Source organism: Rhinoderma darwinii, chromosome 5 (genome assembly GCF_050947455.1).
Source record: "Rhinoderma darwinii isolate aRhiDar2 chromosome 5, aRhiDar2.hap1, whole genome shotgun sequence".
Classification (NCBI taxonomy): domain Eukaryota; kingdom Metazoa; phylum Chordata; class Amphibia; order Anura; family Rhinodermatidae; genus Rhinoderma; species Rhinoderma darwinii.
The window spans coordinates 30,585,633-30,657,721 of NC_134691.1; the positions used below are offsets into that span (position 1 = coordinate 30,585,633).

Sequence of the window (72,089 nt, forward strand, 5' to 3'; positions counted from 1 at the left end):
GTACGTGTGAGAATCAATAAGCACAGATCCAATGTCAATTTAGGCTATCTCAAACACAGCGTTCCCCGTCATTGTGCTGCAGTCCACAATTGTGCCTTTTATGGAATGTCCATAACCCCCATCGAACCAGAATCAGCCTCTACTCCAAATAGATATATTAAACTCAGGCAGAGAGCAAATGACTGGATCTACAAAATGTCCACTCTGCATCCAAACGGGCTTAATGATATTATTGAATCTAATTTTTAATACAACTTATAAGCTAATTTTATTTAGGAATAGAATACCCCCATCATTGTACGTTCCCCTGTAGACCTTATTTCTCCCTTCCCTGAGTTTTTTTTGTTTCGGTCAGTGTCTGAATACCCCATAGTCACCATCGCTTATTAATTACCATTTTACTATATATTATATAATTCCACACTGCTCTCCCCACCTTCCCCAATATTTGTGTTCCTTTTTGCCGCTATCATGTCTTTTTAATTTTACTTGATGTCAAATTCCTATGATAATGGTTTAACATATTTTACTTTAACCCCTTCCCGACATTTGCCGTATGGGTACGCCATGGAAAGCTAGTGCTTCCCGCAATTTGCCGTATCCATATGCCAAATTCTTGGCACCGGCTCAGAAGCTGAGCCGGTGCCATCATCACCGGATCTCAGCGGTATCTTACAGCTGACAAAATGAAAAATGTTATGCTAAAGCTACATCTTATTGAAGAAAAGGGATTGTTTTTATTTTCACTGCCCAATTCTAATAAATTCTATGAAACATCTGTGGGGTCAAAATGCTTACTACACCCCTAGATGAATTCCTCAAGGGGTGTAGTTTCCTAAATGGAGTCACTTTTTGGGCGTTTTCATTGTTTTGTCCCCTCAGGGGCTTTGCAAATGCGACATGGCCTCCGCAAACCATTCCTGCTAAATGTGATCTCCAAAACCCAAATAGCGCTCTTTCCCTTCTAAGCCCTGCCATGTGTCCAAACAGCCGTTTATTACCACATATGGGGTATTGTTTTACTCAGGAGAAATTGCTTTACAAATTTTGCGGTGCTTTTTCTCCTTCAGTCCTTGTGGAAATGAGAAAAAATTAGCTAAACCTACATTTTCTTTGATAAAATGTAGATTTTTATTTTCAGGGCCTACTTCCAATAATTTCTGCAAAAAACCTGTGGGGTCAAAACGCTCACTATACCCCTAGATAATTTCCTCAATGGGTGTATCTTCCAAAATGGGGTCACTTGTGGGGGGTTTCCACTGTTTTGTCCCCTGAGGGGCTTTGAAAATGTGACATGGCCTCCGCAAGCCATTCCTGCTAAATGTGAACTCCAAAAGCCAAATAGCGCTCTTTCCAATCTAAGCCCTGCCGTGTGTCCAAACAGCCGGTTATTACCACATGTGGGGTATTGTTTTACTCGGGAGAAATTGCTTTACAAATTTTACAGTGCTTTTTCTCCTTCAGTCCTTGTGGAAATGAGAAAAAATTAGCTAAACCTACATTTTCTTTGATAAAATGTAGATTTTTATTTTCAGGGCCTACTTCCAATAATTTCTGCAAAAAACCTGTGGGGTCAAAACGCTCACTATACCCCTAGATAATTTCCTCAATGGGTGTATCTTCCAAAATGGGGTCACTTGTGGGGGGTTTCCACTGTTTTGTCCCCTGAGGGGCTTTGTAAATGTGACATGGCCTCCGCAAGCCATTCCTGCTAAATGTGATCTCCAAAACCCAAATAGCGCTCTTTCCCTTCTAAGCCCTGCCATGTGTCCAAACAGCCGTTTATTACCACATATGGGGTATTGTTTTACTCAGGAGAAATTGCTTTACAAATTTTGCGGTGCTTTTTCTCCTTCAGTCCTTGTGGAAATGAGAAAAAATTAGCTAAACCTACATTTTCTTTGATAAAATGTAGATTTTTATTTTCAGGGCCTACTTCCAATAATTTCTGCAAAAAACCTGTGGGGTCAAAACGCTCACTATACCCCTAGATAATTTCCTCAATGGGTGTATCTTCCAAAATGGGGTCACTTGTGGGGGGTTTCCACTGTTTTGTCCCCTGAGGGGCTTTGAAAATGTGACATGGCCTCCGCAAGCCATTCCTGCTAAATGTGAACTCCAAAAGCCAAATAGCGCTCTTTCCAATCTAAGCCCTGCCGTGTGTCCAAACAGCCGGTTATTACCACATGTGGGGTATTGTTTTACTCGGGAGAAATTGCTTTACAAATTTTACAGTGCTTTTTCTCCTTCAGTCCTTGTGGAAATGAGAAAAAATTAGCTAAACCTACATTTTCTTTGATAAAATGTAGATTTTTATTTTCAGGGCCTACTTCCAATAATTTCTGCAAAAAACCTGTGGGGTCAAAACGCTCACTATACCCCTAGATAATTTCCTCAATGGGTGTATCTTCCAAAATGGGGTCACTTGTGGGGGGTTTCCACTGTTTTGTCCCCTGAGGGGCTTTGTAAATGTGACATGGCCTCCGCAAGCCATTCCTGCTAAATGTGAACTCCAAAAGCCAAATAGCGCTCTTTCCAATCTAAGCCCTGCCGTGTGTCCAAACAGCCGGTTATTACCACATGTGGGGTATTGTTTTACTCGGGAGAAATTGCTTTACAAATTTTACAGTGCTTTTTCTCCTTCAGTCATTGTGGAAATGAGAAAAAAATTACCTAAACCTACATTTTCTGTGAAAAAATTTAGATTGTCATTTTCAGGGCCTGGTTCCAATAATTTCTGCAAAAAACCTGTGGGGTCAAAACGCTCACTATACACCTAGATAATTTCCTCAATGGGTGTAGTTTCCAAAATGGGGTCACTTGTGGGGGGTTTCCACTGTTTTGTCCCCTCAGGGGCTTTGTAAATGTGACATGGCCTCTGCAAATCATTCCTGCTAAATTTGAGCTCCAAAAGCCAAATAGCGCTCTTTCCCTTCTAAGCCCTGCCGTGTGTCCAAACAGCCGTTTATTACCACATGTAGGGTATTGTTTTACTTGGGAGAAATTGCTTTACAAATTTGTGGAAATGAGAAAAAAAAAATCGCTATTCCTACATTTTCTTTGAAAAAATTTAGATTTTAATTTTCACAGCCTACTTCCAATAATTTCTGTAAAAAACCTTTGCGGTCAAAATGCCCACTATACCCCTAGATCATTTCCTTGAGGTGTGTAGTTTACGAAATGGGGTCACTTTTGGGGGGTTTCCACTGTTATGGCACCGCAAGAGTCCTTCGAAACCGGACATGGTGCCTAAAATATATTCTAATAAAAATAAGGCCCCAAAATCCACTGGGTGCCCCTTTGCTTCTGAGGCCGGTGCTACAGTCCAGTAGCACGCTACGGCCACATGTGGGATATTTCCTAAAACTGCAGAACCTGGGCAATAGATATTGAGTTGCATTTCTCTGGTAAAACTTTCTGTGTTATAAAAAAAATTGGATTAAATATTAATTTCTGAAAAAAAATATGAAATTTGTAAATTTCACCTCTACTTTGCTTTAATTCCTGTGAAACGTCTAAAGGGTTAAGAAATTTTTTAAATGCTGTTTTGAATAGTTTGAGGGGTGAAGTTTTTTAAATGGGGTGACTTATCGGGGGTTTCTAATATATAAGGCCCTAAAAGCCACTTCACAACTGAACTGGCCCCTATAAAAATAGCCTTTTGAAATTTTCTTGAAAATGTGAGAAATTGCTGCTAAAGTTCAAAGCCTTGTAACGTCCTAAAAAAATAAAAGGATGTTCAAAAAACTATGCCAATCTAAAGTAGACATATGGGGGATGTTAATTAGGAACAATTTTGTGTGGTATAACTGCCTGTCTTACAAGCAGATACATTTAAATTGAGAAAAATGCAAAGTTTTGCAATTTTTCGCTAAATTTTGGTGTTTTTCACAATTAAATACTGAACATATCGAGCAAATTTTGCCAGTAACATAAAGTCCAATGTGTCACGAGAAAACAATCTCAGAATCGCTTGGATAGGTAAAAGCATTCCAAAGTTATTACCACATAAAGTGACACATGTCAGATTTGAAAAATGAGGCTCTGTCAGGAAGGTCAAAAATGACCAAAGAGGGAAGGGGTTAATAACACCTATATGTGTATTTTGTTTTATTTGTTTAACCTGTATTGGCATGTTGTTTCATCGCTCCTACAATGTATCTCCTCCTATTTATATATCTCTATTAATGAACAACACTTCAGTTTCACTGCTATTCATGTGTATTTTAAGGCCTCATGCACACGACGGTGCCCGTGCTCCCAAAGAATGAGAGCACGGCCCGTAAAAAGCAAAAGATAGGACATGTCCCACCTTATGCAGTACACTTCGACAGCCCAGACACCTTCCCGTAAATAAACGGGAAGGTATCCGTGGACAATAGAAGCGAATGCATCCGTCATTGCGGTTCGCTGTTATGGACGATTTTTATGGTCACGTGCATAGGGCCTAACTGTGCTATTCTGTGGCTCTCTGATTGGCTGTGTGATCCGTCACACAGAGCGATCCTTTGACCCCTATGACATCACTTTTACCTGTTTCCAGGTTTTTTTCTTTTTGTGTTTCATCTATTTAACTGAATCTCTGTTGGACTGCTGTAATGGCCTGATGTAGACACCGGTCCGGCATTGAAACGCGTAGCCAGTTTTATATACTTGTTAAACTCTTTTACGCCAACACTCCATGATTCTTCTGGATTTTGGCAGCGCTGCTTTATTTCCCAGTTTTTCTACATCTTACCTGCATTCATTTGCAGTGGTGCCCGACACCCATCGGTTTTAGGGATAGCTGCAGCCAACCATGCGTTATTACCGGTCTGCACCAGCATTGTACAATTCCGTAAGGTGAGCGATTTTATATCGCCCTATTGGTTTTCCCTTATCCTGTTTGATTTGCACGATGTGCCGCCTTGTCTCACCCTTTTTCCTCTAGATTTGTTCGATTGGGTTCGCGTCAGGACTCTGGCTGGGCCATTCAACATTTTTTATTATCGCCCTATTGGTTTTCCCTTATCCTGTTTGATTTGCACGATGTGCCGCCTTGTCTCACCCTTTTTCCTCTAGATTTGTTCGATTGGGTTCGCGTCAGGACTCTGGCTGGGCCAGTCAACATTCACAGTGTTGTCCCTAAGCCACTCCTGTGTTGTCTTGGCTGTGTGCTTAGGGTCATTGTCTTGTTGGAGTGTGAACCTTCGGCCCAGTCTGAGGTCCAGAGCACTCCGGATCAGGTTTTCATTAAGAATATCTCTGTACTTTGCTCCATTCATCTTTCCCTCAACCCTGACCAGTCTCCCTGTCACAGCCGCTGAGAAACACCCCCACAGCATGATGCTGCCACCACCATGCTTCACTGTAGGGATGGTATTGGGCAGGTGATGAGCAGGGCCTGGTTTCCTCCAGACATGACGCTTAGAATTGAGGCCAAAAAGATCAATCTTGGTGTCATCAGACCACAGAATCTTGTTCCTCACAGTCTGAGTCATTTTGGTGCATTTTTTGCAAACTCCAGGCGGCTTTCATGTGTCTTTTACTGAGGAGAGGCTTCTTTCTGGGCATTCTGCCATAAAGGCCAGATTGGTGGGGTGCTGCAGTGATGTTGATCTTCTGACAGTTTCTCCGAGCTGCACACAGAATCTTTGGAGCTCAGCCAGATTGACTATTGGGTTCTTGGTGATCTCTCTTACTAAGGCCCTTCTCCCCTGATTACTTAGATTGGTGGGGCGGCCAGCTCTAGGAAGAGTCCTGGTTGTTCCAAACTTCTTCCATTTAAAGGGAATGTGTTGCCAGAAAAACATGTTGTTTTTTTTTTAATTAAACATGTAGTGTGTAGGTGATTAAACATTGTTCAAATTTTTTTTATTTTTTTCACGAGTCAGGAAATATTATAAATTAATTCTAATTTATAATATTTCCCATTGCTGGTCACTAGATGGAGCTATTCCCAAAATTGCAGCATTGCAAAATTGGGTAAAAAGCCCTCGCTCTAGTGAGCTCTCAGCATCCCCCCCTCCTTTATCCTGGCTAGTGCCGGGATAAATTAGGGGTTTGAACGGTCTAACCTCCTACACTGTGTGTCGCCATTTTTTGAGCTAACACACAGTGTAGTAGGTCTACATACAGTAGTAAACGTACACAAACACGAACATACATAGAAATCTCTTACCTGCTCCTGCCGCCGCGGCTCCCTCCGGCCCGTCCGCTCCGTCTGCTGCCGCTGGTCCAAGTGCACAAGTCCGGAAGCCGCGACCGGAAGTAGTAATCTTACTGTCCGGCCGCGACTTCCGGTCCACAGGAAAATGGCGCCGGACGGCGCGCATTTCAAATTGGACTGTGTGGGAGCGGCGCATGCGCAGTTCCCACACAGACGGCGTACATGTTAGTGGATGGAACGGGTTCGCAGTCCCTATGGGACTGTGGCTGCCGTATTCCATGTCTGTATGTGTCGTTAATCGACACATACAGAAATGGGAAAAAAAATGGCAGCCCCCATAGGGAAGAAAAAGTGTAAAAATAAGAAAAAGTAAAACACAAACACACAAATAAATATAAACGTTTTTAATAAAGCACTAACATCTTTAACATATTAAAAAAAAAATTGTGATGACACTGTTCCTTTAAGAATTATGGAGGCCACTGTGCTCACAATCCTATCTCTGAGCTCTACAGGCAGTTTTCTCCTCCTCATGGCTTGGTTTTTGCTCTGATATACATTGTCAGCTGTGAGACCTTATATAGACAGGGGTGTGTGTTCCAAATCATGTCCAATCAAGTGAATTTACCACAGGTGGACTCCAACCAAGGTGTAGAAATGTTTCAAAGATGATCTAGAGAAATGGGAGGCCCCCCAGAGCTAAATTTCAAGTTTCATAGCAAAGGGTCTGAATACTTATGTCCATGCAAAATTTGAGTTATTCATTTTTAATAAATTTGCAAAAAAATCTAAAATTCTGTTTTCACTTCGTGATTATGGGGTATTGAGTGCAGAATGATGGGGAAAACCTGATTATTATTTTTTTTCGTTTAGGACAAGACCTCAACATAACAAAATGTGAAAAAAGTTAAAGGCACTGAAGATGGCAGTATTATGGCGCAGTACGGCAGTATTATGGCGCAGTACGGTAGTATTATGGCGCAGTACGTCAGTATTATGGAGCAGTACGGCAGTATTATGGAGCAGTACGGTAGTATTATGGCGCAGTACGGCAGTATTATGGAGCAGTACGGTAGTATTATGGAGCAGTACGGTAGTATTATGGAGCAGTACGGCAGTATTATGGAGCAGTACGGTAGTATTATGGCGCAGTACGGCAGTATTATGGCGCAGTATGGCAGTATTATGGAGCAGTACGGCAGTATTATGGCGCAGTACGGCAGTATTATGGCGCAGTACGGTAGTATTATGGCGCAGTACGGCAGTATTATGGAGCAGTACGGCAGTATTATGGCGCAGTACGGCAGTATTATGGGGCAGTATGGCAGTATTATGGCGCAGTACGGCAGTATTATGGCGCAGTACGGCAGTATTATGGAGCAGTACGGTAGTATTATGGCGCAGTATGGTAGTATTATGGCGCAGTACGGCAGTATTATGGCGCAGTATGGCAGTATTATGGCGCAGTACGGCAGTATTATGGCGCAGTATGGCAGTATTATGGCGCAGTACGGCAGTATTATGGAGCAGTACGGTAGTATTATGGCGCAGTACGGCAGTATTATGGCGCAGTACGGCAGTATTATGGAGCAGTACGGCAGTATTATGGCGCAGTACGGCAGTATTATGGCGCAGTACGGCAGTATTATGGCGCAGTACGGTAGTATTATGGCGCAGTACGGCAGTATTATGGCGCAGTACGGTAGTATTATGGCGCAGTATGGCAGTATTATGGCGCAGTACGGCAGTATTATGGCGCAGTACGGCAGTATTATGGCGCAGTACGGTAGTATTATGGCGCAGTACGGCAGTATTATGGAGCAGTACGGCAGTATTATGGAGCAGTACGGCAGTATTATGGAGCAGTACGGCAGTATTATGGCGCAGTACGGTAGTATTATGGGGCAGTACGGCAGTATTATGGCGCAGTACGGCAGTATTATGGCGCAGTACGGCAGTATTATGGCGCAGTACGGCAGTATTATGGCGCAGTACGGCAGTATTATGGCGCAGTACGGCAGTATTATGGAGCAGTACGGCAGTATTATGGCGCAGTACGGCAGTATTATGGAGCAGTACGGCAGTATTATGGAGCAGTACGGCAGTATTATGGCGCAGTACGGCAGTATTATGGCGCAGTACGGCAGTATTATGGCGCAGTACGGCAGTATTATGGCGCAGTACGGCAGTATTATGGAGCAGTACGGCAGTATTATGGCGCTGTACGGTAGTATTATGGTGCAGTACGATAGTATTATGGTGCAGTACGGCAATATTATGGAGCAGTACGGCAGTATTATGGCGCAGTACGGTAGTATTATGGCGCAGTACGGCAGTATTATGGCGCAGTATTATGGAGCAGTACGGCAGTATTATGGCGCAGTACGGCAGTATTATGGAGCAGTACGCCAGTATTATGGCGCAGTACGGTAGTATTATGGCGCAGTACGGCAGTATTATGGCGCAGTACGGCAGTATCATGGAGCAGTACGCCAGTATTATGGCGCAATACGGCAGTATTATGGCGCAGTACGGCAGTATTATGGCGCAGTACGGTAGTATTATGGCGCAGTACGGTAGTATTATGGCGCAGTACGGCAGTATTATGGCGCAGTACGGCAGTATTATGGCGCAGTAAGGCAGTATTATGGAGCAGTACGCCAGTATTATGGCGCAGTATGGCAGTATTATGGAGCAGTACGGCAGTATTATGGAGCAGTACGGTAGTATTATGGCGCAGTACGGCAGTATTATGGAGCAGTACGGCAGTATTATGGAGCAGTACGGCAGTATTATGGCGCAGTACGGCAGTATTATGGAGCAGTACGGTAGTATTATGGCGCAGTACGGCAGTATTATGGAGCAGTACGGTAGTATTATGGCGCAGTACGGCAGTATTATGGAGCAGTACGGTAGTATTATGGAGCAGTACGGCAGTATTATGGCGCAGTACGGCAGTATTATGGAGCAGTACGGCAGTATTATGGAGCAGTACGGCAGTATTATGGCGCAGTACGGCAGTATTATGGCGCAGTACGGCAGTATTATGGAGCAGTACGGCAGTATTATGGAGCAGTACGGTAGTATTATGGCGCAGTACGGCAGTATTATGGAGCAGTACGGCAGTATTATGGAGCAGTACGGCAGTATTATGGAGCAGTACGGCAGTATTATGGAGCAGTACGGCAGTATTATGGCGCAGTACGGCAGTATTATGGCGCAGTACGGCAGTATTATGGCGCAGTACGGCAGTATTATGGAGCAGTACGGCAGTATTATGGAGCAGTACGGCAGTATTATGGAGCAGTACGGCAGTATTATGGAGCAGTACGGCAGTATTATGGCGCAGTACGGCAGTATTATGGCGCAGTACGGCAGTATTATGGAGCAGTACGGCAGTATTATGGAGCAGTACGTCAGTATTATGGAGCAGTACGGTAGTATTATGGCGCAGTACGGCAGTATTATGGAGCAGTACGGCAGTATTATGGAGCAGTACGGTAGTATTATGGAGCAGTACGGTAGTATTATGGCGCAGTACGGCAGTATTATGGAGCAGTACGGTAGTATTATGGCGCAGTACGGCAGTATTATGGCGCAGTACGGCAGTATTATGGAGCAGTACGGCAGTATTATGGAGCAGTACGGTAGTATTATGGAGCAGTACGTCAGTATTATGGAGCAGTACGGCAGTATTATGGAGCAGTACGGCAGTATTATGGAGCAGTACGGCAGTATTATGGAGCAGTACGTCAGTATTATGGAGCAGTACGGTAGTATTATGGCGCAGTACGGCAGTATTATGGAGCAGTACGGTAGTATTATGGCGCAGTACGGCAGTATTATGGCGCAGTACGGCAGTATTATGGAGCAGTACGGCAGTATTATGGAGCAGTACGGTAGTATTATGGAGCAGTACGGCAGTATTATGGAGCAGTACGGCAGTATTATGGAGCAGTACGGTAGTATTATGGAGCAGTACGGCAGTATTATGGAGCAGTACGGCAGTATTATGGAGCAGTACGGCAGTATTATGGAGCAGTACGGCAGTATTATGGCGCAGTACGGCAGTATTATGGCGCAGTACGTCAGTATTATGGAGCAGTACGGTAGTATTATGGCGCAGTACGGCAGTATTATGGAGCAGTACGGTAGTATTATGGCGCAGTACGGCAGTATTATGGCGCAGTACGGCAGTATTATGGAGCAGTACGTCAGTATTATGGAGCAGTACGGCAGTATTATGGAGCAGTACGGTAGTATTATGGCGCAGTACGGCAGTATTATGGCGCAGTACGGTAGTATTATGGAGCAGTACGGTAGTATTATGGCGCAGTACGGCAGTATTATGGAGCAGTACGGTAGTATTATGGCGCAGTACGGCAGTATTATGGCGCAGTACGGCAGTATTATGGCGCAGTACGGCAGTATTATGGAGCAGTACGGCAGTATTATGGAGCAGTACGGCAGTATTATGGCGCAGTACGGCAGTATTATGGAGCAGTACGTCAGTATTATGGCGCAGTACGGTAGTATTATGGAGCAGTACGGTAGTATTATGGCGCAGTACGGCAGTATTATGGAGCAGTACGGTAGTATTATGGCGCAGTACGGCAGTATTATGGCGCAGTACGGCAGTATTATGGCGCAGTACGGCAGTATTATGGAGCAGTACGGCAGTATTATGGAGCAGTACGGTAGTATTATGGGGCAGTACGGCAGTATTATGGAGCAGTACGGCAGTATTATGGCGCAGTACGGCAGTATTATGGAGCAGTACGTCAGTATTATGGAGCAGTACGGCAGTATTATGGAGCAGTACGGTAGTATTATGGAGCAGTACGTCAGTATTATGGAGCAGTACGGCAGTATTATGGCGCAGTACGGCAGTATTATGGAGCAGTACGTCAGTATTATGGAGCAGTACGGTAGTATTATGGCGCAGTACGGCAGTATTATGGCGCAGTACGGCAGTATTATGGCGCAGTACGGCAGTATTATGGAGCAGTACGTCAGTATTATGGAGCAGTACGGCAGTATTATGGAGCAGTACGGTAGTATTATGGAGCAGTACGGCAGTATTATGGAGCAGTACGGTAGTATTATGGCGCAGTACGGCAGTATTATGGCGCAGTACGGCAGTATTATGGCGCAGTACGGCAGTATTATGGAGCAGTACGTCAGTATTATGGAGCAGTACGGCAGTATTATGGAGCAGTACGTCAGTATTATGGAGCAGTACGGTAGTATTATGGCGCAGTACGGCAGTATTATGGAGCAGTACGGTAGTATTATGGAGCAGTACGGTAGTATTATGGCGCAGTACAGCAGTATTATGGAGCAGTACGGTAGTATTATGGCGCAATACGGCAGTATTATGGCGCAGTACGGCAGTATTATGGCGCAGTACGGCAGTATTATGGCGCAGTATGGTATTATTATAATCACTACATATGGCAGCAGTGTTACATCAGTATTGTTCGGTAACATACTGTAGTGGAGCAGATTTACTAAGACAAATACATCACAATTCTGTCTCACATTTGCACCTAAAATCTATTATGTCTTTTAAACACTTTTCGTGCCTCACCAGACAATGTTCAACTGTCCAGAAAATAGGGCGTGACTGAGTCCTAAAATGCGCCAATTTATTAACGGTGCGCGACATAATTTTAGCACAAAATACTAAAGACAGCCAAGAAGTGGCGTTTAGAAGAGAACAGTGTCTAACATGCGTAGAAAGATGCGCCAAATCTATCACACCATGAGCGCTATTAAATACACTTGGTGCAACTTCTGCCTGTCTGGTCTAAGTTCCAGACAGTAATAATAGATCTGCCCCAGTAGCACCATATTTGGTCAGCGTTATTCTATGTCGCGCTGTTAAACTCCGCCCACTTTACTTTAACCACACCCATTTTATGTATGTTCAACGAAATGAATGGTTGTCATTAGTTACATAAAATATCCTATATTATTTATTATGTTCCAGCCTTTACCATCATTTGGCTTTGCCCTGCAGTAAATAACACATTTTCCCGCAACCAACAAATAACCCCAGTAGACAGCCTCATCTCGTCTTCATTTTATTTCCTGTACCAAGATGGCCGCTTCTCCCCGACAAAACCACGCCCTTCCAGAGACGTCATAGGCGCCCCGACGCTCTGGCCCGTTTAGCTCCCCCCTCTCTATGGTTACGTTCGCTGCCTGTTATTTCATCAGTAAACATCCTGCGGATTTGAACGCGCTGTTTGGGCGGCAGGAAGGGGCGCGGCCGCCATCTTGTTTGTTTCAGTGTGGACCTGGCAGCAGCTGAGAGGCCGAAAGAGAGGCTAAAACTGAGCGGCGGCCGCCTCAGTGGGGACCGGGGGCCAGCACACGGCGGTAAGTGTCCGTTGGAGTTTTTGAAACACGATGATTAGTTTCGTAAGGGGCGTCCCTATGTTTGGAGTCCTCCCCGGGGCGGATTTCTAATATGGCGGGCTGTCGGCAGGAGGAGGAGGCCGCACTCGGGTCCTCGGCTTCTTCTACGTTCTGCTTCCAGAATATACGTCACATATGTGCGGCTAGTGACCGGGCAGGACCGGAGGCAGGAGGCCGCACCGTCTTCTGGTCTCTTTCTGACCTGGACAACCTGTGGCTTCTCCTCCTGCAGGTCCGGGCTTGTTCTATTTAAAGGGCCCGCACCCAAAATCTTCATCTTCTAGAAAAAGCCTCTAATATCGTTACACGAGGAGATCTGACCTGATAGAAGTGATCACGGGGCAGGGAGTTCTCTGGACTTCCTGTCAGGCTCTCACCTGGCTGATAAAAACGAGCAGTAGACTGCTCATAACTTTAAGAGTCCTTTTAGGTTCAATTTCCCTTTAAATCATACTGACACTTGTAGATCCGTCCTGATGTCGGAGACAAAACTTATTTTTTTGTGAGTGGTTTGCACCTGTTGTGAGGGATTTGTCTTGCCGGTTTCTCAAAATACGTGATGTGTAAAATGAGTGGTTTTCAGCTCCAGCTCCCAATCTGCAGCCGTCAGGCCATATTGGGAGTTGTAGTCTTGGCCGGCTGACGACCCCACGCTGCCTAATTTATGTCTATTAGAAACCAATGTCACCTCGTCTTATTCTGTCGTGAAGAATATTTCTGGCCGTGCCCGTAATCGCAGGCCGTGATTACACGGAGCAAAATCTGCCTCAAATTCCAAACCGATTGCAAAAAACTCTGTGTGAACCCGGCCTTGATGTTTAGCCTCGTCATAAACCGGGCACACTGAGTTTTGACAGGCAGAAAAAAAAATCTGCCTCAAAATTCCTTTAATTTTGAGGCCGATTTTTTAATTGCCAGTTTTGTGTGTTCACTTATTTTTGTTTTGCTGCAACCGTTGAATCTAATGCAAAAAAAACCCCCAAACAAACGATTGCTGGAGGTGTTTTCTGCCTTCCATTGATTTTAATGGAAGGTCAGAGGCGGAAAACACTCGGAGAAGGAGCACGCCCAGGGAAACACTACTCTGCCTTCCATTGAAATCAATGGAGCGTTTTTGGGCGTTTCGTGCTGCTGATTCATATGTGGTTTCTGAGTCTAAATGGGCGTCCAAAAACTGTGAACTGACCCTAAGGCTGCGATTCTTCCCTCTGCCTGTTGAAGAAATATCAAAAAACGCGTTACAAATCACGCAAAAAAAACACTGCAAAAAATGGATGTGGTGCAAAACCACTGCAAAAAACGGAGCTGAGTTTTTATTGTGCACCAAATATAAGTTAAATATTGCACTATAAATGGAGTTTACATGTGCCGTCTGTCCTATGGGGTAATCCTGGCTTCTTGCAGGTGTGGCACATTGGATATTTTATTAAAAAACATTCTGTATGTTGTGGTCTAACGTGCACATCAAGTATTTTATGTAATGTTTTAATCACTAATGTATACGTATCTGCAGCATTGTACAGAAATGATCACCATAGGCCTAGTGCACACTTTAGTTTTTTCCTTCAGAGTGCTAGCTGTTTTTCTGACGGCTAGCACCCTGACCCATTCATTTCAATGGGGCCATTGACACTTCAGGTTTTTTCTCCGCTCCCGTTGCTCCGTTCCGACCAAAGTAGAGCATGTCCTACTTTGGTCCGAGATTCCGTGACCGTGAGGCCCATGCAAGTCAATGGGGCCGTCAAAATAAACTGAAGGCATCCGTGTGTGACGTAGCCGTTGCCTAGCAACGGCTGGACGGGTAGAAGTACATTACATATATATTACACTAATCGGCAGCCACTTGTTCCTATCAGTCACTGCTAGAGACAAGAGGCTGCTGATAAAAATAAAATAAAAAGCAGTTCATACGTACCCGGTCGTTGTCTTGGTGACGAGTCCCTCTTCCTCCAGTCTGACCTTCCTGTATGACGCGGCAGCCTGTGATTGGCTGCAGAGGCCGTCACGTGGGATGAAGCATCATCCCTGGAGGCCGGCCTTCTGACGTCATCCAGACTTGTGTGACCGCCACTACAGCCTGTGATTGGCTGCAGCGGTGACATGGGATGAAACGTCATCGCTGGAGGCCGGACAGGAGGAAAATGCAGGGAGTTCTGGGTAAGTATGAACTGATTTTTTTTATTTCATAAATTGTATTTTGCGAGCGCCGAGCATGGTCATTCTTCAGCGCTAGTCACTGTCCAGGGTGCTGAAAGTTACCTGCAGCCCGTTAACTCTTTCAGCACCCTGTACAGCGACTAGCGCTGAACAACCCTGCTCTTTCAGCACCCTGGACAGTACCATGCTCGGAAACACGGGAGTGCACACGGAAATTACGCCGCCGCTAAAACGGGCTCACGGAAAACGGTGATGGAAGTGTGCACAAGGCATTAGGCCTCATGCCCACTTCAGTGTTTTCCTTCAGGGTGCTATCCATTTTTGTAACTGATGGCACCCATTCATTTCAATGGGCCCATGCACACTTCTGTTATTTTGACGGATCCGCTCCGTCAAAAGTAGAGCATGTCCTACTTTGGTCAGTGATTCCGTGACCGTGGGGCCCATAGAAGTCAATGGGTCCATCCAAAAAAACGGACGGTACATGGAAGGCAACGGCAGGGCGTGCCAAAGTTCACAGACTGGGACATGTGACCAGTTCAATAACTTCTGTTTTTTTTAACTGAAACACGGAAGCCAAATGGAAACACGAATCCGTGAAAATAGTGATGGAAGTGTGCATGAGGCCTTGATTACAGAAGAATAGAAGCGTTCGGCATAGGCCTACACGTGATAATTTTGGATCGATCCTTAAAGGAACAGTGTCACGAGAAAAAAAAATTGATATCAATTTACATTTAGTGTTTTATTATAAAATCTTTTATTTATGTGTGTGTTTGTGTTTTACTTTTTTCTAACTTTTACTTCACTATGGGGGCTGCCATGTTGTTTTTCATCTCTGTATGTGTCGATTAATGACACATACAGAGATGGAATACGGCAGCTACAGTCCATAGGAGTCAATGAACGGGACCCGTTCCATTGACTTTGCTCTATGGCTCTGTCCTGCGCAGACGCAGGTCAGTCAAACAGAGCAAAGCAGCTGTTTGCAGGGAGAGAGCAGGCACCATCTTGAAGACCAGCTGCACTGCAGGTAAGATGTGTGTCTCTGCATGTCCCACATGGCAGCCCCCATAGTGAAGTAAAAGTTAGAAAAAAGTAAAACACAAACACACACATAAATAAAAGATTTTATAATAAAACACTAAATGCAAATTGATATCAAATTTTTTTTTTTCGTGACACTTCCTTTTAAGCTCAGTTCACACCTTTAGACCTTTTCCATCAGGTTTCCAGTGCTCTTTGACTTGCAAAGTAGCGTAGCATGCGCTATCTGTGGCAGAATTTATTACAGGGTTAATTAACCCTTTTGCTGTCAGGTTTTTTTTTTTGTACATTTTGCACCTCCTGGTAGCCATGACCATTTTCACATTCTTGACATGTACAAATAAAGCCTGAATTCTAAAATAAAATAAAAATATAAAATTAGGACTGGGCGATTATTCAAGTTTCATTAACTCACCCTCAAGGGCCCCTGACTATTCTGTTTTTTTGGCACAATCGTTGAATCGATTCTTTAGTGGCGCCGTCCTGCAGGAAGAGGCTCTCCCTGGTTCACTCCGTCTGAGAGGGTGTGCCCTGTTCTGTCCCTGCCTGCTCCCTATTCTGTCCTTCTTCTCCACGGGACCCCTAGTATACTGCCCTGTAGATAGCACCAGCCCCCTGTTGTAGATCATGCCACTGTAGCTCCCTCTAGGAGCAGAGTCCCCCGCTCCGGCTAGGGATTCCGCTCCTAGAGGGAGACCCTGACGTCTGTCCATATATGGACAGTGACATCAAGGTCTCCCTCTAAGTGAATACTCTGCCAGAGCGTCTGCAACCTGTGGCCGGGGATTCCGCTCCAGGAGGAGTGTCTGTCCATGTATGGCCAGTGACTTCAGGTGCTCCCTCGAAACGCGGAGTCCCTGGCCAGAGTATTGCAAGATCTCTGGCCAGGGACTCCTGTCTAAAGGAAAGCCCTTGACGTCACTGTTCATAGGGCAATGCTCTAGCCTGGGGGTTACATGAGCAATGTGGTGTTTTCAGGGGGTTGGGGACAAATAAACCCTGACAAATGAAATCCATCTGTTTTTTTTTAACGGCCATGGAAAAACTAACAGATGGACTGGAAATGGAGGAAAATTTGGGGACACTGATGCTAAACATCCATGAAAAAGTGGCAGTTGATCAGTTTTTAAAGCGTCTGTCACCACATTATAAGTTCCCTATCTTGTACATGATGTGATCGGCGCTGTAATGTAGATTACAGCAGTTTTTTATTTAGAAAAACGATCATTTTTGACGGAGTTCTGACCTATATTAGCTTTATGCTAATGAGTTTCTCAATGGACAACTGGTCGTGTTTTACTATATGACCAAGTGGGCGTTGTGGAGAGAAGTGCATGACGCTGACCAATCAGTGACCAATCAGCGTCATACACTTCTCTCCATTCATTTACACTGCACATAGCGATCTAGCTAGATCGCTATGTGCAGCCACATACACAAACATTACCGTTACTCAAGTGTCCTGACTATGAATATACATTACCTCCAGCCAGGACGGGATGTGTATTCAGAATCCTGACCACGTCTGTGAGTTACAGCATAGCAGGCGTAGTCTCCCGAGATTACGCTGTAAACTGTCATTTACAGTGAGATCTCAATGTGCTGTAAATCACAGAAGTGGTCAGGATTCTGAGTAGACATCACGTCCTGGCTGGAGGTAATGTATATTCATTGTCAGGACACTGCAGTAATGTTATAATGTGTTTTATGTGACTGCATATAGCTATATCGCTATCTGCAGTGTAAATGAATGGAGAGACGTGTATGACGCTGATTGGTCAGCATCATACACTCCTCTGTACAACGCCCACTTGGTCAAAAAGTAAAACACGCCCAGTTGTCCATTGAGAAACTCATTAGCATAAAGCGAATATAGGTCACATCGCCGTAAAAAATGATCGTTTTTCTAAATAAAAAACCACTGTTATCTACATTACAGCGCCGATCACATCATGTACAACATAGGCCACTTATAATGTGGTGACAGACGCTTTAATGGCCATTTTTTTTCACTGTCTGAGTGTAGCCTAAATGATTATGATACCAGCAGTCCCGTTTACATGTACAGTGGTCAGGCTGGAAAATCCGGCGGACACGTACTGTTTTTCACGGTCCAATCAGGGTCGTGTTAATCGGCCTTAAAGGGAACCTGTCACCAGCATTTCACCTATTAAACCAGCAATCCCTGGTGGTAGAGGGTGAAAAATCATTTCTATATAACCTGTAATTGTCTTCTTAGTCGGCTCTGTAGCTTTAGTATTCAGTTCATAGTGACATGTCAGAAGTTTGGATTGGTTGGGACCCCCTAATAATCGCTGGAACGAAGCAACTGAAGCATTCGTGTGAGCGCTCAGCTGCTTCATGTCTGTTCGTGCAGTTCTCCGCAGCGGACATTCCGGACGAAGGACTCCACCACAGTTGGTGCGCTTTTTCACCCGGAATTCCCTGCGGCGGCGCACAGGGAGATATGCTGCGTGCTTTTACGCAGCGTTTCCGCCCTGTGTGAACACGACCTTTGGGCTCATTCAGATAAGTGTAATAGTCATCCGTTTGCTGTGCGTTGAAATAACGGACAGCACACGAACCCATTCGTTTCAATGGGGTTATTCAGACATACGTGAGTTTTCACACAGCGACTGTCCGTTGTGTGAAACTCCCTGCATGTCCTATATTGGTGCGTTTTTGCGCACCTTGTCACCCATTGAAGTCTATGGGTGCCTGAAAAACAGACAGCACAGGACGATATCTGTGTTCTGTCCGTATTTCACACATCAGTTGCTAAAGAAATGCAGAGAAATAAAACAATAAAGTGCTTGCACGAATGTGAAAAACGCATTCCACACGCAAAGCACACTGACGGCAGTTGACATGAACTGCTGGAAATGCGCTGCATTTTTTACGCACGCAAATCTGACACGCTCGTGTGAATGTAGCCTTACAGCAAGGTGTACATGCTCTTATGTCTACAGCCGTCCTTTGTATCCTGTGTGGTTGCCCCGGAGCCAGACCTGTGTATAGAACGCTGACTAGTTTGTGTCAGCAGCTGTTTGTAGTGCAGAGTCCGGCTGCCACCTGTTACTAATGTGTCGCCTTTATGTGAACCCTGAGTTAACTTTTTTTCCTTTGTGATTTGGTGTCCGTTTGTATACGGCTGGCTTTACTTTCTTTCGTGGCAAAAAAAACCGCTGCGGCCAGATGTTCGCTTGAAGTCATTAGGGAAATTTAAAACCCATCACAAACATGGCATTTTTGTCTTTAATTTTTTGGGTCTGGCGTTTTTTCAGTGTCGTAGCCATGCTAACTTTTTGGCGTTTTTTTTCCAGTATTTAGTTCTGATTTTCTCCCATAGAGCCCCATAGCTTTTTATAAGGCCCAATGCACACGACCGTAAAAAAAGCTCAGTTTTTGTGGACCGCGATTGCAGTCTGCAAAAACGGACCCATTGAACGCAGACACCTTTCCGTATCGCTACGGATGGGTATCCGTGCCGTAGAAATGTTCCATAATTTTCGGAACATGTCCGTTCTTTTGCAGTTTGCGGGCCGTGCTCCCATACTTTGTATGGAAGCACGAGCCGAAAATGATTACGGGCACGACCGTGTGCATGGGGCTTTAATCAAAGCAAGTGTGAATGTGTGGTCAGTGGTAACGTCTCCTGTAGGTGGATTGCTGAACGGAGGTTAGGAGACAGCAATTCATCTGATCGCTGTGACACTGTCCAATCAGCTATGTTGCATGCCCCTCTGACTGTTCAGGGGGTTATTTACATATCGGGCGCCAAATATAACGGCACAGATATATAAATAACGGAGGAGGATAGGAAAAAAATGTACCGTGCCCCAGGGTTTGGGCAGGTGAAAGGTCCTCTTTAAACTGCATCAAAGAGCGCTGGCGTTAATAAATTGTTACATGCATTTTTTTTAAGCCGTTTTTGGTGGTGTTTTTCATTTGTCACTTTGTACATGTGTTTTGTTTTTTTTCTAAACGGAGCATACTCTGGGTATAGTTTCTTATTTTCAAGGCATTTTTCCCATAGGCTTCGCTGTAGGACTTGAAAAAACACCATACCCAGAGCGCCTTACCACAAAACTGCTTTAAACACCGAAAACCAAAATGCAGTTGTGTATAGTGTGTTTTATGTTACTATAGAATTTAATGTAATATCTGGCCGCACTAAAAAAAAACACTGTTAAAAATGCTGTGTGTCAAGGCTAAAGGGGTTTTCTGAGATTAATTAAAATCTGGCCATAGGGGGAAATGTCCCCTCTGAAATAGGCATACTAGTATACAGGCATGTCCCTGCTGCAGCTAGTCACTAGTATACAGGCATGTCCCTGCTGCAGCTAGTCACTAGTATACAGGCATGTCCCTGCTGCAGCTAGTCACTAGTATACAGGCATGTCCCTGCTGCAGCTAGTCACTAGTATACAGGCATGTCCCTGCTGCAGCTAGTCACTAGTATACAGGCATGTCGCTGCTGCAGCTAGTCACTAGTATACAGGCATGTCGCTGCTGCAGCTAGTCACTAGTATACAGGCATGTCCCTGCTGCAGCTAGTCACTAGTATACAGGCATGTCGCTGCTGCAGCGCTGTCAACAAAAAGTGCCGGGAAGTACCTATGCGGCTTCACTGGAACGCTGGGGGATTTGTCGGGCAAGTAAAAAGTCTTTTATTTTATGGCATTTCCTGGGACAGAATATTGCCGATTTTTGGAGAACTCCTTTTAAGAACACTAATTTTAACCCATGAATGGTAAGGGTGCTGGAAAGAGAATGTACACTTATAAAAGGTCTTACTTTGAATTCTCTTTCAGGTGATTAAAGCGTTGGAAAATGTTCTACGCACACTTTGTTCTGAGCAAGAGAGGGCCGCTAGCCAAAATCTGGCTGGCGGCCCACTGGGACAAGAAGCTGACTAAGGCCCATGTGTTTGAGTGCAACCTGGAGAGCAGTGTGGAGAGCATCATTTCACCCAAGGTAATTCAACAAGTTTTAATTTGAATGAGTTGGAAATAATTTCTACTTTCCACCTCTAACCAGTCCCTGTCATTCTCCCAGGTAAAGATGGCGCTACGTACCTCTGGTCATCTCCTCTTGGGTGTCGTAAGAATCTATCACAGGAAGGCAAAGTACCTCCTCGCTGACTGTAATGAAGCCTTTATCAAAATAAAGATGGCTTTTCGGCCTGGTAAGTAAAGGCACTCTGCTGACTTTTCTGATCTGTTAAATCTCAAAGCAATTTTCCATCAGAGAGGAAAGGAATCAATTCGAACCGTACACCGATTCCTGATTAGATGACGCATCTTTCTGTCCACAATTAAATGACCAGTGCACCATTTATCTCCCAAACACCGTGCCCCTGCGAAATGACATTTTGTTATCACCACAAAACAGATCTCTGGATGTAGTGGACACTGGATTGTGTACGTGATAAGATCCAGAAACTCACTGATCCCTTTAAACATTTAGATTTCAATTTGTGAAGAGATTGTATCTGCGGTTATTATTATTTAAGGTGGGGGTATAATCACACTTACAAATCTGCGACTGTGGCTCCCAACCTCCTTGATGTTGTGACACGGCTGCCCAACTAAAAACACACACACACACACACACTGCCATTTTGGAACCTCCTCAAATGTTATTTACCCTGATATGAATGATTTTTTCCCTTAGGCCTTATTCAAGCGAGCGCATTTCACATCCGTGTTACGCGCTTTAAAACAACGGACTTCACACAGACCTATGCAATTCAATGGGGCCATTCCGACGTGTTTTTCACGCAGTGTCTCCGCTGCGTGAAACTCACTGTGTCCTATATTTGTGAGGTTTTTGCGCATCACACATCAATGGGTGCGTGACAATCAAGGACCGCACACGGACGTCATCCGTGTGCTGTCTGTGATTCACGCAACCGTTGCCAAATAAATTATGAGAGAAAAACACCTCCTTCAGGTTTTTTTGCTGACGTAAAAAACGTGTGACATACGTGTGTAAAAAACGCAGACGCGCCCCTTACATGGATGTCACACAACTGCCACGCAAGAAAAACGCAGCATTTTTTTATGTCCGCAAAACTCACGCTTTCGTGTGAATAAGGTCTTAGGAAATCCCTCATGCTTTTGTCCGTATTTATTTGCCTTGCCTGCCCAAGTAAAACTTCCTAAGTCAATCCACTAGGCTAAGACTTTTTTGGAGTTGATCAGTTAGTTGTAAAACCATGTCATTACCGCCACTCGCAGGCGACTTAAAGAGGCTCTGTCACTAGATTATAAGTGCCCTATCTCCTACATAATATGATCGGCGCTATAATGTAGATTACAGCAGTGTTTTTTTTATTTAGAAAACCGATCATTTTTGACGCAGTTATGACCTATATTAGCTTTATGCTAATGACTTTCTTAATGCACAACTGGGCGTGTTTTACTTTTTGGCCAAGTGGGCGTTGTGGAGTGAAGTTTATGACGCTGACCAATCAGTGACCAATCAGCGTCGCCCCGTTCATTTATTCTGCACATAGCGATCTTACTAGATCACTTCACTATGTGCAGCCACATACACACACATTAATGTTACTCAAGTGTCCTGACAGTGAATAGGCATCACCTCCAGCCAGGACGGGATGTGTGTTCAGAATCCTGACACTTCGCTAACGTCTGTAGTTGATTTACAGCACAGCAGGCGTAATCTCTTGAGATTAACTGTCAATTACAGCGAGACTACACCTGTGCTGTAAATCAACTACAGACGTTAGTGAAGTGTCAGGATTCTGAATACACGTCCTGGCTGGAGGTAAAGTCTATTCGTTGTCAGGACACTTGAGTAACGTTAGTTTGTGACTGCACATAGTGATCTAGCAAGATCACTCACTGGTGCAGAATAAATTAATGAAGTGTGTGACGCTGATTGGTCAGCGTCATACACTTCTCTCCACAACGCCCACTTGGTCAAAAAGTAAAACGCCCACCTCCTTTTCTAGATCCTGTTAGGGAATGTGTCGCTAGAATTTATTTTAATTTTTTTCAGTTAAACAATTATTATTTAAGTGATTACACACTTGTTTTAATTTTTTCACAAGTCAGGAAATATTAAAAAATAGATTCTAATTTATAACATTTCCATGTTCTGGTCACTAGAGGGAGCAGTTCCCAAAACTGCAGCATGGTCACTGTGGTAAAGCAACCTCATTGATGTATGCTGCAAATTTGGGGTGTCCTCACACAATCCCCCCTCCCTTATTCTGGCCAGTGCCAGGAGAAGGAAGGTTTTCAATGTCTTCAAACCTCCTACACTGTGTGCTGCCATTTTCTGTGCGAATGCACAGTGTAGGAGGATTAGATACAGTGCTCAGCAGACAGTATAACACGAACATAATACACACATCACATACACGAGCATAAATTACCTGCCGCCTCCTCTGGTCTACACGCCTCTTCCTTGCGCCTTTGCTTCGTTGAACATATGGCCGGAAGTCGTCACCTTACTGTCCGACAGTGGCTTCCGGTCCACATGAAAATGGCGCCGTATTTCGCTCTACGAACGAGCTTCGTTTTGGTCTGTGTAGGAGCGGCGCATGCACCGTTCCCACACAGACGGCGCACACAACTGAGAATGGAACGGCTCCCGTTCGCATTCTCTATGGGGTTGTATGTGCCGTATTCCATCTCTGTATGTGTCGTTAATCGACACATACAGAGAAAGTAAGAATACATTCAAAAGTAAAAAATGTGAACACCATTAAATAAAATTTGTTAATATTATATTAAAAGCAATATAAAAATTGTGACGCCTTCCCTTTAAAGTGTCTAGTGAGGCGCAAACTTCTGTTCTCAAATTAATCTAAAATTAAATGCAAATGGTGGATTTTGACACATTCTAGACACAGAAACTGAAGTAAATCTGCCCTATTGAGTATTCGTGTTTCAACGGATGTTTACCACTTACTCTGTGAACTTCTTGAAGCATGAACACGACTGATGGGGCCGGTTTCAGTTTCATGGTTTTCCTGCTGCAGTTTCCGCCTCTGACCTCCCGTTCAATCATTGGGATCGTTCTTTGCTGTTTTTTGCCCACAGTCCTTGCATTATCAATGGCCACGGGTAGAAAAATATGTACAGGCAGTTCAAAGTTTCTGAAGGAATTCTGAGGCAGGTTTTTTTTTTTTCTGCCTGCAAAAAAAATGTGTGAAGAGGGTCTTACCATTTGAATTCCGTGGTAATGTAAACTGAAGCAATAGTTTCCATTCATCAGTTCCTCTGACGGAGCAGATGAATGGAACCCGAACGCTGGTGTGAACAGACCCTATCCCTTGTGAGCAATGCAATCTGACAAGTGATGTACCACTAGCGAGAACTAAGATCTGGTTTGGTAGGTGCATAGAAAGAGAAAACTGGTTCTTGCCTTTTCCAGTTTGTCTCCCCCTTTCTAAAGCTTATTGCACTGCTGCTACTCATCATGTTTTCCAAGCCCATGACATAACCACATGCCTGATCCTTTTCACACCCAGGGGATCTGCATTGCCAGGCGTGCCGAAAAGAGGCTTTTCTGTTTCACATTAAAATAAACATGTTTGCCCTCATGTGTATGGCTGGCTTTAGCTTTAGCTAAGCGCTATAAATACTACCAATGCTGTATACAAAAAAAATTTTAATGCCATTTTTCTACTAGATTGTATAACTATAATACAAATATCTTTTATTGTAGGTGTGGTGGATTTACCGGAGGAAAATCGTGAAGCTGCGTACAACGCCATCACACTGCCTGAGGAGTTCCATGATTTTGACCAGCCTTTGCCAGATCTTGAGTAAGCAATCTTGGGCATATTCATGTTTAAGATGACCTGCAGCAGATGGAGACGCGTCACCGTTACTTTTTATGTATATCAATCATCATGACCATTTTATAGCAGATTAGTTACTATAAAGTCCTGTTTTTCCCTATCCAAAGTGACATTGATGTGGCCCAGCAGTTCAGCCTGAACCAGAGTCGAGTGGAGGAAATCACCATGAGAGAAGAGGTGGGAAATATCAACATTCTACAAGATAATGATTTTGGTAGGTACTTTTGTTCCCAAATTCTTATACTGCTGGTTTGCATTCAATATAAATAGGAAAGTTTTATATAATGGAATCCTCTTTCTGAAATATTAATCTTTTAATTCCCCAGCCCCGCTGCCCCTGGTTCAGCCCCCACCCCACAAAACTTGATTTGTTTGCTTGGTTAGTGCTGTGTTTGTCAGCATGACTGGACTGGAGTATTATTTGGTCTTAATCATTCTCTAGGCACAGTGACCAACACATTACACTTCATTCTAAACTTAGTCTCAACTATGCAAGAATAAAAATGCTGCAATTCTAATACAAAGTGTAGAGAGAAAACCTAAAATTTCACTGGGCTAATATAATGACCACTCGTCAACTTAGTTTTTCTTAAAGAGAACTTGTCACCTGCCCACAAAACTGCAGTTAGATTACAGGCGCCTCACAGATTCTGCCACCTTTTATTTTTATTTTCTTCTAGTCCCCACCGTTGCTGAGCTATCTGGACCATTCGTTTTGGTGGCCTATACACAAATAAGGCTTTTGGCTGTTAAGTGGACGGGTAACCGCCCACTCGACAGTCAGCCCTCACTTGAATATTAGACACCAGAAATAACGGCCCCGATATCTCAGGAGCGGTGGGGGGGCTAGAAGAAGAGAATAAAAAGCATCCGAATCTGTGGCACCTGCAATCTAACGGAGATGTCAACTGCAGTTTTTTGGGCAGGTGAAAGGTCTTCATTAAAGTTAGTGTTAAGATGAGCAGTCAGCCATCCATGACTGTTTAATAAATACTTGTATTCCCTAGAAAATAAAGTTTCTGGAGCATCTTTTCTTAGAAATCTGCATTATGCCGTACCTCTGTTCTACCTCCTAGAAATAGTTTGAACTTGACAACTTGGTGTTAGGTGGGGGCGTGTCCCTACACAGACTGACCATGTCCAATCAGTGCTGACAGTCTGTGGGTAGGGAAAAGCCTATTTGACAAGGGGAATGGTCACACCCAGTTGTCAATTCATTCATACATTTCTGGGAGGAGTAGCAGAGGAATGGTACAATGCAGTCCTAAGAAAACATTCTCCAGATACAGTTGACGCTTAAAGAAGCACTCCACTTTTTTTTGTTATTGCACCCTCCATTTGCACATTGGTGTTTTAGTGGGGAGCTGTGTGCAGAAATACTTAACGATCCCCGCATCATGTCGTTTTTCGGGTCCAGCGCCACTCACATGATCGTCATTCTGACCTGGTCTTGAATCGCTGCTTTTCAGAAACTGAAGTCAGGCTCTCAATGCATTCCTATGGAGCCTCGTTCTGGCTCCCATACAAATGCATTAAGAGCCTGAGTTCTGGTTTATGCAAAAGCAGCGATTCAAGACCAGGTCAGAATGACGATCATGTGAGTGGCGCTGGACCCGAAAAACGACATGATGCGGGGATCGTTAAGTATTTCTGCACACAGCTCCCCACTAAAACACCAATGTACAAATGGAGGGAGCAATAAAAAAAAAAAAAAGTGGAGTGCTTCTAATATATGAGAATAGCTATTCATATATAGAAACTACAATCACTACTTTCTATCCTAGGGAAACCTTATTCTTTCAAGAAACTCTGGATTTGTAAAACATTATTGCTATAAGATCAGAAATGCGTTAATAATTTAATTGTTTTGTCTCCTAAAGCAATTCATCTCTGAATTACTAATGTCCTACTTGGTATATTTTTCTTAGTCCCTTTTACATTGTGTCCTGTAAGTCAGGCCTATTGACGCGGCGTTCAGCCATTATCTGTATTTGGTATCTACAGATTTTCCTGCATTTGTCTCTCCTGTGCACTTTATGTTGATTCGGTTTATAGTAATATCGATATTACAGGTGACTTTGGCATGGATGACCGAGAGATGATGCGGGAAGGCAGTGCGTTTGAAGATGACATGTTGGTCAGCACTAGTGCCTCTAACCTCTTATTGGAGCCTGAACAGAACCCTAGTCAGCTGAATGAGAAGACCGATCCTCTAGAGTATGACGATCAGTATAAAGATGACAATTTTGGGGAGGTCAACGACGGTGGGATACTAGGTATGTATCTATGCTTACAGCTTGTGTGTGAGTTGTAGTCTTTATTAGTGACCGTCTTAAGCGTTCTGCCCAGCCTAATAATATTATTTACTGTTTTGTTAGACGATAAGCTTTTGAGCAATGATGGAGGTGGCATCTTTGACGACCCACCAGCTATCCCTGAGGAAGGTGTTGCGCTGCCAGTGCAGCCTGCCCACGATGATGACCTGGACGATGATGTTGTTTCAAGTGGGTGTTGTCCTTTTACACATGCTATGAACGTGGAGCTATTGCTTCTCAAAAGTTTTCAATGGACACCTGTTTCTTCTAACTTTGTTTCAGTGGGTGGACCAGACAGCCCTGATTCCGTAGATCCTGTGGAACCCCTGCCAACCATGACTGATCAGACTACTTTGGTTCCCAATGAGGAGGAAGCTTTTGCTCTGGAGCCTATTGACATTACAGGTGACCATTTGAATGTGTACATTTGTGGTCAGGTGTGTGTGTTTCTCTATAGACCGATTTAGATATACACATGATAAAATGATCGTGTCGGACTGGAATTTAACAAAGGGTGCAGAAAATTATTTTTCGTGACTAGTTAATAGTAGATATAACTGTTAATCTGCCACGGTCTGACATCTGTATGGAAATGTAATATTTTAGTAATGTTTTACTGACCCCCCCCCCCCCCCTACTAATATTTTAGTCAAGGAAACTAAAGCCAAACGAAAAAGGAAGCTGATCGTTGACAGTGTCAAGGAGTTGGACAGCAAGACCATCCGTGCCCAGCTGAGTGACTACTCTGACATTGTCACCACTCTGGACCTGGCACCACCGACAAAGAAGCTTATGATGTGGAAGGAGACGGGTGGTGTGGAGAAGCTCTTCTCTCTCCCGGCTCAGCCGCTGTGGAATGCCCGACTTCTGAAGGTAGAAAGCTTGTTCCTGTATCTTGCATTGTAACAATATACCTATTTTTGTCATCTGTCTTGATAATATATCTAAAACGAGTTTAAAATGGGCTGACTTTGTAAAAATATCTGTCTTAATAATGTTGGGGGAGGCTTTCTATTAAATAAAAGTATTTTTCATCCTATTAGCTCTTCACACGATGCCTCACACCTTTGGTACCTGATGACCTCCGAAAGAGGAGGAAAGGTGGTGAAGCTGACAACTTGGATGAGTTCCTTAAGGAGTTTGAAAATCCTGAAGTTCCACGAGAGGAGATAAGGCATCTGGATGTTATCGGTGTGTATTCAACATTTACCATAGAGGGTTTCATATTCTAATAGCAATGAGTGCGAAGACTCCAAAGTGGTAATTTCTGTAATACTTTATAGGGGTATTCCATCATAGACCTTTATAACCTGTCCACAGGATATGCCATAAATGTCTAATAGGTGCAGATCCCACCTATAGGACCTGCACGTCTGGGGATACCCCTTTAATCCATCACAAAGCTATAGAGGAATATGCTCTCTTCTGTTTGTTACACGCCACCCAGTTACATTTTAAGTCATGTCTCCTGCGATTGTAGATCAGCCCATCTTGGAAGAAGCTAGTAGACTACAGGAGTCTATGATGGAAGGAAGTAGGACTCAGCTGGATGAAACTGTGATGCCACCACCTCCTCAGCCACAGCAGCAAGGCGTGAAACGTGACTCTCAACAAATGGAACCGGAGCCATTAATTCCTGTGAGTGGCATGATCGATCGTTGACTGCAACCAATAGAAAACAGTATGCTTTAGGCCTAGCTTACATCCTCGTTGGGGCCTCCGTCCAGATTCCGCAGAACATACCTGCACTATTTCCGGGGAAACCAGACACCCCAAACGGAACCCGTTAAAGTCAATGGGTTCTGTTTGCCGCCGGTGGTGTCCATGGTGCAACGAATCCGGCAATTCTGATGAAGCAGAACACTGGAATAACCAATGCAGATGGGAACATAGCCTTAGATGTTGGATACAATTATCAGTGTTTGCTGGTTCTGTGCATAAATAGATCTGAAGTCTGTTCTTTTATTTATTAGATTGTAAACTTCTATTCATTGTGGTTTCTTTTATGCAGCAAGAGCCGGAGCCTCAGATAGAAATGCCACCAGTGGAGCTCCCTCCAGAAGAACCCCCGAATCTCTGCGACTTAATTCCAGAACTCAACCTTATAACTGAGAAAGAAAAGGATAAGGAGGATGAAGAGGAAGAGGTACCGGCTACTCTGCAGGCTGTGCAAAATCTAAACCGCTGAGATCAAATTTTAGCCTCATTAACGCACAACCTCACAACTTTGAGGATATCTTCAGGGTCTGGAAAATAACTACAGAGTATTTCTTAATGAAACAATGGGTCACTGAGGAAGTGCTTTGTACCTCCGTGGACCAGGACCTATTGAATGGATAGGCAAAATTCCCAAAGGGTTTACTTTCGCTGCTTTTGTAGAGCTATCAAATGTGTTTTTATACTAATGTACTACGAAGATGTATTCTAATGGGGGTGACCAGTTAAGTGAGCTTTATTTTTTTTTAACGGAGTCCAAAGGCAGGAGCTTCAGCAAGGACTCTGACCAATCACATTTAGGCCTTATTCGGACGAATGTGGGGAAGCTCTGATGTGAAAAATGGCTGTTAATCACGTCCGCATTTCCCCTGTGCGAGTCCTGTTTTCACGGATACCCATAGACTTGTCTATGGAGGGATCTGTGAAAATGGAAGGAAATAGGACGTGTTCTGTTCTTTAACGGACCCTTCACGTGGTCCGTTGAAATGGCCGCGTGAACAGCGCCATTGAAATACGTGCGTCCGTGTGATGGCCGTTTTAACAGCTGTCACACGGACTTATTCTACGTTCGTCTGAATAAGCCCTTACTGTTGCTTAGGAGTGTTACTTGGTAGGCCAATAAGGTGTCGACATGTAGAATTTGCTAAGTTATTTATTGCAAGAAGTCTCTGGACCAAAGTTGGACCGTGACTTGATATTCAAACTTAATCACTTTATTTTCTTCATAACATATAAAAGTCAAGAAAACATGACACTGCAGAATATTATATCCTTTAGAATAGACTGGTCCAAACCCATAAGTCATTTTGGTGACAGCTGCTCCGTTTCCAGCCGAGTGGCTCTTTGTCATGGGCATCTTGTACTATAATTGCTAGTTGTACACTTTGCTTGGTTTACTTGGTGCCCGCAGCCTTCACTATTTGTGTAGTATTGGCTCGTATAGTACTGCCAGTGATTGGCACAGGGAGTTGCCCGTATTAGTTTGTGCTCCTGAAAGGACACTGGGTACATCGTAATCTCTCTAGCCAACCAACAAAAAACATCTGTGATTTTAACATCTCCATAAAAAACAAAAAATCTGCTTCGCTTAATATTTTCTCAGTACATAGACAGGAGACTCGTTTGCTTTCTATCGGACAAGCAGGTAGTTTAAAATGAGAGCTCGGTGCTCCTGAGGATATTGAGGAATATGAATTCATGTTCTACTTCACTTGTTATCCTATGAATATTAATCGGAGTTCGCAGCTGTTTCTCTAAGTGCTGTTTTTGATACTGCAGGAGGAAGATGCAACAGGGACCGAGCAGGACCAGGAGGAAAGGCGCTGGAACAAGAGGACTCAGCAGATGCTGCACGGTCTTCAGGTACTGTGCCCGATTTCACATTTAGTGGGTGATAAACTCTTTTTCTCACTGGCGTCCGAGCCAACACCATCGTTTTCTAGCTGTAGGGAAAAGTGTATTGTACTACACTAATGGAGTGAAGCGCCTCCTTACCATGTTTGGTCCCTATCCATTATAAATCTACAATTGCGTTTTAATATTTAAATTGATCTGGTGTATGTAATGAACTGTGTTTTTCAGCTTATTAGGTTTACTCTAGGCTCCCATTCTATGTCACTGCTGGTTTTTAGATTTTACAGGTGGCATTTTGTCCGGTATTAGAGATCAGGATCGCTCCCAGACATCTCTGAATGTAGCTAAGCAAATGTTTTGCCGCTTTCAGTTGCGTCACTTTGAACATCTATTTAATGCTGTATCCTTTAGAATCCGTTTCAGTCCTTTGCGTGCAGTTAAGGGTGCTCGTCCAGCCGCAGAAACACTGAAACCATGGCGGAACAATAGAATATTAAACGTCATTTATAAACCAAGCATTTGTTTGCTAATAATGGGAACTTTTTAACCTCATTGATTGCTATGTCCAGTTTAAATTGCCCTTTTCACCACCACAGTGCGGGGTGGATCATATTTGACTTGTATTTAATATTATAGGGCCATGTGCGCACAGCGAATCAGCTACACATTTTCAGTACAGAATCCACCTTGATAATCTGCAACAAAGTTCTGTACAATGTGTGTATTTGATGACCTGCCACATTGTTGTTTTTTTTTCTGGGTTTCAACCATTGCAATGCAGGCTCTCTGCAGAAAATATCCACTGCTTGTGTTCATGGCCTAACCGTATCTGTGATGTGTACATGATGCAAGAGTATGCACAACCAGCCCAGAGGATATCAAGAAGTACCAGATATCAACTAGAACAGTTATTTTTTATATCTTTGAAGCTGAAGTTAGGCTATGTTCACACTAGAATTAGAGCCGTTGAATGCAATAAGAGCGCAACATGCAGCCCCATTTTTGCCATCAGAGGTGTTCGTTGGGCACAGTTAGCCTATGTCATATGAGTGATCTGGCACAGAACCATGGCTTACATTATGAACAGATTCCACGATTCATATGTGATCGTAAGTTGCAGAACTTAGAGGCTCTGTCACCAGATTTTGCAACCCCTATCTGCTATTGCAGCAGATCGGCGCTGCAATGTAGATTACAGTAACGTTTTTATTTTTAAAAAACGAGCATTTTTGGCCAAGTTATGGCCATTTTCGTATTTATGCAAATGAGGCTTGCAAAAGTACAACTGGGCGTGTTTAAAGTAAAAGTCCAAGTGGGCGTGTATTATGTGCGTACATCGGGGCGTGTTTACTACTTTTACTAGCTGGGCGTTCTGATGAGAAGTATCATCCACTTCTCTTCACAACGCCCAGCTTCTGGCAGTGCAGATCTGTGACGTCACTCACAGGTCCTGCATCGTGTCAGACGAGCGAGGACACATCGGCACCAGAGGCTACAGATGATTCTGCAGCAGCATCGGCGTTTGCAGGTAAGTAGCTACATCGACTTACCTGCTAACACCGATGCTGCTGCAGAATCAACTGTAGCCTCTGGTGCCGATGTGGCCGACACGATGCAGGACCTGTGAGTGACGTCACAGATCTGCACTGCCAGAAGCTGGGCGTTCTGAAGAGAAGTGGATGTTACTTCTCATCAGAACGCCCAGCTAGTAAAAGTAGTAAACACGCCCCGATGTACGCACATAATACACGCCTAGTTGTACTTTTACTTTAAACACGCCCAGTTGTACTTTTGCAAGCCTCATTTGCATAAATACGAAAATGGCCATAACTTAGCCAAAAATGCTCGTTTTTTAAAAATAAAAACGTTACTGTAATCTACATTGCAGCGCCGATCACATGCAATAGGAGATAGGGGCTGCAAAATCTGGTGACAGAGCCTCTTTAAGTCCTGGGTCAGGGCAAAGTCTATAAAAGTGCACATTTCGGGATATATAAAAATATTAAACTTGTAGTTACTTTACTGTGAGCTACCATTACAAGTAGGTGATGCCCATACCCCCTGCAGGCAGTTACCATATAGCACATGATGTTCTAGATCCAGGCTTGTGTTTCTAAACCAAGTACCCTCTTAAATTGCATCAAAGTTCCCTTAAGGCTGTGAACATATAGTCTGCTGCACATAAAAAGCACAGCATGAGGGCAGTAAGTGAGTACCCCTAGAGAAATGGTATGTAGACCCCCCCTGAGTACTGCAGGTTGAGAACCTAGGCTGTAGAGTGCAGGAGGAGAACTAAAGTAATAAAGGTGCTTATATTTAAGGTGAACATTAGTAAATGACTTCTCTGTGAAGTGTTTCCATTTACGGTCTGCCATAGTTAAAATAGTTGAGCATTTCCTTGTTCATCGGCTTTGCTATTGCTTCTTTACGCTTGTAAATAGAATGCTAATTTTTTTTTTTTTTTTTTTTTTCTCTTGGTCTTTGTAGAGAGTTCTTGCCAAAACAGGTGCAGAGTCCATCAGTTTGCTTGACCTGTGTCGAAACACAAACCGGAAGCAAGCGGCAGCCAAGTTCTACAGCTTCCTCGTCCTTAAAAAGCAACAGGCGATTGAACTTACCCAAGAGGAGCCCTACAGTGACATCGTCGCCACACCAGGACCAAGATTTCACGTGGTTTGATTGGCCCCTGCAGCAGCCAAAGCAAGCAACGTCACAACCTGTACGAACCTGTATGCTGGAGCTTGCATGGCAGAGCGGTGTAGTAAAAGGCTTCCCTGAACGCCGTGCCGGTCAACACCCACATCACGCTGGTGACTTCACGTCTGGCTTCTGTTGGTCGAATATGTACAAAGTTTGTCCCCTTTTTATTTGTTGTTTTTCCTTAAGTATAACATCTATTTTTATGGGTTTTAAATGTGGATGGGTGAATGTGATATATATTTTGTTTTTAGTCACAGACTCCTTTTACAGGTTCTCTTAAGGTTAAAAAAAAAAAACAACCCTGTGTTAGAGCAGCAAGTAAATTCTGAGGACCGTTGTGTGCAGTATTGATGTCGTTGCCACCGCTAGGTTCTGATTGTAAAACTTCCACTTCACAGGATTCTCATCTGGAATATTTTGTATCTTATTGTGAACTATTGCAGATTGCTGGTAATTTGTTTTTTTTGGTCGCTGTAGTGTGCAGCGGAGAGCTTCTGTATAAAATAAGTGGATACCCGCTCCCAAATCTTCAGTTTTAAGTTTGCAGAAGTTCTCTGTTTGGCGTTTCTTCTGCTGTCCTTTTATTATCTTTACTAATCGGCACCGTGAACTTTTAGGATTAGAATCCCAATGCCAGATTTGCTATTGCTGCAGTCTTCAATTATGGCGTTTGCTCTTTATTTTCACTTCTGAATTCTATAATAATCCTCTGTGTCTAACGTGATCCCAGACAGTTCTTTGGATTCTTTTTTTTTTTAGTTTTCTTTTTAAGAGAACCTGTTGACTCCCCCGACATCTGGACGAATACGGAGGACTTGCATTCCCTATAAAATGTTTGTTCCTCAGTTGTTGTTCCTCGAAATGTATTAATGAATTGACAGCAGGGCGTCATTATTCCCTTGTCCCTACAGTCTGACACTGTCAGCACTGATCAAACAATGTAGGAACAAACCTTGACAGGAGAAATGGTGACATCCCATTGTCATATTTTTTCCCATATATTTCTGGGAGGAATAGCAGGAACACTGCAAATTGCCAAGAAAATCTTCATCCGGCACTTGTTTTATTGGGATTACAAATATTTACTAAAACGGACATGTCCGGAAAGTAGACAGGCCCTCTGTAATATACACGTGGCTTGTGTGGGCCCTCCGGTAATCTCTGCGGCTACTGGGCCATACTTTTTTGTTTATACTCCGTGTAGCATTGGGTGCTTTTTTGAATCCAGTCCATACTGTTCTGATAGGTCCGATACATGAGAAGCTCACATTGAGGAAGAATCTGATCAATGATTTCCAGAGTGAGGGGTCTCTATGGATCTCAAATACCTTTTTGGCACTGCTCAAGGGTTTGTTACTGAAAATCTGACCCCGTGTTCGAAACAAATGTCCATGTAAATTAATACCAGTTTATTAAGAAGGTTTTGATTTCCAGTAACAAATATCTGAACAATGCCAAAGGGGTTTCTGCCCCAAAAAGAACTTTTCTAGAGATTATTGGGCGTCCAAGACCTCAGGCCTCACCAGTGTGATTTCAACACATGTCTGATCTGTCAGTAGATTTAAAGAGGAAATCCAGTCCTAGCTGAAGAGCGGACGCGCGCCGTAAGATCTATGCATTAGTGTACAACGTGTCAGTACTAATGGTTCCAAGCTAGATAATTTAGTGGGTATTAAACTAAGGGGCGATGTGTCTAGCCCATAAAATGGCAGCTATGACGTCTGAAGACACCGGCCACTTTTATTTGTGCCATGTGGGAACCCCAGTTTGAAAAGCACAAGGCGATGTTTTTATGGGTGGCCGTATCTTTTTATGTTTTGGGACTTTTTTTTTTTTTTAATTTGGCTTTTATTCTACTTTTGTAGTAGTAAATGTAAAATATTCTTGTAAATATTTACACATTTTAGTATTTTAAGACATTAAAGGAAAAATAAGTAATAAACAAAGTTTTTTTGGTTTTTATTTTAATTTTTTTCATTTCAAGTAAAATTGTAATTTTCATTGTCTGTCAGTTTTATAAGTAGATTTCCAAGATGTAAGCGAGGAATAGATTGCACCCCGGAAGTATTCATTTACACTCTGCCGGCATTTATCAAGGTGACCTGATTTTCTCATTGGTCATATTTTACAATAGGATCCTAGTGGTGAAAAGCGCTGACTGATTGTTTCGGTAATCTTGGTTATAATTCATGAACACTCTTTTGTGACCGTGTACAGTTTGGTATCATGGCTGCTGTTTTGCCAATGTGGGCATTGGTTATTTTGGACAATACTTTCTAATTAAGCACGTTCACCTGTAATTCGCACCTCCTGTTATTGCGGAATATAGAGAGATTGTTTAGAGTACACCCTCCTTCAAAACGCCGCCATATAACAGACCTTCTATACTTCGTAAATACTTGCATTCCCCATGAAATAACACTTCTGGAGAATTTTTCCTTAGAACGGCGTTGTGCTAATCCTCTGTTCCTCCTGGAAATGTATGAATAAATTGGCAATGGGTTTTACCATTGCCTTTTGTCAATAGTGTGGTCCACATTGGTTGAACAGCGCCAGATTATACAGGGACACTCTATTGACAAGGGTAATGGTTACACCCAGTTGTCAGTTCATACTTTTCCAGGTGGAATAACAGAGGAATTGCACAACGTAGAGTTCTAAAACAATGCTCCAGATAGGTCAGGGGGATTACCGGTCATCTTTAGGTAGATTTACATCAATCATTTAACTCTTTATCATTGGAATACTCTACATTTATCATTGTTACGTTTCTATCAGAACATTTAGTCTGTCGATTATGACTCCAAGCTAAAATGACCCGAGTGTGGATCGAATAATACATTTACTTGCATATGTTTAGCGCTGGCTGATTAGGGTCGGGTCCATCCTGTCCTATTTCTATTACTGGAGATATGTAGCATGCATAATCTCAACATAACAGGTGGAGTGGCATCATGTGTAACACTACTGGTATATGCCTCTGTATAATACTTGTATTGCATAGCCTCGGGTAGAAGCTTTGCATCGGCTCTTATAATGTGATTCTTATATATATATCTCCTCCGATGTCTGTACATTTCATCCATTAATACTGCACACTCCTGGCTCTCGGTATTTAAATTGTTGGTATTTATCATGCACAAGCAAAAATCTGTTCACTTCATTAGAGGAGGCTTTGTATCTGTAATTTATACTATTGGTGGTCCCTTTCCTGTGGCGCTCCAGCGGTTGATACTACAACTCCCAGCATTTGGAGACCACTGCTTTAGTCTTTGACTGACTTAATTTTATTGATCCCTTTCGTTTCTATATTAAAACTGATTGCAAAAAAGCTCTTGTTTGCTTCCTTTAAAAGGGATTGGTCGCTAGATTTTAGGATGCTAAACGTGCCCCTCAAAACTGTCCCTTTTTGGCATTTTGTCTATGAAGAGGTTCTAATACCAGGGAAGAGTCCAACGGCATCCTGCATGTGCTCATCGCGTAGATTAAGCTGTGGCCGGTACATCTGGACTCCTCAGGACACTTGCCTGGCCGTCTACATACAACGCACCCTGTATTAGAACTACTTTTTTAGGTAGAGCTAAAACAGACAGTTGTGAGGGACATATTTAGGACACTAAATCCCAGCAGTTTAATGACATCCAGGTGGTTTAGTGCCCTAAAATCTAGAGACCGGTACCTTTTTTTTAAAGGGAACCTGGCAGTCCTGTATAAATCGCCTATCTAAGAGCAGCATATGATACAGGGAGAGAACCGGACTCTGGTATATGGTTTAGATGATTTGAAGCAAGATTTTAGACTAAAAAGTAGTGTAATTCCTGACAGGACTCCTAGGAGAGAGTCCTGCTAACTCCGCCCACACACAGTGATTGACAGCCTCTGTACACAGTGAGGCCCCCATGCACACGACCGTAGAAATCGTCTGTAATTACGGACACCTTGCCTTTTTAGTTACGGGAAGGTGTCCGGGCTATAGAAGTGTTCCGCAAATGATAAGACATGTCTTATCTCGCTTTTTATGGGCAGTGCTCCCATGCACGGGCTGAGAATGCGGGTGGCTGTCCGGCCATGCCCGCAATGGAGGCCCATGATTACGGGCACAGCAGTGTGCATGGGGCCTTATACAAGGAAAGCTGTCAATCACTGTGGGCGTGGTAAGGAGCGCACTCACTTTCTCCTAGGAGTCCTGTCAGTAGTTACTCTTGCTTCAAATCATAAACCTATATATCACAGAGCTCCGCTTCTCTCCCTCTATCATATGCTGCTCTCAGATAGGGCAGCATTAGTCACCTGACAGGTTCTCTTTAAGGTGGGGGCCGATGTACTATCCCTGACTCCTATAATATTGCATAATTGTTATTTTGCTTTAAATGTTTAGCAAAAAAAATAAACAACCGCTTAAAATGCTAGTGTGACATTGACCATGAGATGGAAGCCATGACTCTAAAGTGAATGTCCACCCTTGAACTCCTTTTTGGCCTATTTTAAATAGATCTTTATGGTGGTCAGAGCGCAGTTTTCGAATACAGAGCCCCACAGCTCCTGCATAGGCAATTAAATAAAATGATTTCTTCCTGCAGTCACCACTAGGGGGAGCTTAGGCTCTTACTGCATACTGTTATGTATTCCATGATAAAATGGTATGTATCATGCTCCCTCTAGTGGTGACTGCTGACAGTCAGAACTTTATCATTCAACTGTCTATGCAGGGGATTTGGAGCTCTGGATCAGAAAAACTGCTCTGACCGCTATAAAGATAATAAGAAATCGGCACGTTTGACCTAAAATGATATAATTATAAAAGGGGGACCTTCACTTTACTCATTTTGCGGTACCATTTATATTTTCCCGTTTCCACCAGGTAAAATGTGTGGTCTCCTTATCCACTCTTCTTCCTCCTTCATAAAAATCAATGCAATTGAAAAAAATTGAAGCATTTGTTGCGTTTTCCCCCGCCATCATAATTTTAAAAAATAAAAGCTTTAAGCACGCTTTGCTCTTTTCTATTGACGTGCCCAAGTCCCCCTCCCCCTTTGTATAAAGAGATTGTAGATAACGTGGATGTTCTAATTATAGAAATTAATCTGTTACTTGTTACGCAATTTGGTCGGTTTTCATTGCTTCTTGAGAATAATTGTTCATGAATATAGTTGATATGCCGTGTTATGTATAACTTTTCTAATAAAAGCCTTGATAATCTTTATCCTGGTGTTGAGTTTTATTGTGCGGTTTATATACAGGGGATCCGAATACCCCCACCCTGCCTGGCCTAGGCTTGACATGCAAGTTTAAACCACAGTTTTCTAATGTTTTTTTGTTTTAATATTCCCTGTTTTAACCCCTAGGCATTCCACGACGCAACTGTACGTCCTGGTGGCCAGTGTTTTAGCGCACTAGGACGTACAGCTACTTCGCGGTTCCCGGTGCACCGGGAGGCCAATTGACAGTCCACTGTTGCCAAAATCAGCGGCACTAAGCCGCTGATCGGCAATTAGACCCTTAAACGCGTTTAGAGGGTTTGTAGCACATCGGCAGCCCCCGTGCAATTGGGGAGGTTGCGATGGCAACCGGAAATACGACAACAGAGTTAAGAGTGTAAAAAGGAGAAAAAAATAATGTATTACAAAGGTGTGCAAATACATTTTTATTTTTTTCCTAGAAGTCTTTTATTATAGGAAAAAAATAAACGTTCAGCCGTACACATTTTGTATCGCCATGTTTGTAACGACCCAAACTACAATGTGTTGCTTTCCCCGCTCAGTGAACGCAAAAAACATTTTCCCGAAAAACAATGGCAGAATCACTATTTTTTTTTGTATTTATTTTTTTTGTCGTCACTCCCAAAATATAGAATAAAAAGTCTCATGTACCCCAAAATGGTATTAGTAAAAACTACAGCTTATCCTGAAATTTATTTCACACCTCTAAATTGATGGGAAAATAAAGTTATGGCTCTCAGGATATGGCAACACAAAATGATTTTTTTTAGCAAATGGTTGCATTTTTTATAAAACACAAAGCAAAACATACAAATTTGGTAACGCCGTAATCGTATCAACCTATAGAATAAGGTGAATATGTATTTATTTATTTTTTACTGCCTGATGGAAGATGTAAAAACAAAACCCCAAAAAATGGTGTAATCGCTGTTTTGTTGCCCATTTCACCCCACAAATAACTTTTTCCAGATTCCCAGTACATTATGCGGAACAATAAATGGTGCCATGAAAAACTACAACTTGTACCGCAAAAAACAAGCCCTCCCACAGCTATTCTGACTGAAATAAAAAAAGTTCTGGCTCTCAGAATATGGTGACACAGAAAAATTATTTTATTAACCATTGGTTTTATTGTGCAAACGCTGCAAAACATTAAAAAAAAACTACATATTAGGGATGCACAATGCATGGAAACTTCGATACTGTTTCGATACTCTGCATCCCCAAACGGTTCGATACCGTTATTTCATGTATTTCGATACTTGGCTGCGCAGCCACACAGCTAAGTATAGTAATACATGAATGTATGAGAGCGGGGCTGTGTAGTACAGTCATTGCCCCGCTCCGGAGTCCTTACAAGTGTGCGCGGGGTCAGGATGATGCAATGTGGCCGGCACTGCACTAATGAGCAGCGGCACTGAAGACAGAACATGGCGGGCGCACTACAAAACACCCCCATGTTCTGTCTTAAGTGCCTGCACCGCCGCTCATTAGTGCAGCGCCGCCCGCATGACCTCAGGCTGACCAAGCGCACTTCCGGTCAGGAGCGGGACAATGGCTGTATTACACATCCGCAGCCCCGCTCTATAACGGCAGAGAGTAGAGAAACCTCTCCGCCGCTATTCCCCTGTATGCTGCGATCACAGCGGACTGCAGCATTCAGGGGAAAATGAGAAGGGGGGATTCCCATGGATCGCGTCACAGGGAATTCCTGTGACGCAACTGAGGGCCATACCATATATGGCCAGACAGCCCTGGGGTCCGTCAATAGACCCTGGGCTATCTTACCATATTTCTTGTTGTTAGGGCATACTTAAGAGGCTCTGTCACCAGATTTTGCAACCCCTATCTCCTATTGCAGCAGATCGGCGCTGCAATGTAGATAAGAGTAACGTTTTTATTTTTAAAAAACTAGCATTTTTGGCCAAGTTATGACCATTTTTGTAGTTATGCAAATGAGGCTTGCAAAAGTCCAAGTGGGCGTGTATTAGGTGCGTACATCGGGGCGTTTTTAATACTTTTACTAGCTGGGCGTTCTGATGAGAAGTATCATCCACTTCTCTTCAGAACGCCCAGCTTGTGGCAGTGCAGACACAGCCGTGTTCTCGAGAGATCACGCTGTGACGTCACTCACAGGTCCTGCATCGTGTCAGACGAGCGAGGACACCGGCACCAGAGGCTTCAGTTGATTCTGCAGCAGCATCGGCGTTAGCAGGTAAGTAGCTACATCGACTTACCTGCTAACGCCGATGCTGCTGCAGAATCAACTGTAGCCTCTGGTGCCGATGTGTCCTCGCTCGTCCGACACGATGCAGGACCTGGGGCAGGAAGTGAGTGACGTCACAGTGTGATCTCTCGAGAACACGGCTGTGTCTGCACTGCCAGAAGCTGGGTGTTCTGAAGAGAAGTGGATGATACTTCTCGTCAGAACGCCCAGCTAGTAAAAGTAGTAAAAATGCCCCGATGTACGCACATAATACACGCCCACTTGGACTTTTACTTTAAACACACCCACTTGGACTTTTGCAAGCCTCATTTGCATAACTACAAAAATGGTCATAACTTGGCCAAAAATGCTCGTTTTTTAAAAATAAAAACGTTACTGTAATCTACATTGCAGCGCCGATCTGCTGCAATAGCAGATAGGGGTTGCAAAATCTGGTGACAGAGCCTCTTTAAGTACAACTGGGCGTGTTTAAAGTTATGTCCAAGTGGGCGTGTACTGTGTGTGTACATCTGGGCGTTTTTACTTTTTTTTTGCTAGCTGGGCGTTGTGAATGGGAGTGTATGATGCTGACGAATCAACATCATCCACTTCTCTTCGTTAACACCCAGCGTCTGGCAGTGCACAGACACAGCGTGTCCTCGCGAGATCACGCTGTGACGTCACTTCCTGCCCCAGGTCCTGCATCGTGTCGGGCGAGCGAGGACACATCGGCACCAGGCGACAGAGGCTACATCGACTTACCTGCAAACGCTGATGCTGCTGCAGAATCAACTGTAGCCTCTGGTGCCGATGTGTCCTCGCTCGTCCGACACGATGCAGGACCTGGGGCAGGAAGTGAGTGACGTCACAGCGTGATCTCTCGAACACGCTGTGTGTCTGTGCACTGCCAGAAGCTGGGTGGTAACGAAGAGAAGTGGATGATGCTGATTTGTCCGCATCATACACTCCCATTCACAATGCCCAGCAAGTAAAAACGCCCAGATGTACACACATAATACACGCCCAGTTGGACTTAAAGGGATCCTGTCATCAACATCTTACCTGTCAAACTCGCCTGACCCCTCAATGGCCGCAGCTGTCCAGAGTTCGTTCCTGTTCTCTTCTTTCCTGAAGTCCTCCTCTGTCGGTAAATGTAGTCGTTTAAACTCTTCCCGCCTTTTATGGTAATTAATTTTCCCTCTGGGACGCAGCTTCTTAACCCCGCCCACCGCCGGCACCTGTCCGGCCCTGACTGGCTAAGGAGCTGTCAATCAAAAAGGAGGTGGAGTCCACTCTGACGCTGGAGGAATGAAAATCTGACTCTTTTCAGATGAAGATTTGACTCTTTTCTGCTCATTTGCATACGGCATGGGACCACTGAAAAACTGAATACTAAAGCTACAGAGCTTACTTAGAACATATTTATAGCTTAGATGACAATGATTTTTCACCCACTTTCACCAGGTATTGCTGGCTTTATAGCTAAAATGCTGGTGACAGGTTCCCTTTAACTTTAAACACGCCCAGTTGTACTTAAAGAGGCTCGGTCACCAGATTTTGCAGCCCCTATCTGCTATTGCAGCAGATCGGCGCTGCTATGTAGATTACAGTAACGTTTTTATTTTTTAAAAACGAGCATTTATGGCCAAGTTATGACCATTTTTGTATTTATGCAAATGAGGCTCGCAAAAGTACAAGTGGGCGTGTTGAAAAGTAAAAGTACAACTGGGCGTGTATTATGTGCGTACATCGGGGCGTGTTTACTACTTTTACTAGCTGGGCGTTCTGATGAGAAGTATCATCCACTTCTCTTCAGAACGCCCAGCTTCTGGCAGTGCAGACACAGAGCGTGTTCTCGAGAGATTACGCTGTGACGTCACTTCCCCAGGTCCTGCATCGTGTCAGACGAGCGAGGACACATCGGCACCAGAGGCTACAGTTGATTCTGCAGCAGCATCGGCGTTTGCAGGTAAGTCGATGTAGCCTCTGTCGCCTGGTGCCGATGTGTACTCGCTCGTCCAACGCGATGCAGGACCTGGGGCACACGCTGTGTGTCTGCACTGCCAAAAGCTGGGCGTTCTGAAGAGAAGTGGATGATACTTCTCGTCAGAGCGCCCAGCTAGTAAAAGTAGTAAAAACGCCCCGATGTACGCACATAATACACGCCCACTTGGACTTTTTACTTTAAACACACCCACTTGGACTTTTGCAAGCCTCATTTGCATAAATACAAAAATGGTCATAACTTGGCCAAAAATGCTCGTTTTTGAAAAAAAAAAGTTACTCTTATCTACATTGCAGCGCCGATCTGCTGCAATAGCAGATAGGGGTTGCAAAATCTGGTGACAGAGCCTCTTTAGGTATGTCCTAACAACTGCCTGTGTATTATCCGTCCACAGGCTAATGTACTGGCACATATTTGATATGTCCGTACATTAAAGTTTAAAAATAAAGTAAAAACAAAGTAGTGTATTAAAAAAAAAAATACATACACCTTTTTTACAATAAATATTAACATAACTCTCAATACATGGCTCCACAAGACCTCTTCAAACCTGACATGGTGTCTAAAATATCATCTAAAAATAAGCAGGCCCCAAAATCCACTAGGTGCTCCTTTGCTTCTGAGGCCGGTGCTTCAGTCCATTAGCCCACTAGGGTCACGTGGGCTATTTCTAAAAACTGCAGAATCTGGGCAATAAATATTGAGTTGTGTTTCTCTGGTAAAACCTGTGTTGGAAAACTTTATAAATGAATTTTGGCAAAAAAAATAAATGAAATTTTGTACATTTCCCCTCTACTTTGTTTTTTATTTCTTGTGAAACACCTTGTGAATGCGGTTTTGAATACTTTGAGGGGGTGCCGTTTTTAAAATGGTTTGATTATTTTTTTTAGGGGGGTGGGGATTCTGATATACAGGGTGGGCCATTTATATGGATACACCTGAATAAAATGGGAATGGTTGGTGATATTAACTTCCTGTTTGTGGCACATTAGTATATGGGAGGGGGGAAACTTTTCAAGCTGGGTGTTGACCATGGCGGCCATTTTGAAGTCGGCCATTTTGTATCCAACTTTAGTTTTTTCAATGGGAAGAGGGTCATGTGACACATCAAACTGATCGAGAATTTCACAAGAAAAACAATGCTGTGCTTGGTTTTAATGTTACTTTATTTTTTCATGTGTTATTTACAAGTTTCTGACCACTAATAAAATGTGTTCAAAGTGCTGCCCATTGTGTTGGATTGTCAATGCAACCCTCTTCTCCCACTCTTCACACACTGATAGCAACACCGCAGAAGAAATGCTAGCACAGGCTTCCAGTATCCGTAGTTTCAGTTGCTGCACATCTCGTATCTTCACAGCATAGACAATTGCCTTCAGATGACCCCAAAGATAAAAGTCTAAGGGGGTCAGATCAGGAGGCATTTCTTCTGCGGTGTTGCTATCAGTGTGTGAAGAGTGGGAGAAGAGGGTTGCATTGACAATCCAACACAATGGGCAGCACTTTGAACACATTTTTTAAGTGGTCAGAAACTTGTAAATAACTCTCATGAAAGAATAAAGTAACGTTAAAACCAAGCACACCATTGTTTTTCTTGTGAAATTCTCCATAAGTTTGATGTGTGACATGACCTTCTTCCTATTGAAAAAACTAAAGTTGGATACAAAATGGCCGACTTCAAAATGGCCGCCATGGTCAACACCCAGCTTGAAAAGTTTCCCCCCTCCCATATACTAATGTGCCACAAACTGGAAGTTAATATCACCAACCATTCCCATTTTATTTAGGTGTATCCATATAAATGGCCCACCCTGTATAAGAACCTCAGAGCCACTTCAGCACTAAACTGGCACCTGAAAAAATAGCCTTTTGAAATTTTCTTGAAAATGTGAGAAATTGCTGCTAAAGCTCTAAGCCTTGTAATGTCCTAGAAAAATAAGGGTATGTTCACACGGCTTATTTTCGGCTGTTTTTCGGGCTGAAAAACGGCTGAAAAAAACTGAGGCGGAACGCCTCGAAACATCTGCTCATTGATTTCAATAGGAAAAACGGCGTTCTGTTCCGACGGGCCGTTTTTTTACGCGGCCGTTTTGAAAAACAGCCACGTAAAAAAAAATAAACGGCCGGGAGGAAGTGCGTGTCACTTTTTGAGACTTTTTTTGGAGCCGTTTTTCATTGACTATAGAAAAACAGCTCCAAGAACGTCCGTAAAAACACTGCTTAAAAAGTCTGAAAATCGGGAGCTGTTTTCCCTTGAAAACAGCTCTATATTTTCAGAAGTTTTTGATTTTGTATGTGCACATACCCTAAGAGGACGTTCAAAAAACGATGCAAACAAAGTAGAGATGGGAAATGTGACTCTTTTGTGTGGTATTACTATCTGTTTTACAAGCAGAACCATTTACATTTAGAAAAATGCAAATGTTCTCTTTCGGTGTTTTTCACTAATAAATATTGAATTTATCGACCAAGTTTTTCCACTAACATAAAGTACAATATGTCACAAGAAAACAATCTCGGAATCGCTTGGATAGGTATAAGCATTCCACAGTTATTACCACGTAAACTGACACGTCAGATTTAAAAAAAAAATCTGTTGTGCCACGAGGCCAAAACAGGCTGCGTCCTGAAGGGGTTAGGGCAGTCATTGAATGGAAATCTTGTCATTGTTTACTTCCACAGGTCTCATGGCTCATTTATAAGAGCTCCGATGACTGTAACGAGCCATGCACCTGTGTGAGCATCACATGACCAGGACAGATTTTCACCTTCTAGAATAAGCCAGAAACATTCAATGACTACAAGCCGATATCATGAAATAAGAATTGATAAAAAAAAAAAAAGTTTATTGGAAAACTGCGTAACTTACTGAATGCGTTTTATTTGTTCACATCACGTTTGCCTTCAGTTTGGTCTTTCCGTCAGAGAAACCGATTATTAACAAAGACAAGCGGAAAGTAGCGTTCCTGTTCGCAATACCATTGATTTCTATGGTGTTCGTTTTCTTTCAGTTGGTTTCCGTTTGCGTCTGTGCAAGGTTTGTTTTTCAGCGGAAACAATATTGTAGTGTTCCTCTGGCGGAACAGATGAAAGGAAAGGGCAAACGTCATGAGAACGGGGCCTTCGAATTTACAAGTGAGTTTTTTTTTTTTTTTTTGTTTTTTTTTGTTTTTTTTATTATATAACTTTATAATCCAAGCACCTCTTGTCCCATTAATGCTGGATCAAAGGAATTTTTATTTTACAACCAAGTACCGGGCCTTACATTTACCCATTATGTGAATACCTGAATTTCATTATATAACCGTGAAGAACAACATTAGAGCCCGCAAGAACGCGGCCAATTTTGGCCTTGAGGACTGAACAAATTTTTTATTTTTTTATATTTCCCACTTTGCATCCCAGCACTCATAACTTTTTCATTTTTTGTCCGACGAAGCTGTGTGAGACAGTTTTTTTGTGGGATGAGTTGTACTTTTATGTAGGTACCATTTTTTTGGTACTTTTACATTAGTTTAATTTATATAAGTTTTTATTTTTGCAAAAATGTAGAAAAAAAAAAGCCGTTCCGCTGCAGTTTTTTTTTTTTTTTTTAACTCCATACACCGATCATCATAAATAAAGTTATACATTTATTGTACAGGTTGTTACGGATGTGGCAATACCAAATATGTGTATTTCGTGTTTTGGGACTTCTATTTTGAAAAGTTTATTTATTGAAAAAAAAATATTTGAGTTATTTTATTTATATATCTATATGCCAGTACATTAGCCTGTGTACTGATTGTACACAGGCAGGTGTTAGGACATACCTCAGTATACCCTAACAGGGAGTATAGTCAGACAGCCCTGGGGTCCTTCAATGTACCCTGGGCTGTCTGCCCATACCAGGTATAACCATTGATCCCGTCACAGGGATTTCCTGTGACGCGATTAAAAGTGAGACCCCCTTCTCACTTTAGCTTTGAATGCCGCGATCAGCTTTGATCGCAGCGTTAAAGGGGTTAACGGCGGAGAGAAGAGGTTTCTCTTCTCTCTGTCGTTAGAGCGGGGCTGCGTCTGTGTGTTACAGTCGTTGCCTCACTCATCATGGCGTGCGGACGCTGGCTGCCACAGGACGAAAATACTAGTCCTGATGCGCCAAGTACCTGCCGCTCAGGACGAGTATTCTTGTCCTGTCGGCAACCAGTTAACCCCTTCGGGACCCAGCCTGTTTGCACCTTAATGACCAGGCCAGATTTTTCAAATCTGATATGTTTGACTCTAAAGGTATGTTCACATGGCCTATTTACATATATGCCCTGAAAAACGGCCAACGAATCGGAAGCAGAACGTCTACCCATTGATTTCAACGGGAAAAATGGCGTTCTCTTCCGATGGGCCGTTTTGAGAAACGGCCGCATAAAGAAAGCCGCGAAAAAGAAGTGCAGGTCACTTTTTGCGACGTTTTTGGAGCCGTTTTTCATAGACTCTATTGAAAATAGCTCCAAAAACGGGCGTAAAAAACGCCACGAAAAACGCGAGTGGCTTAAAAAAACTTCTGAAAATCAGGAGCTGTTTTCCCATGAATACATCTCCGTATTTTCTGAAGTTTTTGACTCAGCGGGTGAACATACCCTTATAGTTTTGCATATCCAATAATTCTGACATTCTGACATTCTGACATTCTGATATTCTGATACGATTTGCATAAACAAATTGATGAAATTTTGAAACATTTGAAATTTTTCCCTATTTGAACTGCAATGTGTCGCATATGTACATACTGTACTATTTTTTTTTAAATATTTATATTGCCATCTCTAATCTATTTTGGCAGAACTTTTGAGAAAATAATTTATACATTTTTGAAGTACATTTGGTTTTCCTGCACCTAGCCAAGTTTTCACAGGCTCATAGGTGTCAGAATGATGGAAAGCCCCCATAAATGACCGTTTTGAAAACTACACCCCTTTAGGTATTCATTAAGGGGTTTTGTAAGTATTTTGACCCCACCTTTTTTTTGTAAGAAATCATGCAAAGCAGGTGGAAAAAAGCTTTTTTCACAAATGTGTCGCTTTAAAGACCGCTTCTTTTTGTAAAACGGACATGAAAATTAAAAAACACACTCCAAAATATATCACCCTGTTTCTCCTGTGTTCAAAAATACCCACATTGTGGTCCTAATGCACTGTCTGGACACACGGCAGGGCCCAAAAGGAAGGGAGCACCCGGAGGCTTTCAGGACACACATATTTTGCTTGAAAATGTTTTAGGCCCCACTGTACATTTGGAGAGGCTTTGAGCTGCCAGAACGATAGAAACTCCCCATAAATGACCCCATTTAGAAAATTAACCCTGTAACAAATTTTCCTAAGGGTGTAGTGAGTATTTAGACACCATAATTTTTCTACTGATTTAATGCAAAACAAGTGAGAAAAATAAAAATATACATTTTCTTCACAAATATGTCAATTTCGTGACAATTGTTTTTTTTTACAGAGCAATGGAGACTAAGGAAATGGACTTTATTTTGCTATTTCTTCTGTGTTCAGAAATTTCCCCATTGTGGCCCTAATCTGCTCACTGGAAATATGGCTGGGCCTAGAATGGAGGAAGCACCCTTTGGCTTTCAGGGCGCAAATTAATGAATGCCAGTGCTCCATTACATGCATGCAAAGGCATTGAGCTGTAAGAATGACAGAAAGTTCCTAGAAGTGACCCCACTTTGAAAATTATACCCCATAAGATACTTATCTCGGGTTGTAGTGCACATGTTGATGGCAACGTTTCTTTGGCAAGAATTTGTATTAGTCTGTAGAAATTATTAACGGTCTGATAGAAAAGTTTGGACAGATCAAGCATGTATACAGGATGCGATAAGACTTACAGGGGTATATAGATGTTTTTATTTTTTCAAAGGGACTGGTCGTACAACATCTCTATAGCCCCATCAATCCCTATATGAGAGATGAACATTGCCAAGTGACGTGGCGCTACATAACAGGTTTCTGCCTGGCAAGGAAGGAACCGAAATGGGCGCAAAACAACCAGCAAAATAAAGCCCATGGTATATTGATAAAAAACAGGTTGTATATTAGAAATTCATGAAATAAAAGAAACTCCATGCCACAATTCTATCTTCTTCCAGGTGCCATTTTATGCTTGCAGACAAATTCTATGAATTAAAAAAAAACAAAAAAAAACTCAAATATTCATCATGGGATATAATGTGAATTTTAATATGATGGAAAATGGGGTGAAAAAAATCACGATGTTAAATAGAAATGTCTGAAGGGACAAAACAGGAGCATAAAAATCTGCAAAAAAAAATTAGTGATCTATTCAGAAACACTCTTGTATGCACGGACGTGGTTTGTCTGGGCAGGACTCACATTGGTAGCCTGTGTTCCTCCTAATTCCATTTTTAAATCACACACGGCACCTCTTTTGGGGATGTCTTTTTAGTGGTTGGGGGCACTTGGGAAGAGAAATGCTGTCCCGGAATCACCCTGCTGGCCTCACTAGACGTAGCCCTGGCCTCCCCACCCTGGTTTCCGAAAATTAAGATTTTTATGACTTTCTTTCCTGGTAGTTCAGGTAAGGTCTGTTGTCTGCCTTCCGAAAAATTATGAAAGAATTATAAAGTGCCATTTGCATCAGATGGATTACCAATTTTTTGTACCAGGCCATAGGCTTCCTTACTGCGCTATAGGGCTGCAGTATTTGGTTGGCAAGGTCCATCTCTCCCATGTTCTTATTATATTGCTGTATGCAGAGGTCTAGAAATGGTGGCATTCCTCCCACGCACAGGAACAGGGCTGCTTTCATCTGCGTGGATTGATGTTAAGAGGGAGACATATATTTTTTTGTCCCGTTATTTAACCACCATTAAGGCCGGGTTCACAGGAGCGTTTTCGGTCTGTGATATACGGTCTGTACGTCGGCCGCATCGTAGTTATGTATGACGCTAGGTGTCACTGCCTCTCCGCAGAATTACTGTCCCGTACTGAAAACATGATTACAGTACGGGACAGTTGTCCCGCAGCGAGGCAGGGACTCCTGGCGTCCTAGATAACTATGATGCTAGGAGCCCGGCTCCCTGCAGTGTGTTCGGTCTGGGAAATGCGGCCGATGAACAGACTGTATATATCACAGACTAAACAAGCTCGTGTGTGGGAGGCCTAAGTTTTCCTTACAAAGGGTTTTATTTTCACCACCTTTTATTTTTAAATTTGCCAGGGTCTTTGGAAGGCCTTTTTGGGTCTGTCTAATTGTGCCACAGGCTACAGTTTTTCTAGCCAAAAACATTGGAACAAGAGCAGACTTGTATATAGATAATTTTTATACAAGTGATGACCCTTGTCCAACAGCGGGTGAATTAGGTCCCAAACCATTCTGCCACTTACATTAAGCATGGGTGGGCATACTGGGGGTTGATCTGGGTGTCTTTTCCCTCGTATACCCAAAAATGATGGGTAAAACAAGTTCCGCTCTCACAAATGTTATATGTCGTATTTGGCCCCCTTGGTGGGTATATGCTGACGAAATTTTAGCCTCCCTTTAAATAAAACCAGGGATTCATCCACTGCAACATTGATATCAGACGTATATGCCTCTGCTAATTTAAAACTGAAATGATCTATAAGAGGCCTAATTTTAAATAGTCGATCGTGGTTGTGGGGTCACTTGCTGCGGGGCATTGTGCATTATCACAGTAATGTATAAACCTCATTATGGCCTCAAAACGCTAGCGCTTCATCACTGCACGATACAGGGGCTTATCGTACAGGACATCCATCGACCAGTACGATCCTACAGTCGGCTTTCTTACAAGGGCCATGTTTAATAGTAGTGCCCAAAATTTCAGCATTTCTGCTTTGTCAATTGGCTTCCAGTTTTCCCTGGCATAAAATGAATCGGGGTGAGTTGAAATAAAATGGTTGGCATATAAATTAGTTTGAACTACTATTAGATTAAATCTGAAAATAATTGAAAAAAAATCTCCCTCGCTATATTCTGTGGTGTTGATATTAGTTGCGGTGGCAGATATGAAATCGGGAATTTGGAGAATAAATGTGGCGGCGGACCGCCAATCAGGGTCACTAACACTTGTGCTGGGCTGACTTTCACTAGACCGGCTCCGCTGTGCTTGGGGCTCCCATTGTCGCTGCTATAAGATGATGATGACCATAAAAACTGCTCCTCACTTTCGCTTGTGATGTCTGTATCAGAACAGATCTTTGCATACACTTCCTCTTCCTCCTCCTCCTCCGTTTCGCTTGTGATGTCTGTATCAGAACAGATCTTCGCATACGCTTCCTCTGCTGTAAATGTCCGGCGAGCCATTATTTTAGCTCTAATATATTTATGTATATTTTTAACACACACTACGTATTGTGTAACGACAAACTATAAACTCCGTACCTTATTAGCCCTACAGCTATCTAACGCAAATGAACGCCCAATCCCTAATGCTACCGATAACACTTTTTTCATATAACACAAATGAAATAAAAGAATGCTAAGTAACGCCCTAAACCTGGCGCTACCTAAACGCAAAATATTTTTTTACAATTGTTTTTATAAAACAAAAATACAAAAAAAATAAAACCGGGGTGGATAAGGGAAATGGTGGGGTCACAGGGATACTGGGGAAGCAGTGTAGGGGGTTAAAGCTCTCGATTTTTCAATCTTTAGACGATGACCGGAGGATCAAGCAGCTCGGCTCTAATCTCAACATCACAGACAGGACTGAGATCAGAGCCGAACACCGGCTTTTCCTCCTGCCCCCACTACGTTTAGTGCTATGATTGGTCAGTCACTGTCAGTCTCAAACACCCCCCCCCCCGCGACATAACTGCGGAGGTTTTCAATGGTTGTCATTAATGAAGGCTCCCAGGTCTACATTTTGCTGCTCCTTTTAATTCCCGAAAAAAACACAATGTACTGCAATACAGAAGTAAAAAAGGTTAAAGAGGCTCTGTCACCACATTATAAGTGCCCTGTCTCCTACATAAGGAGATCGGCGCTGTAATGTAGGTGACAGTAATGCTTCTTATTTAAAAAAACGATCTTTTTTCACAACGTTAGGAGCGATTTTGGTTTATGCTAATGAGCTTTCTTAATGCCCAAGTGGGCGTACTTTTACTTTCGACCAAGTGGGCGTTGTACAGAGGAGTGCATGACGCTGACCAATCGGCATCATGCACTCCTCTCCATTCATTTACACTGCACTAGCGATATAGATATATCACTATGTGCAGCCTCGTACACAAACCCTAACATTACTACAGTGTCCTGATAATGAATACACATGAAATCCAGCCTGGACGTCATGTGTACTCAGAATCCTGACACTTCTGAATCTTTTCTCTGAGATTCCGGCAAGTGAAACCAAATCTCGTTTAGCTCCGAGGTCTCGCGAGATTTCGTATCCGTTGCTGGAAGATGAGGAAGAAAAAAGCAAAAATTAAAAAACAAACGTGGCGGCAAGGGGTTAATTTCACAATCTACATAGCAGTCTGAGGTCCATTTCTTTGATACACAGCTTCATATCCCCTGTATAAACATAGATTTGCAGAAAACCTGCATACCTGGACCTGACAAAGAAAATAATTCCGAAAACGCGCTGTCCTAATAAACCTTTGAACTTTACCTCGTTTTGGCAGCGCTTCATTTCACCAGATAGAATTGCCCCACTCCCCGTTTACAATTTTTTTTTAAGCCTAGACTGGCCTGCAGCCACCACTAGAGGGCGCTTAGAAGCTTTTTGCATAATTTATATACATTGAACTCAATAAAAACAGCATATTCTCTTTATGCAGGGGATTTGGAGTTGTGTATATATAGACTGCTATAAAGATATATACTAAAAAATTAATCCTCCTAGAATTTTTTAACCTAAAGTTAATCTCTGTATTTACGATCATCTTTGTGTTGTGTTGCCTTTGCCAACACAATCACCTAAAAGTTCCAGTAGACCTACCGTAGACGGCCCGGCTGCAATGTAACCCGTCGTTCATTAAGAAACGAATTATATTCTCAGTAAGATAAATCTGTCGTTCTGTTCCTAATCCGATCTAGCTTTGTGCCAAATACCAAATTCCCTTCAGATGATAAGATGGGCCTGTTACTATCTGAGCCGGAGACATCTGCAGCCGGACATTGATATTGATTTTTCTGCCTAGTAAAGGAAATCTGAAGATTCTTTCCTTAGCAATCTTGTCAGTCGACTCCCTTGCAGGAAGTCTTAACATTTCTGTGTGCATTATTTTTTAAACTGCTACAGTAAAAATTCTGTAATCCGGCAGTAACTGGACTGGAGGTGCCGGATTATCAAATGTTCAAAATGTTTGGATGGTCATAGAAAAGCAAATGAGGTTTGTTAGGCCCCATGCACACGACCGTGCCCGCAATCACGGCCCGCGATTGCGGGCACGGCCGGCCGCTGACTGACAGCCGCATTTTCGGGCCGTGCTCCCATACAAAGTATGGGAGCATGGCCCGCAAAATGCGAAAGAACGGACATGTTCCATAATTCTCGGAACATTTCCACGGCACGGACACCCTTCCGTAGTGCTACGGAAAGGTGTCAGTGTTCAATGAAAGCGAATGGGTCCGTTTTTGCGGACCGCAATTGCGGTCCGCAAAAACGGAGGTTTTTTACGGTCGTGTGCATGGGGCCTAAGACTAGACATCCTGGTTTCTAACTTAAGAGAAGACATTTTCCACGTGCGCTGGGAAAAGAAACAAAACCAGCATCCTGACCCATCTAGATGCGGAATCCGCCACAAAACTTCCTAATTAAAATCAAAGAAAAACAGAAAAAATAGCACCGACTGGTTTCGGCACTGTTTTAATTGTTCAAAATCAAAAACTTCAGTGGGCCGTTTGAAAGAAAAAAGGCACCTAAAAAAAGGATCAAAATCAGTGTGTGTCTTAAATTAGCGTGAAAAACACGCTGATTTTGGATGCAGATTTAGGGTATGTTCACACACAAAGTCAGAAACGGATGAAAATGACGGAGCGGTTTTCAGAGAAAACAGCCTCTGATTTGCAGCTGTTTTTTAAGCTGAAAACATTTTTTGAGGCTTTTTTTTTTTAGACATTTTTGGGGCTGTTTTTCCATTGGCACAATGAAAAACAGCTCAAGAAGTGACATGCTCCTTTTTACGCTGCGTTTTTTTACGTGCCGTTTTTTAAAAACTGCAGCATCAAATGCCCAATCTGAACTAAACACAGTTTTTCCCATTGAATTCAATGGGCAGATGTTTGTAGGCGTTAAGGTACCGTTTTTCAAGTGTATTTTGAGGCGTACCCTTAGGAAAGCTGACAAAAACGAAAGTCTCCCATTATTTCCGTTAAGGAATTCCATGTGACAGTCGGTTAGGGTATATTCGCATGGTGTGGTTCTGGTGCCTTTTTTGCCCTGAGGCTGAAAACTGCACTGCAAAAACGCATGAGTATTTGCAGTGTTTTTGCAGTTAGCATGGAAAACGCATGTGTTTTGCAGTGCAGTTTTTGGCCACACAGCAAAACAGCACTGTGTGAATACTTTTTTTTTTTTTTTTCTTGCTGCTTCTATTGTATATTACACAGGGGCAGCCGCATATCAACACTAAATTAGGCTTTGGTGATACACTTTCACAATTTATACGTCTGTGTCACTTATACGGGCACCAGAACTTCCTGTGTGAAGAAATTACATGGACTGTTCCAAACAGACTCCCCAGAGTAGGGGTGTGTGGAGTTGCAAAAACTCCTATCACAGTTACTGATGACGATGATTATACAGACTCCTGTTACACAGTTATAATGAAGAAGATCACAGTTTAGCCTCCCTGGCTCTAGACATACGGTAATCTTTTCTTATTGGAGGACACTGATGGCAGGATAATCACACTATCCTCCCAGCAGGCAGAGATGGTACCGATTCTTACTGCTCATGTAATACTGTGCTGAGGCATCATGGGATTGATAGCATAGCACAGAGGAAGGGAAAGCAGGGGGACATCTAAAAGATCATGTCTGATCAGAAGACCAAATGCTGGATTGCAGAAAATTGAGTACACTAAACAAATGAAGTGCAGTGCTCGACTGGAGGTATTTAATATAACTGCATTAAATGGGAAAAAATGCTCATAGTCCAGTTTAGTAGGACCGCGTTGTTGTAATCCTAATACGAAAATGTGCTCTTATTACGGCTGCGATTTTAGAGTCCAGACTGTTAAGGAAGCAGTTCTTTCTCTTTCTTTCCAGGCAGGAACACACAGCACTATCAAGTACTAATCAGCTGCATGTAACCGAGACCTTAGGCCTCTTGCACACTTCCATCACCGGTTTCACGGCTGTTTTTCATGGATCCGTGTATCAGTGATTGGATCAGTGTGGTTCCCGTGTGTACTCCATGTACACTTCCGTGTTTCCGTGCGCCGCGCATGGTAATCCAGCGGTAGTCACTGTCCAGGGTGCTGAAAGAGTTAAGTGCTGGATAGAGAGAAGGTGCTGCATTGATCAGCATCCTGGACAGTGACTAACGCTGGACAGTGAGTACCATGCGCGGCACTCACAATATAGAGTTCTAAAGTTTCCTACAAAAAACCCTACTCAAAAAAAAATAAGTTCATACTTACCCAGAACTCCCTGCTTCTTCCTCCAGTCCGGCCTCCTGAGATGACGTTTCATCCCATGTGACCGCTGCAGCCAATCACAGGCTGCAGCGGTCACATGGACTGCCGCGTCATCCAGGGACGTTGGAAGAGGGACGCGTCACCAAGACAACGGCCAGGGTACGTATGAACTGCTTTTTATTTCTATCGCTGTGGATGCTCTGCCTGAAAGGGCTGCCTTTTCTCTCTATCCAGCACAGATAGAGAGAAGGGGCTGCCGATTAGTGCAGTGCAATATCTCTTCTGTACTTCTGCCAGTCCGGCCGTTGCTAGGCAACAGCTCCGTCACACACGGACGGCACGCGGATGCCTTCCGTTTGCCTTCAGTTTTTTTGATGGACCCACTGACTTGTATGGGTCCCACGGTCACGGAATCTCGGACCAAAGTAGGACATGCTCTACTTTTGTCGGAACGGAACAACGGGACCGTCAAAAAAAATTAAGTGTGCATGGCCCCGTTGAAATGAATGGGTCAGGGTGCTAGCCGTCAAAAAAACGGCTAGCACCCTGAAGGAAAAAACAGAAGTGGGCATGGTGCCTAAGGCTATATTCACATCGACGGTCAGTTTTTAATGCCCATTTTGCATCAGTGTGTCTCCAAATTTTAATCCATTTCCAGTCCGTCCGTCCGTTTTTAATGGCCGTTTGACATTCGTTTTGCATCAGTTTTCATGGCCGTTAAAAAAAACTGATGAATTTCATTGGTCAGGCTTTTTTGTCCCAACCCCCTGAAAACACCCAAAGAAAGGTCACATGTTCACCTAGACACTATTTACAGCCCCCTGTATACGATGCCACACAACTCCCTGTATATGATGCCACACACCTCCCTGTATATGATGCCACACACCTCCCTGTATATGATGCCACACACCTCCCTGTATATGATGCCACACACCTCCCTGTATATGATGCCACACACCCCCCGGTATATGATGCCACATACCTCCTGTATATGATGCCACACACCTCCTGTATATGATGCCTCATAACGCCCTGTATATGACACACAGCCCCGATGTATATGATGCCACACACCTCCTGTATATGATGCCACACAACTCCCTGTATATGATGCCACACAACTCCCTGTAGATGACAAACAGCCCCGATGTAGATGATGCCACACAGTCTGACATGAATGCCCTACATACTCATCGATGCAGCGCTGTCTTCTTCAGGTAAGGTCTACCGTCTTCACTGGATCTGCGAAGGCGATGCGATGACACTCACTGTTGCAGCTCGTCTTCGCGTGTGGTCTCTCATCTTCACGGGATCGAGAGACCACACGTAAAGAGGTCGGCGCTGCATCGGTGAGTGTGTGTCATTGAGCCGCCGATAGCCAGAAAGGGAACTAGTGGTTCCCTTGCCAAACCCCATGTCACAGATCAGTTTTTAACAGTTGTTACATGTATTGACAGTCGTTAAAAACGGATCCATTGACTTCTATGGGGGCCGTCAGGCCGTTAAAACTGCCAAAAATAGGACATGTCCTATTTTTTGACGGCCATTAATCACGGGCCATTAAAAAAAACGGCCGTGTGAATACACCCATAGAACATCATTGTTCTGAAAACGACCGTGTGATGGCCGTTAAAAGAACAGACGTCACACGGCCATTTTTTCACTGTCGTGTAAATAAGGCCTAAGCCAAAATCCAGAATGGATGCAAAAAAAAGAATAATTGTTTTCATTATGTTTTTTGGATCCACTCCTGGTTTTGGTTTTAAAGTAGTAAACAAAAAACTTAATGGCCGCTGCTTCCCTTCTAGTATTCAATTGTATCTGTGTCCTGAGGGTGCGGATGCAATTGAAAGTGGCAATCATCAGGCATGGAGACTGGGTAAAAGACAAGTGGCATATGTGTCTGAACCTAACAGGCACTATTGGTTCTGCCCTTGTTCAGCCCTCTTAAAATATATATTCGCAGTTTCCTCTACATGCTGATAGCTGATTGGACAGGCACGTGACCTCACATACACTGCTAAGATACAGTGAATGTGATTAGTCAGAGCCAGTCACTGAACAGGTGTACAAACTCCACCCCATAGACTCATTTAGAAATAAGAACACCATTCAAGTGAATCTTCACCTTTTAATTCCATGTCGTTCTTAGTTCTGACATTCTACGTTGATTCATATCCTTATATCTGCATAGAGTTAAAGTATAAAATTCAAACTGACGACGACTACCACTAGAAGCAGCTGACTACATACTGTTTTATTATTGCGTGTAATGTATAAAGCTGGTCATACTTTTCAGACAGATGTTGGCCGAACGATATTTCGGCCAACAGCTATTCCTCCTGTCCCCCCCATTACGCATTTGTTTTCAGTAGGGGGAAAGCCACTTCCATGACTCCTCAGGCTGCGACGTATCTCCTTGAAAACAAAAGGATCGGGCATGTTAGAATCCAACATGTCCGACCCTTCTCTCCCCGACATCTGCCGTTGAGGAAGATTCTGGATGCCGCCATACACATTAGATGGTCGGCCGGTCCAGCTGATATTGGCAAGTTTGGCAGGCATACATTTAATGTGTAGGGCCACCTTAAAGAGGCTCTGTCACCAGATTCTCAAACCCCTATCTCCTATTGCATGTGATCGGCGCTGCAATGTAGATAACAGTAACGTTTTTTGTTTTTTTCAAAAACGTTCATTTTTGGCCAAGTTATGAGCTATTTTATATATATGCAAATGAGCTTTGAAATGGACAACTGGGCATGTTTTTTTTCGTTACGTCCAACTGGGCGTGTATTGTGTTTTTACCTGGGCGTGTTTACGTGTATGACGCTGACCAATCAGTGACCAGTCAGCGTCATACACTCCTCTCCATTCATTTACAAGCAGCACAGCGTTCTTACTGGAACGATGTGCAGCCAGATACACAAATGTCCTGATAATGAATACACATGAAATCCAGCCTGGACGTCATTTGTACTCAGAATCCTGACACTTCTGAATCTTTTCTGTGAGATTTCCAGCAAGGGAAACGAAATCTCGTTTACCTCGTAATCTTGCGAGATTACGCGTGGCTTGCTGGAATCTCACAGAAAAGATTCAGAAGTGTCAGGATTCTGAGTACAAATGACGTCCAGGCTGGATTTCATGTGTATTCATTATCAGGACACTTGTGTATGTGGCTGCACATCGTTCTAGTAAGAACACTATGTGCTGTGTAAATCAATGGAGATGAGTGTATGATGCTGACTGGTCACTGATTGGTCAGCGTCATACACGTAAACACGCCCAGTTAAAAACACAATACACGCCCAGTTGGACATAACGAAAAAAACACGCCCAGTTGTCCATTTCAAAGCTCATTTGCATATATATAAAATAGCTCATAACTTGGCCAAAAATGAACGTTTTATAAAAAACAAAAAACTTTACTGTTATCTACATTGCAGCGCCGATCACATGCAATAGGAGATAGGGATTTGAGAATCTGGTGACAGAGCCTCTTTAAGGTTAGGACTGCATTTAAACATTCTATTGTTCACTTCAAAAAAATCGTCAACTTTTTTCCTCCATAGAATACAAGGAAATCACTCCTTAAAGGGAATCTGTTACTAGATTTTAGGGCACTAAACCATCAGCTTGTCATTATACGGCTAGGGTTTAGCGTCCTAAACATGTCCCTCTCAAAAATGTCAGTTTTAGCATTTTGTCTAAAAAAAAGTTATAATACAGTGTGCGCTATATGTAAATCACCAGAAAAGAGTCCTGAGATAAGTCCAGGTGTACCGGCCTCAGCTTCATCTGGGCAATGAGCATGTGCAGGATGGCATTGGACTCATCTCAGGACTCTTCTCTGATAATTTACATATAGTGCACCCTGTATTATAACTTTTTTAGACTAAATGCTAAAACTGACATTTTTAAGAGGGACATGTTTAGGACGCTGAACCCCAGTAGAATAACGACAAGCTGGTGGTTTAGTGTCCTAAAATCTAGTGATAGGTTCCCATTAAGAGTTTGGTTTCTCTATAGAAAAAAGTCTGAGGGTATCTTCACACAGCTTATTTTCAGCCGGTTTTCGGGCCGTACATCCCCCGAAAAACGGCTCCAAACATCTGTTCATTGATTTGACGGGGCATTTTTTTACGCGGCCGTTTGTAAAAAAAAAAAAAGTGCGTAAAGAAACACCCCGTAAAAAAGCAGTGCATGTCACTTCTTAAGGCGTTTTTAATTGTCTCAATAGAAAAACAGCTCCAAAAATGGCCATAAAAAACGCTTGATGCATGAAAAAACTGCCGAAAATCAGAGGCTGTTTTCCCTTGAAAACAACTCCGTATTTTACAGCCGTTTTTGTTTGCTGTGTGAACATAGCCTTACAATGTCTTATAACGTCTAGATGTAGCCCTAGCCTGAACAGTATGCAGTAAGCACCCCCTAGTGGTGGTTGCAGGTAGCCATTTGAAGGTTTGTTTGGCCCTAAAAAATGTTTTCCCTTAAAAAAATAAAAAAAATAAATTAAACAAATGCACTAAAAAGAATATTACCTAGAGGAATACCCTACAATTAATGATTCCAATCAGCCTTTTGAGTGGTGAGTTGTAACGTGCAAGTTATTCCTGTTCTGAAAACATTATTTCCTCCGTTGGAATAGCGGCTTTTATGTTAAATGTGACATTTTATGCATGGTCAGGATCAGAACATTTTCATATCTTTCCCACTATGATGAGCATAATTATGAGGAGTGTGAAATTCTTGAATTCGTGTAACCTTCAAAGACGTTCATCAGTTCGGGACTCCAGGACACCATAGAATCCCCACAGAGGCAGATCTTCGCAGCGGCTGGATTCATGCAATGTCCTTTTCTGTCCACCTGGGCTGATATAGTTATATAGGAAACTCCTTTACAAAAGATAACAGCAGAGTCAGGGGAAAAAAAAATGACAAAATAGGATATAACTGCGAACAGTGGGAAATAGCAAAGCTGGATTAGAAGTCGCAAGTCCCAAAAAAAACTCCAACCAGGGTCATAGAGCACATAATGGAGTAGAGCGGCCCGCTCAGCTTGTGGACCCCACTGATGCTATTATTTTTTTATATGTTCCAGTAGTAAAAGCTAAACCCAGTATCCCATTCCTCCCTAAGTTAATTTACTGCCTGGATAGAACGATTTAAAATAAATTTTAATAATAAATTGTTCAAATGGGCTCACATAGCCAAATTACAACAGGCTCAGCAGGGTGGTCAGCAGCAGAGACAGGTCTATTGCAGTGATAGGTAAAGTTCACCCTTAGACCAGCCTCTCCTATTATTTTATAATTGCTGAAGCCAGCCTGCTGAATGATTCGCGCTACTCTGCGCTAATCCGCGCTAATCCAACGCGTTTCTGCACCCACTGGTACTTGTGGGGCATCATCAGGGATTAATTGTATTGTTCTGTGCTTAGTGAACCTCCCAGCCCGTGCACGATTAAGATAATACGATCTTAATCGTGCACGGGCTGGGAGGTTCACTAAGCACAGAACTGTGCGAGTCGGCAGAAACAATACAATTAATCCCTGATGATGCCCCACAAGTACCAGTGGGTGCAGAAACGCGTTGGATTAGCGCAGAGTAGCGCGAATCATTCAGCAGGCTGGCTTCAGCAATTATAAAATAATAGGAGAGGCTGGTCTAAGGGTGAACTTTACCTATCACTGCAATAGACCTGTCTCTGCTGCTGACCACCCTCATGAGCCTGTTGTAATTTGGCTATGTGAGCCCATTTTAACAATTTATTATTAAAATTTATTTTAAATCGTTCTATCCAGGCAGTAAATTTACAATTTAACGGAACGGAAACAATTATATCTAGTCACACTATTATATCCTCCCTAAGTTACACTCACAGGGGTCCAGAAATCAAAGTCATCACAGTGTCCAAGAAAACAAAGACTGGCGTGGGACCGTGGGTCAGCGACCACTTCATTAGGTGGTTTAGGAGTCAGGGAATCCTCATTTTCCTGATAAGCAGAGGGCGCACACCCATCAGACATTTATGGCATATTTCATGTACAGTGGATATAAAAAGTCTACACACCCCTGTTAAAATGCCAGGTTTTTGTCATGTCAAAAAATCAGTACAGGATGAATAATTTCAGAACTTTTTCCACCTTCAACCCCTTCTCTCACCCAGACGTACTATTATATCAGGGTGCGGGGGGTGATGTTCAAGGCGCTAAGCGTGCTCCATATGCTGCAGGTGTCGGCTGTATTTTACAGCGGACACCCGGGACTAACAGCCAGGCGCAACAATCGCGCTGTTCCAGGCTGTTTAACCCCTCAAATGCTGCGGTCAAGCGGGCGTTGAAAAGAGGGGGGCAGCCTCCGACAGCTCATCACACCCTCCCCCCCCCCTGCAACAAGTTCAGGTGGTGATGAGGATTGTCATGGCAGCCCAGGAGCATAATGAAGGCCTCCAGGGCTGCCTTCACTCTGCCTCTGTGGCAGGGCTTAAAGGGAAGGTGTCATGAAATCATTATTTTTCTTTCATATTGCTTTTAGTATGATATTAAAATAAATTTTATTTATTTGTGTTCTTGTGTTCTACTTTTTACTTTTTTCTTACTTTTACTTCTCTATGGGGGCTGCCATTTTTTTTTCATCTCTCTATGTGTCGATTAACGACACATACAGAGATGGAATACGGCACATACAACCCCTTAGAGAATGCGAACGGGAGCCGTTCCATTCTCTGCAGCGTACGCTGTCTGTGTGGAATCGGCGCATGCACCGCTCCCACACAGACCAAAACGAAGCTCGTTCACAGAGCGAAATCCGGCGCCATTTTCATGTGGACCGGAAGCCGCTGCCGGACAGTAAGATGACGACTTCCGGCCGCGGCTTCCGGCCATATGTTCAAGGAAGCGAAGGCGCAAGGAATAGGAGCGGAAGTTGCGGCAGGAGCAGGTAATTTATGTTCGTGTATGTGATGTGTGTATTATGTTCATGTATGTTGGTGTTATACTGTCTGCTGAGCTCTGTATCTAATCCTCCTACACTGTGCAGTCGCTCAGAAAATGGTGGCACACAGTGTAGGAGGTTTGAAGATTCAAACCCCTCCTTCTCCTGGCACTAGCCAGAATAAGCGAGGGGGGATTGTGTGAGGACACTAGAGAGTGTGTCTACCCCAAATTTGCAGCATAAAGCAATGAGGTTGCTTTACCACATTGATCATGCTGCAATTTTGGGATCTTCTCCCTCTAGTGCCAGCACATGGAAATGTTATAAATTAGAATCTAATTTATAATATTTCCTGACTTGTGAAAAAATAAAAAAAATTAAAACAATGTGTAATCACTCAAATAATAATTGTTTAACTAAAAAAGCAACACATTCCTGACACATTCTCTTTAACAGATGCCTGTAAAAATGACTATATACTGCAATACATTGGTATAGCAGTGTATTGTACCAGGGATCTAACAATCGCTGGTTCAAGTCCCTTAGGGGGGCTAATAAAGTGCATGAAAAAAGTTTTTAGTAGTGGAAAATAAATAAAAAATTTAAAGTTCAAAAAACCCGCCTTTTCCCACTTTTTCCCTAAAGTAATGTAAAAAATAAAAAAAGTATACAAAATTGGTATCGCTGCGTCTGTAAAAGTCTGAACTATTACAATATAGTGTTATTTAATGCGCACAGTAAACCCTGTAAAAAATAAAAATTGTAAGATGCCAAAATCGCTGTTTTTAGTCAACTGAGCTCTCAACATTTTTTTTAATAAAAAGTGATCAAAAAGTTCTATGTACCAAAAAATGCCACCGATAAAAACTACAGCTCGTCCCACAAAAAATAAGCCCTCACACTACTCAATCGGTAAAAAAATAGAAAAGTTATGGCTCTCAGAATGTGGTGACGCAAAAACATATTTTATTTAAACTTTAACAAAAAGTTTTTTATCAATAAAAGTAGTCAAATATATAAACAAAAAAACCTATATAAATTTGTTATCACCGTAATTGTATTGAGCCGCAGAATAAAGATAAGTTGTCGTTTTTACCGCATGGTGAAAGCTGTAAAAACAAAACCCAAAAAAACAATTGAGGAACCGCAATTTTTTCCAACTTCAGCCTGCTGTCACGGCGCAGGGTGTGGACCCACTGGGCCGTACCGGGTAGCAGCTGGCCAACTAGGTGCAAAACAATGTCTATAGTCCAGAACGGGTACCTGAGGCAATGTAGACAGTAGCGGAGACACAACTTGACTTTCACTGTAGATGGCTAGTAGATGCAGCGGAAGACACGACTTGACTCTCGCTGTAGATACGATAGCACGGGATAAAGGGTACAGGCAGCAGGAACGGGCAACACTGGGAACTGGAGAACACTGGGAGACCATTTGCAAGACAAACTTAGGTATACAACAACGCTCAGGCAAGGATCAAGTGGGCAGAGCCCTTTTTATAGTCCAGCAGCCATTTGGCTAATTATTGAGTAATGACAGCTGGGTGCGTACTGGCACTATAAAGGCTATGCACGTGCGACCTGCGGGAAACAGTCAGAGAACCCGGAAGTGCGTGACAGTTCTCCCTGGAGGAAGATGTCGCCGAGGACACAGATATCCATGGCCGGGACCGTCAGAGGGTAAGTCTGAACGACGGCCCTCGGCCAACGACGTTACACCCGCTAAGAATTTTTTTTCAGTTTCCGAGTACATTATATGGAGCTATAAATGGTACCAAAAGAAACTACAACTCCTCCCACAAAAATTAAGCCCTCACACCACTCTAATCTGTGCAATTCCATTGAAAAACAAACTGAAATAATTTAGAGGGGAAAAATAAAAATAACAAAACCACAATAATGTGGTTGCATAAGTGTGAACACCCTCTTATAATTGGGGATGTGGTTGAGTTCAGAATTAGCCAATCACATTTAAACTCATGTTAAACAGTAGTCAGTACACAGCTGCCATTATGTAAAAGTTCAGCTGTTCTATTAGGATTTTCCTAAAATTTTCTTTGTTGCATGTGACAGCAGAAGCCGTGGTCTGCAAAGAGCTTACAACATATCAAAGGGATCTGATTGTTGAAAGGCATCAGTCAGGAGAAGGGGACCAAAGAATTTCCAAGGCATTAGATATACCATGGAACACAGTGAAGACAGTCATCAAGAAGTGGATTAAACTTGGCACAAGAGGGACATTACCAAGAACTGGACGTCCCTCAAAACTTGATGAAAAGACAAGATGAAAATTGGCCCAGGAGGCTACCAAGAGGCCTACATCAACATTAAAGGAGCTGCAGGACTTTATGGCAGGTACTGGTTGTGTAGTGCATTTGACAGCAATCTCCCGTATTCTTCATATGTGTGGGCTGTGAAGTAGGGCGGCAAGATGGAAGCCTTTTCTAACAAAGACAAACCGGCTATGTTTTGCAAAGACCTATATCAAGTCTGCCAAAAGCATGCGGGAAAACGTGTTATGGTCTGATGAGACCAAGGTTGAACTTTTTGGCCATAATTCCAACACTGCACATCACCAAAAGAACACCATACCCACAGTGAAGTATAATGGAGGCAGCATTATGGAGCACCGTGGAGGCAGCATTATGGAGCACGGTGGAGGCAGCATTATGGAGCATGGGGGAGTCAGCATTATGGAGCATGCTGGAGGCAGCATTATGGAGCACGCTGGAGGCAGCATTATGGAGCATGGTGGAGGCAGCATTATGGAGCACGGTGGAGGTAGCATTATGGAGCACGGTGGAGGCAGCATTATGGAGCACGGTGGAGGCAGCATTATGGAGCACGGTGGAGGCAGCATTATGGAGCACGGTGGAGGCAGCATTATGGAGCACGGTGGAGGCAGCATTATGGAGCACGGTGGAGGCAGCATTATGGAGCACGGTGGAGGCAGCATTATGGAGCACGGTGGAGGCAGCATTATGGAGCACGGTGAAGGCAGCATTATGGAGCACGGTGGAGGCAGCATTATGGAGCACGGTGGAGGTAGCATTATGGAGCACGGTGGAGGCAGCATTATGGAGCACGGTGGAGGCAGCATTATGGAGCACGGTGGAGGCAGCATTATGGAGCACGGTGGAGGCAGCATTATGGAGCACGGTGGAGGCAGCATTATGGAGCACGGTGGAGGCCGCAATATGGAGCACGGTGGAGGCAGCAATATGGAGCACGGTGGAGGCAGAATTATGGAGCACGGTGGAGGCACCATTATGGAGCATGGTGGAGGCAGCATTATGGAGCATGGTGGAGGCAGAATTATGGAGCACGGTGGAGGCACCATTATGGAGCATGGTGGAGGCAGCATTATGGAGCATGGTGGAGGCAGCATTATGGAGCATGGTGGAGGCAGCATTATGGAGCATGGTGGAGGCAGAATTATGGAGCATTGTGGAGGCAGCATTATGGGGCATGGTGGAGGCAGCATTATGCTTTGGGGCTGTTTTTCTGCAGCTGGAACTGGGGCCATAGTCAAGGTGGAGGGAATTATGAACAGTTCTAAATATCAGTGAATATTGGCACAAAACCTGCAGGCCTCTGCTAAAAAGCTGAAGATGAAGAGGAATTTCACCTTTCAGCACGACAGCGACCCAAAGCAGAACCTCCAAATCAACAAAATAATGGCTTCACCAGAAGAAGATCAAAGTTTTGGAATGGCCCAGCCAGAGCACAGACCTGAATTCCATTGAAAATCTGTGGGTGACCTGAAGAGGACTGTACACAGGAGATGCCCTCGCAATCTGACCGATTTGGAGCGCTTTTGCAAGGAAGAGTGGGCAACAATTGCCAAGCTAAGATGTGCCATGCTGATAGACTTCTACCCCAAAAGACTGAATTCTGTCATAAAGTCAAAGGGTAATTCAACAAAGTATTAGTTTCAGGGTGTGCAGATTTATGCAACCACATTATTTTTGTTCTTTATTTTTATTTTTCCACCCTAAAAGATTTCAGTTTGTTTTTCAATACAATTGTACAGATTATAGGTGCCATTAAAGGTGGGAAAGTTCTGAAATGATTCATCTTGTAACATGACAAAAACCTGGCATTTTAACAGGGGTGTGTAGACTTTTTATATCCCCTGTATATGCCATAAATGTCTTTATGGGGAATACCCCTTTAGGCTGAAATCACACATGCTGTTTTCCTGACAGGTTTTGATGCAGATTTTCAGCAAATGCAGGAGTTGTTACAAGAGAGGAGATGTAGAAGTTTTTAGTTTACTTTCTGTTCTTCGGATCCACTTTTGTATTTGGCATAAAAGTTATATCTGAAAATTCATATGTGAATCCAGCCTTAAAGGGAACCTGTCATGTTGAACATTCAGTCTGATCGTCAGGCAGCATGTTATAGAGCTGGAGGAGAGGAGCCGATTGTTCTACTGTATAGTTGTGTGCGAAAAGATAAAGATTAACCTGTCATTTATTCATATGAATTCCAGCAAACTCTGGGCTTAAGAGTCCAGTGGGCGGTCCTACTCAGTGATTGGCAACTGTCCATCAAGGGCTGAGACCGCCCAATGGACTCTAGCCCACAGTGAACAGGGATTAAAATTAATAAATTATAGATTATCCTGAATCTTTTTGCACAAAACTATATATTAATCTGCTCCTCCTGCTCTTTAACATGCTGCCTTCGGGTCAGACAGTATGTTCAATGTGACAGGTTCCCTTTAAGGCTGGGTTCACACACCCTATTTACGGACATAATTCGGGCGTTTTAACCTCGAATTACATCCGAAAATACGGCACCAAAGCGTCGGCAAACATCTGCCCATTCATTAGAATGAGGTTACGATGTTCTGTGCCGACGGTTATTTTTTTTACGCGCCGCTGTCAAAAGGCGCGTAAAAAAGACTCCCGCGTCAAAGAAGTGCCTGTCACTTCTTGAGACGTAACTGGAGCCGTTTTCCATTGACACCATAGAAAAACAGCTCCAATTACGTCCGTAATGGACGCAGCGAAAAGCGCCTGCACTTGCCATTACGTCTGAAATTCAGGAGCTGTTTTCTCCTGAAAACAGCTCCGTAATTTCAGCCGTAACGGAGGCTGCCGTGTGAACATACCCTCAGGGTATGTGCACGCGTAGTGACCAAAAACGTCTGAAAATACAGAGCTGTTTTCAAGGGAAAACAGCCCCTGATTTTCAGCCGTTTTTTGAGCAACTCGCGTTTTTCGCTGCGTTTTTTACGGCCGTTTTTGGAGCTGTTTTCATTGGAGTCTATGAGAAAACGGCTCCAAAAACGTCCCAAGAAGTGTCCTGCACTTCTTTTGACGAGGCTGTAATTTTACGAGCCGTCTTTTGACAGCGACGCGTAAAATGACAGGTCGTCGGCACAGTACATCGTAAAGCCCATTGAAAGTAATGGGCAGATGTTTGCCGACGTATTGGAGCAGTTTTTTCAGACGTAAATCGAGGCGTAAAACGCCTCCATTACGTCTGAAAATAGGTCGTGTGAACCCAGCCTAAGGCTAAGTTCACACGGAGTATTTTGACGAGTTTTTTGACGTAGAAACCGCGCCAAAAAGCTAGTCAAAAATGGCCCGAAAATGCCTCCCGTCGATTTCAATGGGAGGCGGGGGCGGTTTTCTCCCGCGAGCAGTAAAACCGGCTCGCGGGAGAAAGAAGCGACATGCCCTATCTTCGGGCGTTTCCGCCTCTGACCTCCCAATGACTTCAATGGGAGGCAGATAAAGCGTATTTCTCAATGGCCGTGGGTGAAAAACGCAGTGAAAAATGCTGCGAAAATCGGTGTGCAGGGAGAGGAAAATCTGCCTCAAATTTCCAAAATGAATTTTGAGGCAGAATTCTGCTGCAAAATACTCCGTGTGAACATAGCCTAAGGCTTCCAATTTTTAAATAGCATTAACTTAAATAGCACTTAACTGGTCTTCTCGTCTTGTACATACTAAAGCTCCATGATTGATTTCTTATACAATCTTCTCATACCTCCTGTTCACGGAATGGGAAAACAAGCCTGTGCAGCCTGGAGAGGCAGAGTATTGTATAGTAGATATGGCTTTATCATATGACCAGATGTGGCTTCATGTACTGCAATAGTGATACCATATAGTCGAATTAGGGCTTTAGGTTGTTGGTGGGATTGGATCTTATGTCACAGCCTCTTATCGCCGTATAATTTTAACCGGAGAAACGCAACAATGATAAACACCCCAAGGGATTCTCACAGCTTTCACTGTAAATCCGGGATCTAAAGCGCGATGTTTAAATTTGACAATTTATATACCAGCAGCAGAGCAAGTCTCCGGGTATAAAATAAACCTGTCTGGAATGTGGCGTGCCAGCGTGCGGCAGAATAAATATTCCTTCTAGATCTTTGAAGGGTTGTCAATGAACCATGTAGTCACCGTCTCCTTCATTATTTTCTGTGTTAGCACAGACAGGAGTAGACTCAGCAATTTCTTCAGGGTCAGCGACTAATATGTGTTCACGCCAATAATGAAGATTTCTATTCAAGTGCAATAAACCTCTTAACCTTGATGTAGCTGAGCCGAAATGATGCCTAATTACTGGAATTCTGCATTAAATCCTACCTCCAAGTACAAATACGTTATGTTGGAGCCCTTATAGGAGCATTTTGGGTTTTATCAACAAATCTAACTTTTTTTTATTGTATAGTAAAAAGCTCTACAATTTTCCTAAATAATGTTCTGTGTCAATTCCTCACAGTTTTCAATAACTCTGCTTGCTGTTATTCAAAATTATAACTGTACTGTAACGAGCCGTGCACCTGTGTGTCCATCACATGTCCAGGACGGATTCTTATCCATTGGAAGAAAATAATAAAACGCGTCAGTTGAGTTGAGGACTATACAATCAATGAATATCACTGTGGTCTTTTAGCAATGGGAGATAACTCTGATCCCGGCCGTTTAAACCCTCAGATGCTGTGGTCAATAGGGCCTTGGGATCTGAGGGGTTAGATAGAGGTAAGGGCTCTCTCTTTGTCCACCAAATGCCTCCCCTACGCAACTAAATCGCTGGGTGCCGAGCGGTTACCATTGTAGCTGGAGGCTTAATGATGTGTCCTACTATTAAGCCCTTAGGCTATGTTCACACTCACAAGTAAAAGCGGCTGAAAATTACGGCGCTGTTTTTTTGGAGGCCTTTTTTTTAGCTATTTTTCTATTGACACAATAAAAAAACAGATCCAAAAACAGCTCAAGAAGTGACATGCTCCTTTTTACGCAGCGTATTTTTTACAGGCCATTTTTTAAAATGGCAGCGTAAAAAAACGCCCTGTCTGAACGAAACGTCATTTTTACCATTGAATTCAATGGCCAGATGTTTATAGGCGTTTAGCTACCGTTTTTACAGGCGTATTTTGAGGCGTTTACGTGTTTAAGCTTGTGAACATAACCTAAACAGTACAGCACAGAAAAATGCAATACACTGCAATACATAAGTCTTTCAGTGTATTGCATGAGCGATCCATTAATCGCTCATGCAATACATGGTGGAGTCCACTAGGGAAACTAGAAAAAAAGTTAAAGAATTTTTTTTTTAATAAGAATTTGTTAGGGTATGTTCACACACTAGACTAAAAACACGGAGCTGTTTTCAAGGGAAAACAGCTCCTGATTTTCAGACGTTTTTGAAGCCGCTCGCGATTTTCGCTGCGTTTTTCGCTGTGTTTTTATTAAGCCCGTTTTTGGAGCTTTTTTCATTAGAGTCTATGAAAAACAGCTCCAAAAACATCCCAAGAAGTGTCCTGCACTTCTTTTTCGTGGGCGTTTTTTTACGCAGACGTTTTTCAAAACGGGCGCGTAAAAAAACGGCCCATCAGAACAGAATGCCGTTTTTCCCATTGATTTCAATGGGCAGATGTTTGGAGGCGTTCTGCTTCCGACATTTCGGCCATTTTTCGGCCGTTTACTGACCGAAAAACGTCTGAAAACACTCTGTGTGAACATACCCTTAATGTAAAAAAAATGTGAGTAAGGACTTATTCAAACGAACGTGTTTCACGAACCTATTTAACTCAATGGGGCCGTTCAGACAGTCCGTGATTTTCACGCAGCGTGTGTCCGCTGCGTAAAACTCACGACATGTCCTGTACTTGGCTGTTTTTCACGCATCATGCACCCATTGAAGTGAATAGGTGCGTGAAAATCACACACGGACGCACTTCCGTGTGCCGCGCGTGATTCGCGCTACAGTTGTCAAAGAAATTAAGTAAAAAAAAAAAAAGCACCACGTTTCCTTGCAGTTTCTAACCATCAAAACCGCTTGTATATGCGTGAAAATCACGCAGCCCCGCACCGTTCACTGATGATACACGGAACTGCAACGCACGCAAAACGCTGCTTTTTTTGGGTGCGCAAAACGCACACGTTTGTGTGAATAAGGCCTAAAAGTAAAAAAAATAACTTTTACAATTTTTCACATACAGAATGTAAACAATAAAAAAATATAAACATAATTCGAATTGCCGCATCTGTAAAAGTCCAAACTATTAAAATATCATGGTATTGAACCTGCAGGGTGAACGCCGTTGGATATAAAAAAATTCACAGTGCCTGAAATGCCATTTTTTGGTCACCTGACTTCCCCAAAAAAAATAAAATAAAAAAATTATCAAAAAGGTATATTTACCCCAAAATCATAGCAACAAAAACTACAACTTACCCCGCAATGGAAAAATACTAAAGTTATTGACTCTAGAATATGGCGACACAAAACAATATATATATATTTTTTTTAAAAAAAAGTGTTTTTACTTTGTAAAAATAGTAAAAGATAAAACAAAAATGAAAAAAAATTAAAACTGGCTGAGGTGCCAAGGGGTTAAAGTCAATAGCAGCAAATAAAATATAAAAACATATGCAGCAGACTCCGCCTAGTTTGGGCTTTCAGGAGCCTTTTTATAGGCACGACCGTTCTGCTGAGAGTCCAGGAGATCTCCCCCTACTGTAGTTGCCAACATATTGCTATAAAGAAACTGCTATAAATGAAGAACTGTTAGGCTATGTTCACACGGGGCGGATACGCTGTGTAAAAGCACGCAGCGTATCCACCCTGTGCGCCATAGGGAATTCCGGGCGATAGACCGCACCAAACTGTGGTGTCGTTTTTCGTCCCGAATGTCCGCTGCGGAAAACTGCAGCATTTAGCCAGTCTACTAGCAGTCCGGCCTCCTGGGATAACGTTTCATCCCAGGAGGCCGCTGCAACCTGTGATTGGCTGCAGCTGCGGTCACATGGGATGGATCGTCATCCCAGGAGGCCGCGCTGGAGGGAGGAACACAGACTTCTGGGTAAATATATGTTTTTTTTATTTTCTGAGTTGCGTTTTTTGCAGCAGGATCTCTGCCAACCCGCCTCAAAAAACGCAACAACTGCTATTTGTTGAGGGTTTTACGTCCCCATTGAGTTCACTGGGGAAATCCCGCAATAACAATTGACATGGATGAGGTTTGATTTATCTCATCCACATTGCTTCTACTGTATTTACTGCGGAGAATCCGCAGTATTTACGCAACGTGTGAACTGACCCTCAGGCCGGCCTCCTGGGATGTTTCCTGCCATGTGACTGTTGCAGCCAATTACAGGTTGTAGTTACGTCATCCCAGGAAGCCAGCCTAGGTGATGTCAGAGGGCCGGCCTCCTGGGATGATGTTTCATCCCATGTGACCACCGCTACAGCCAATCACAGGCTGCAGCGGTCTGCCGAGATGAAACGTGCTATCAGGCCGGCTAAGTGCTGCAGTTTTCCGCAGCGGACATTCCGGCCGAAAAACGACATCACAGTTTGGTCAGGTTTTTCGCCCGGAATTGCCTGCGGCCATTGGGGCTTAAACACTGTGTAACTGTACACAGCGTATCCGCCACGTGTGA

At 43.2% G+C, this 72,089-nt stretch overlaps 1 protein-coding gene across 1 annotated transcript; it reads left to right on the forward strand.

Annotated features, from left to right (window-relative positions):
* Window positions 1-12,349: 12,349 nt before the first annotated feature.
* RAD21 (RAD21 cohesin complex component) lies at window positions 12,350-34,481 on the forward strand. Its single transcript, XM_075825803.1, has 14 exons — window positions 12,350-12,532; window positions 20,590-20,752; window positions 20,834-20,963; window positions 24,479-24,578; window positions 24,722-24,828; window positions 26,687-26,890; window positions 26,993-27,118; window positions 27,212-27,334; window positions 27,579-27,802; window positions 27,973-28,120; window positions 28,410-28,567; window positions 28,941-29,075; window positions 30,425-30,508; window positions 32,987-34,481. Exons 2-14 carry the CDS (start codon window positions 20,609-20,611, stop codon window positions 33,176-33,178), a joined length of 1,875 nt encoding a protein of 624 aa, XP_075681918.1. The 5' UTR covers window positions 12,350-12,532; window positions 20,590-20,608; the 3' UTR covers window positions 33,179-34,481.
* The last annotated feature ends 37,608 nt before the right edge of the window (window positions 34,482-72,089 follow it).

What these genes read in the sequence shown, in the direction of transcription:
- RAD21 (XM_075825803.1), top strand. Translation starts at nt 20,609, where the DNA reads ATGTTCTACGCACACTTTGTTCTGAGCAAGAGAGGGCCGCTAGCCAAA. An exon ending in TCTACAAGATAATGATTTTG is followed by an intron (nt 24,829 to 26,686) that starts GTAGGTACTTTT and finishes TCGATATTACAG; the next exon opens with GTGACTTTGGCATGGATGAC. An exon ending in AGGAGGATGAAGAGGAAGAG is followed by an intron (nt 29,076 to 30,424) that starts GTACCGGCTACT and finishes TTGATACTGCAG; the next exon opens with GAGGAAGATGCAACAGGGAC.